Source organism: Lolium rigidum, chromosome 3 (genome assembly GCF_022539505.1).
Source record: "Lolium rigidum isolate FL_2022 chromosome 3, APGP_CSIRO_Lrig_0.1, whole genome shotgun sequence".
In the NCBI taxonomy this organism is placed as follows: Eukaryota; Viridiplantae; Streptophyta; class Magnoliopsida; order Poales; family Poaceae; genus Lolium; species Lolium rigidum.
In genome coordinates this window covers 85,200,291-85,269,362 of record NC_061510.1, presented here as the reverse complement: position 1 = coordinate 85,269,362, position 69,072 = coordinate 85,200,291, and the positions used below count along the sequence as shown (strand labels likewise).

The window sequence follows — 69,072 nt, the reverse complement described above, 5'->3', positions numbered from 1 at the left end:
ATATTCGGCAGGCCCATTTGGGATGCCTATGTCAGCTGGTAATGTTCCTCCTTCCACAAATCATGAGCCTCCAATTTTCCTAAGTTCCTACACGGTGACCTTAATCACCGAGGAATACAGCCATGAGCACAATTATATAAACTATGACGTCCCAACTTCAGACCACTCCAACCAAGTCTCAGAAAGTTACATTCCTTACTCTCTCCTAGATAAACCTCTCATGCAATCTTTATCAGGTTCCGTCATGTTGTTCCCCCGGCAAGGATCCTCACTCACAAAAATTGAGAACATACATGCCCGATTCTTAGACATATCTTTCATCCGTATCAACGTGCAAAAAATGTACAACCAAGGGTTCCTCCTTTCCCTTTCTCGAGAATTAGATTCTTCTTTCCTATTCAGCAAGCTTGCCACTTTTCTTAGCCGCGAGATCCAGTCTGGTGCCATTGCCCTGCAACCTTGGACACCTTCATACGGCTCGACAGGGAGCGCTATATCAACCACGGCTAATATCCGTGTAACAGGGTTACCTTGCAACCTCTTTACTCCGCCCGTCATACAACAACTGCTCAGTCCTTTTTGCATGGTAAAAAAACATGCCCATACTATTGCTGAACCAGAGAACAGCGTCGGCAATGTTGTGTCCTCCTGCAAGTGCTCCGTGTGGTGCCGAGACCCATGCAAAATTTCTCGGCGTATCCAAGCGAAGCTTCTACCGTTAACTTTCTGCGACCCATCATCGGTGACTGTAACAGACCGCGTATTTCTTAGACAGATAGAAATTGGTGTCGGTATGCAAATCAACTAGCCTTTTTGATGTTTCCCTCTACATTTTACCTATGTACTTTCCTTAGTTCCCATGTTTTGAATAAAGCACCAAATCTGGGTGCCTTCATTCCAATCTTATTTTTTTCTGCCTGTGTATTGACATTCTGTTCAGCTTCTCAAGTGCATTACCCATCTCCATGCTTTCACACTGACAATTGTTCTCCCATTTACCCACCATGTACTTACCGTCTCCTAAATTCATATATCCCAACTCACCTGCTATTGTTACGGCTCTATACATACGATTCTATATATAATACTCTCTAACAACAGAGGAAAATTAAACTTCACCTAGCTAACCTTACTTATTTATCATATATCCCAACTCACCACCAATTCCATCAAATTTTATGTACGAACCTATATATAATACTCTCTAACAATAATGGGAAATTAAACTGCACTTTCTAAGTTAGAATCCAGGTAATTTCACTATCAACTTCTTCTAAGTTTTTTCTAACTTCAATCTCAAATTTACTTAAAACTCGGCGTACCAACATTCAGCTCTCAGTACACTATAATCTAAGTGAGAGAGAAAAGGATGATACCTAACGAAAGAAGCTACAGCCGCATGCATGCACCAAACCAATAGTTTATGTAGACACTGTGTATATGCTACAGAAAACTAACCAGCCTACACTAAAACCTATAACAGCATAAAGACAAAGCCTATGACACACAGAAGATTTAGATCCTCACAGATTAAAATAATTCTTAGATAGGCCACATTCGTTCCGTGCTATTAACCAACAACATTCCACCTATCATCAAGGCAACAAGAAATGCATCAAAATAAAATAAACCAACAGTTCACCGTGCACAAATTACTACTCCTCACCACCGAATCACATAAGTCTATGTAACAAACTCGAATATATATGATATGATCTGGTTTACCTTCTTCTTTTCCCATCATAAATAATATAAATCTATGCATGTTGCAGTCCTGCCAACTCAGCAACATAAAATATTACTCTTATCTAAAACACCGGGAGAACACATAAGATCATATTACACCCGACATCGCTTAACGAAAACACAGCAACAATCTGACACGTCATCTACATAGAACGACACGTGCAGTACATGCTATAACCCAGATCATCAACATTCAACTAAAGAAATAAACTGCATGCCACTCTGAACCATCCTCAGACAAACAAACCACAAAAAACAAGATCTCATCATTTAATAAATCAGTCTGAATCACTGCATCCTGTTGGCAGTGATCATCACAAGCCTATACAAACAGCCAGTACTTGACATCCATCAAACTGCACATACTCCAACCAAAAGAAATAACGAAATCACAAACAAGTGCTCTATAGATAAACACGCTAAAAAAAGAGCAAACCCCACCATTAAATCAAGACCTTCCATATACTAACAAATGACTCGGTAAACAATACATACCCACTACAAATTCTGAGCGCTCAACAATCATCTTTGTTAACATCGTTCGCAAGGACGGACCCAAAATTTAGATATAACAAAGGCGACACAATAACACAGACAAAAAAAAGTGGTCGTATAAGTTACACGAATTTTCCTTCTTAAATAATCTCTACATTACCAATTAAGCAACCGTTTACACCTAATGCACATGTTTACCAAAACCTTTTAACGGTGAAGGCGAGTATCAATTTTACCAACTATACATAAAAATTATTGCTCATCTGCTAACCCACTAGATTTTATAATTGTATACACGAATACTCAAAGAAAAGTACAACACTATTGACGATCGTTACCTACAAATTTTAGTACAAGACAGATAGGCAAATTGATTGAAAAACACCAGATCCATTTTATCAATGAAGCAAAACAATTGGACAATTTACGAGATGAAAACGACCGGATGGAGACAACAACGGGGAATTAATCGAACACCAAACGGAAACACGCTAGGTTTCGCTGTGTTGCATAAGCCTTAAACACAAATGGTGCAATTACTCGCGTCAATTAGGACGCATAAACTGCTCCGGCTATACTGACACATAGGCTGGATCATCACAGAAAGCCAGCTCATGCAGAGCGTCTGATCCCTGCTCGCCTCCCCCTCTCTAGCACCAGACTAAGCAGGAACTGTATCAATCCACCTAACAACAAAGGGCACACAACTCAACACACAACCACTCTCAGCCCTCAACTAAAATCACACGACGACAACACTGCCACAACACAGGACACGCGTACCACATGCTACAGAAACAGCCAACGCAAATGCATGTATAAAAACCCATGCAGCCCAAACCAAGAAAACAAACCTCATCACAAACCACATACGCAAGGACCTGCAAGAAAAAAAACAAGACCAACGACCGATAATCCAAAGGTTTGCTCTCGCACAGACTGCTTCTCGCCAGCCAATTTTCAGCATTCTCTTACCATATTTTTCCTCCATACATAAATATTGCAGGTACCATGGCATCGCGGCCACGCGTCAAGCGTCAAGGACATTTTCTTCAGCAACATCCAACAAAACTCGAGACAATGCGCACCACTACACTGCGCATACATAATTAGACCACTCTCTTCGCTCCAGACTTTAGCCACAGCCGATGTAGTAGCGCAACTAGCGAAGAAACTGAACATCCGCAAAGGCATGCAAGTTCACACAAGCACAAACGAGGGAATAATGGTTTCCTTCGCACACCACAGAGAAGCCCTCCAAGCCATAGGCCTATCCACAGAAAACACAGTACTAAACATCCATGGTTGCCCATACCAGTTTATCCAAAGCGACTCTTTGGTCCACTTTAGCACATGCAATGTGGACCAGCGAGTCTACATTACCCTCCGAGAAATGCCCCTGCACATGTGGACACCAGCAATTGTAGAACAGCTGTTGGCCCCATATTCTGCACTAGAGTATATTGGCTTCGAAACAAGAACACACGAAGATCCATCTGGATTCAAGTGTCTGGTGCGCGCACAACGACTCCTACACATACCAGACAATATTACAATCAAAACACCAGCCCATGCAGGATCAACCAGCCAAAATTCAACACCTTCTTTGCTCTTAGACACATTTACAGTTTACATCGACAAATCAGAGTACCTACACGGCATAACAGAAAGATACGAATACGACAGCGCACCAACCACAAACACATCACACATCGTCTACCCTCACCACTCGCTACATATCTCCCAACCTCCACGATGTAGCTGCCATCAAAAAATATTCACAGGCAGTTATCATATATGCTGAGCCAGACAACCACTTCTCGGTTATGGGCAACCTATGTGACTACCTCCACATGTACATGTAACCTCGATTCAGAATCAAACTACTAAAAGAAGACACATACCTTGTGTACTTCGACCAGCCGCAAAGAGGAACCTCTCTTTACGCACTTTTGGAGGCTAATCTACGCTACTTGGATAAGCCGAGGCGGGTTGTACTTAACACAGTGGACACCATCATATGGCTCCACCCGGGAGACAATTTCCGAAAAAATTCACCTCAAAATAAGAGGGATACCATGCAACCTCAACACTCCACCGGTCATTGAGTACACCATGAGCCCATTTGCATATGTGGATGAACATTTCACCACAACAGGCGACAGCTACACAGGTGTTGGAAAAACTCTTACCCTCTACGAGTGTTCGGCATGGTGTTCCCGAAGCAGCGAGAATACCGGCTACCATCCGAATCAAAGTAATCCCAAACCACATCACCCATATTTCACATGATGAGGCCTTCCACTGCCCAGAGCTGCAAGTATCTGTGCTAACGAAGACCATCAACGAGGAGTAGGAACAACTTCGTCACAACATGAGTTATATTTTTCTGCTTACTTAGTTCCCTCTCCAAAATAATGGTGCAAATTCATTGCACATGCCATTGTAATACCCCTCAATGTATCTTTCTCCGCAAGTTTTTTTACTCCAAATAAAATAAACTATGTACCCTTTCTATCACATACAGTAGCCATTATTTCTTCTTCTTCCATGTGCATCATATTTTCTTATCCAACACCAAATAATAAATTTTAAAAACAAAGTCCCATTTCAATTCACTTATAATGAACCCGTCTGATCGATTATAGTCACCTAATGTTTTATGCGCAGCAATTCAGACAATTAATTATCCAACACCTCATACTCTAACAATATATACTTACGTACTATAAAAAAATCCACCTCTTCACAAATCTATACTAAGGTTCCAACTTTCTTCTGTTTCCTAATCCCGTTATAATTTTCAGTGGTAAGATACATATCTTAAATATAAGAACAATAATAGAGGCAGTTCCCTGCTTCCCATGTTTGGCCTCCGTATATGTACTGCAATTTTGTATAGATCGTTTGTAGTGGGAGTCAGCTGTATTTTATTTTTCGTAGTTATTTCTCATCTCCCAGCATAATCTTTGTCCACCCGAAACTGTTCTGAATTGTAATTATTCTAAAGCAGGATGCGAGACTGTATAAAAGCAGTTGAATCGGTAGTGAAATCCTTGCTGCCAATTAATATGATTGGTGATTCTTCTTGAATGTAGGGCATGTAGGAATACATTAAGCTGCACGCCTATGTGTATGAGCTTTTGGATTTTGTTTCCTCTGATAGTGTGTTATTTTCGTCCTTTGGTCCTTTGTATTCGATGAATGTAATGTTTGATCTAGCAGTTGAGTTTATTTTACTAGGACATGAAAATTATTTATAGTCTGAGGATTCTAAAATCTAAATAATGCAATGGTTAGTAGGTGTTCTTCTCAGTGAACCCTGAAAGAAGACCAGTCACAATTGAAAATAGTACTGATGCTTTGGTAAGTAGTTGTTCTCTCAATAAACTAAGTGCCTCAGTGAGTTTTCCTCCTTCTTACTTCTTGACAGCCAGATGAAATAGCCTTGACAGATACAATATAATCTATGACTCTTAAGCCTAGATGGTCCAACTTATCTTTCTGCTCCACTGCATGCTGAAGCTTTACTGAGGTGTTTTTCGTGGCAGGCTTTCATGTCGCCTATATTGACAATTAGTTTTAAAACATGTGGGCAGTCAGTAGTTTATACTACATTCATTTTGTAATGACACGGTTTCAAAGAGCACTTCGTGTTCTCAAGTGTTCTAGACGAGCAACACATTAATAATGCGCCATTCGGTTGCTCTGGTTCAACCCATTCATTTTCCTTCTTGATTGATTTGCTTATAGTTACCTTATTTGTACAGTGGTCCGAAGGCGGTACAAGATGACAAAAAATGCTGATGTCAATATATTATGATTAAGCATACAACTTGACATTTAAGGCCTTTTTTTGCCTTTTTCTTTAATATTTAAGTTTGTTTCTAGGATGATATACTTCTCTTACTTCAACTCTATGCAATCGGTATTGTCAACAAATCCAGTGTCATACGACCTATTGTTTTTTCTTCTTTTTCGTGCTTTATGTTTGATAACATAAACTTTCAGATAATGTAATAATAATGCAAGTGATTATAATAAGCATAAGTATATAGTCCTTGAAATTTTGTGTGTTGATTTACGGTTTATTTCAAAGGACTTAAATCCTAAGTGTTTTCGTGGCCTACGAAGGTAAATACATCATGTGGCTACATTTGAGTTATTTGTTTGAGCCAAGCTAGGGCTAAACAATTGTGGAAAGGAATACATTTACCATCAGATTTCTTTTTGCACCAGTGATTATTTGTAACAATTTCAAGCATGTCACTACCTCTTACCATCATATCATACTCTTGGTGCTCTTCCTTTGTATCATTCTCTCTCCATAGTGCAATAATTAAGAGACTACATTTCAACCAAACTGTCGTAAGCTTGCATGCATATTTCCTTCTCTCTCTCTCTCTCTCCATAATTGAATTCACCTGCCCAGCAACAAACACCACAGGCTGCTGCCCCCAACCCTCTGCGAGGCACACACAAGCAAACAGCAGCAACACATCACCCCATGAGCACAGATTCTGCTTTCTCATAAACTCATATATACGTCTTAGCCCTAAAAGTAAAACTTAACATTCCAATTCGCCATTATATAAAAAATACCTGCCAATTATTCTCACTTATTTTGAAAAATAGCTGTCGATTTTCAACCTGTAATGTATAGACTAGAAAATAAAACAAACACATATCGATTTTATTTCATACAACACATACCGATTACAAACCAACATCACACTCACCCGATACAACACCACACACCACCCGAAACTAAAGCCTCTCCATCAAACACAACAACACACAACATACACCGAGCTAACCAAGCGGAAGAACCGTGCACGAACAACCGCAACAACTAACGAACCAACCAAACGATACAATAGCAACAAAACAGCCACGCCACTAACGAACAAAACGAATAACTGGAACAAACGCCGCCGCACGAATATCATGTAACATGTGCGGATCCACCTTCGCACAACATACAATAGTGTTGCCCACCCAACCAGCGGTGCCATGCAAATCGAATGCATCGCCACTATTCCACGAGATGCCCAAAGACACGAGTTTCCAGCACCCCTCTTGACTTTAAAAAACCGATGGTCATCAAAATACGCCTCTAAAAACATACGAGTAGCATCTTCCAAAGAAATATTCCCCCTCTGCTCCAAAACTTGAGCATACTACCTTCGACACAAGGAGGAGGTGCCAAAAACTCAATGAGAGCAGCAGCCATCGTCGCCTTAGTTAGCAGCTAAAACACACAACAACAAAGAGGTGTGATGAACTAAACGGTATGCGATGCTTACCAATGAAAACGTTGGTGTAGGTCGACCCATTATATAGGACACCCAGACTGCCAGTCACCCTGGCCCACTTCTTAACCCTACTAAAAGCACACACAAAACTACAACACCAGCTCACCTACAGCGGTATCACCGCAAAAAACTGAATCAACATCACTGTCTCTGATACAAGATAATTGCACATCCTGCCAACGAAATGCATCAAGCACATCGTGCCAACTTAGTAGCTTCAGACATCATAGAAGACCATACCCTGCCAACACATTAACACTGCTACCCATCCACCACAATCAGCCAACTTCAAATAACAGAACCTACACGCCCTACTCACTGTAACAAGGCAGCTATACACTGCCTCAACCTAGAGCCTACCAAACCAGCTACAAACAAACAACAAACTACTCACGTGATCACAGCTGAATGAAACCACCCAATCTGCCAAAAATAGCCAAAAGAGCACCACTCTCCATGCAATACACCACTAATTACACAAAACACCTAATCACCATCAACTACAGAGAACAACACATCTCGCTCACTACCTCTTTGTCGAAATGCTGACTAAGAGTTACATACCAAAGATATCCCAAAATTAGTACTTCATCTAGACCAATTAATTTAGGCTAGAGGAATAGCTCAATTTTGGATGTACATTTTCCCGTGTCAACTCCTAACCTTAGAGTCTGCCCATTTTGTTTTACTTTTCTACAGACCCTACTCCATAGTAGCAATCCACACTCTCATATTTTAAGGACCGAGCCCATGGTGATAAATGATTGATTTTCAGAGATCTGAGTTTGTTATTGTGGCTGGAGCAAAAGAAGTGACAATTTTTGCATCTGCCTCTGAATCCTTCTCAAAGTCGAACCTTAACTGCACCATTGAGGCAAGCCTTGCTCGGTACTGTCATGTTACTTATGCTGCCAAGAAGCATGGAATACGTATCCACATATAGACTGCCCAATATTATTCAATCTCCCAAGCCCGAAACAAGTGTAATTAAGAGCTTAATTTGTGAAGTCGTCCTAAAGCATTCTGTTCAGATATCATCAATCGACTCATAATATTATTAATGAGTTACCAGGTTACTCTGTAATATTCGGTACTTTGGTAGTTTCAATTAGTAGACACATTCAACTTCGATGTTTGATAATCTGGCCCTCAGCAGATTTGTTGGCTTCAAATACAATTAAATCTGAGACAAACTAACAACCTTTGGTTCTTGGCATTTTTTTATACTTTGGAATAACAACCTGCAGCATGTTCTTACACTTACTCTCTAAAAGACATGTGTGTTTATCTCTATGTTGTAATATCTGTTAGGGAATCAATTACCTTGTGTTGAATAAAGCAAGAAGATGAAAAAAGAAAATGTGCTTTCCTCTATGTTTCTCAGACATTTGCTAGAAAACGTAGAGTTTTAGCACTTTTAATATATAAAGTACATGTACCCTCTCCCCATTATTTCAGATGTATTCTGAAGATAACATCTTCTGCTGACCATGTTCTGCTTTGACCACGTTTTGGTTTCATATATGCATATATGATTAATAAAACCAGATATACACATTTCACATCACCTTCAATCACTGTTATCTCTTCCTACAATTCATACAGCAAAAGAAACACGCCTCCATTTTATTCAATCCGCCATACAACCATCACAGACAACAACAAACCAAAGAAACATATCACACCACACAATAACACGAACCTGAGACACCTCCACCCATCACATTAACAGCTAAAGCAAGCAACCAAAAAACCATCAACGGACAAAACGAATAACTGGAACAAACAATGATGCACGAGCATCATACAACATGCTCGGATCCACCTTCGCACAACAGAGAATAGTATTGCCCACCCAAACTGCCCTGCCATGCAAATCAAACGCATCGCGACGATTCCAAAGCCGTCCGAAAACACATCCACGAGCAGCACCATTCTTAATAGAAAACAACCGCCAATCACTGAAATGAGCCTCCAGAAAAGCGCGAGCAGCGATCTCCAGAGAAATATTACCTCCCTTCACCCAAAACTGAAGAATACTACCATCTACAAAAGGAGGAGGCGCCAGAAACTCAATAGCACGACCAGCCATGATTACCTAACACAAGAGCAGATGAAGAATGCCAACCAATAAATAGAGGCAGCCACCTCCTAGCACCGCGCTAAAAAACAAACCCATCCCACCTACCACTAACTCACTACACTAATCGATTCCCCTACAAAAAACAACAACAACGCACAATGTATTTCTATTAAAATTGTAGCAGCTACAATACACAACAACACCAGGCTTATTTATTCCTTGTTTTCCTACTCCTCTGCATGCACACAGACACGTCAGCTAGCTTTCAACACATGCATATACATCCAAAACAATAATTTCAGACTGCACCACCTTCGCCCCACCACCAACTGCAGCCTACTCCTACAGTCAGCATTAAACCAACAGCTACAGTTAATCAGCCCACAGACACAACAACATGTCATGTGGCTTGCAAAAAGAAAAGAGAACACATACTAAAAATTCAGTTCCACGATTTTCTATGTCTATTATTATGCTATTTATGTAACTCCATCGCTCCAGCTAAACACTTTGACATTTCCTTAGATAATACAAAGCATACCAACCCCTGTCCTCCTATGAACTAGACAATTATAATAAAGCTAGGACCGCTCTCATGTCATCAATCAGCTTTATTATTAGTACATATATACAACAAATATGCTACGACTGTCATTCTAAGCTAAATACTTTACCATTCTTTCCGAAATAAACACAGGCACCTATTTCGTTCAGAAGCTGTATTGACCTATTTACAATTCAGTGGTTTAACGCTGCTAACCTGCTCACTATGGCAGCCCGAGGTTCCCAGCAAAAAAACATAGACTTCCATTTCATCTCATTTCAACTTCATAAAGATGAAAAACATCAATAAGAAATACCACTTGCCTCACTATTACCAGACTCCAGCGCGGCGTGCCGCCGCGCCTCCGTTTGCTAGTGAGCATCATGATGTATTCACTTGTTTGGAGGAGGATGCTACACCTAGCCAAAGTATTGATTGGATTAGGATGACATGTGAGCATAGCAAGAAATAGTGTTATGAGGTTGTATTTGTCATGAATACTATCATGACCCCGTGTTATTTGTTTTTAACTCTTATTTGTCACAAACCTATGTTATTTGCTTTGAATTTGCATTTTTCATGAACCTATTTTATTTACTTTGAACTTGTATTTTTCATGATCGTTTTCTTATTTGTTTGAACATGTATTGTCCTGGCCGTTTGCTTATTTGTTTTTTTCTAATTACAAATAAAATTCTCAAATGGCGACTACGATGCAACTATATGTTATATGCCCGTGTCTTGTATTTCGAGTACGGTTGGAAGGTTTCTTATGCATCTAGAACAATTCCATTGATGACACGTGTACAATGGGTTGATGAGAGGATGAAGGATCACAAAATATTCTACAAGTGTATTATTGCATATTATGGCATAAAGTCAACATCTTAGATGTCTAGCGAGAAACTAATAACTATCTTTTTTGGATGTTGGGGGCACCTGAGTCAAATAGTCATGCCACAAACCGTTTTTAGTGTAGTGTTTCTATCATCAACAAATAGTTTCATGAAGTATTAGACCATGTAGATTATTTGGCGGGTTATTACATTACACCTAATGTACCTATTTTCACCCAAGTTCATGGCAAACTTAGAAAACCTACATTCTATCCCAATATCAAGGATGCTATTGGAGCAATTGATGGAACACACATTCATATCATAATTGTTAAGGTGACATGATAAAGTAGACTGACAGGAAAGGTTATAGAAGTCGGAATGTCCTGGCAATATCCGGTTTTGACATGAGTATCACATTTGTTGTTCCTGGATGGCATGGGTTTGTTCACGATACACGTGTATAGACTAATGCTCGGTCTAGATTCCCCAATTATCCACACACACTCCTCATTGTAATCATATTGCATATGTAGCACAAATATTTTAGTTAAGTTATGATATTTTTGCTACTTGCATGAAAATACTATCTTGTTGACTTTAAATATCCAAACAAAACTGGTTATCTCGCCCCATTTAAAGAGTAGCGATACCATATTATGGACTTTTGATACGTCCATTTTGCATCACTATTTTATATCATAATTTACTGTTATTCATTGATATATTTCATATTTAGGGATGATACTTATGTTATTTCATCTATTTTGCATGTTTCATGATTATTGGAGAATCGTGCACCGGAGTCAGGATTCTGCTGGAAAAGCACCGTCGGAATGCAATATTTCGGAAGATCAACAAGCGACGGGAATTATACTGAAAATCCTATTTTTCCAGAAGACGGAGGTAGCCAAAAGGAGGAGCCGAGGAGGGCCGCCATGGGCCCCCCATAGGCCGGCGCGGGCCCAGGCCTGGCCGCGGCGCCTTGTGGGGAGGGGGCCCACAGCCCCCTCTGGCCTCCTCTCCTTCGCGTACTTCTTCGTCCCGAAAACCTAAGCTCCAGAGGATAGTCGCGAAGATTCACAGCCGCCTCTGCGGGGCGGAAAAACACCAGAGAGAAAAGAGCTCTCCGGCAGGCTGAAATCCGCCGGGAAATTCCTTCCCGGAGGGGAAATCGACGCCATCGTCACCGTCATCGAGCTGGACATCATCTCCATCATCATCACCATCATCTTCATCATCATCACCGCCATCTCCACCGCTGCACCTCGTCACCGCTGTAACAATTAGGGTTGGATCTTGATTGTTTGATAGGGGAAACTCTCCCGGTATTGATTTCTACTTGTTATTGATGCTATTGAGTGAAACCATTGAACCAAGATTTATGTTCAGATTGTTATTCATCATCATATCACCTCCGATCATGTTCCATATGATGTCTCGTGAGTAGTTCGTTTAGTTCTTGAGGACATGGGTGAAGTCTAAATGTTAGTAGTGAATTATGTTGGTTAGTATTCAATGTTATGATATTTAAGTTGTGGTGTTATTCTTCTAGTGGTGTCATGTGAACGTCGACTACATGATACTTCACCATTTATGGGCCTAGGGGAATACATCTTGTATTCGTTTGCTAATTGCGGGGTTGCCGGAGTGACGAAACCTAAACCCCCGTTGGTATATCGATGCGGGAGGGATAGCGGGATCTCGAGTTTAAGGTCTGTGGTTAGATTTATCTTAATTACTTTCTTGTATTTGCGGATGCTTGCAAGGGGTATAATCACAAGTATGTATTAGTCCTAGGAAGGGCGGTGCATTAGCATAGGTTCACCCACACAACACTTATCAAAACAATGAAGATTAATCAGATATATAAAGCGAAAGCACTAGACTAAATTCCCGTGTGTCCTCAAGAACGTTTGGTCATTATAAGTAAACAAACCGGCTTGTCCTTTGTGCTAAAAAAGATTGGGCCACTCGCTGCAATTATTTCTCTTGCACTTTACTTACTTGTACTTTATTCGTCTGCTATATCAAAACCCCCTGAATACTTGTCTGTGAGCATTTACAGTGAATCCTTCATCGAAACTGCTTGTCAACACCTTCTGCTCCTCGTTGGCTTCGACACTCTTATTTATCGAAAGTACTACGATACACCCCCTATACTTGTGGGTCATCAACTTTCAAGGGGCACCTCCGCGGAACATGCAGGAGAAATTCAAGAATCGCCACTCATCTTTATGCAATTATGTGAAAGAGCATTTGGTGTTCACAAGATGTATAGTGGTGCATTCCGCTTTCTATATCACATTGCGATCCTCTCGACGCCTTGTGATAACAAGCTATATGATGACCATTTCGACATGATAGAGGGAGGCACATATCTCCATGAGGATAATGCATCTTTTATCATTGGGCCCTCTTACACTTTTGATGATGACATCATGGCTGCACTTCAAACTAACATTGTTGAAAGTTTGGTAGGTCGAGAAGTTATTGTTACTTGTAATTTCGAATCACCAAGACATTTATTTTATTTTGGCACGTAATGAATTGTATGCGACACTATGTTTTTTACTATCATTTGAATTTTAGTATTTTTATCAATTCATTTATATCTCATGTTCCGCTAAAAACTATCATATGTATGGTATCATCACTTATGTAGAGCACATATCAAATCTAGGACCATTACGAGCATTAACATTACACAACTCAAGAAAAAAATAACACAGATTTTTAGAAGACCAAATTTTTTTTTGAGAGTACGCCAAAGGTAGAGGTGCGAGACTTAGAGCGACACCTCACTACGGCAACAAGGGTAACACAAACTTCACACCGGTAGTCCAAAGACATCCACCACATACAAAGCAACAACAACATGAAAGAGCATGTGCTAAGCTAAACAACAAAGCCGCGTCTCGACCGCCACTGGACGCATCCAAAGAACTATAGCTCCGTAAGAACTATCCTTGTCAACATACCATCTCAAGGAGATCGATGTCATAACTAGGTCAGCCCGAGAATGCCTCGTCTTGGACTAGCCATGGCTTGCAATAGCGCCCCTCAAGATCAACCGTGGACATTGGTGAGTATCGAAAGAATGCAACATAGGACCTCCAAAACTTGTTTTATAGCACGATGCTCCCAACGGAGATACGACATCGAGGATGCCGCCATCGTGCCGATCATGCACCAAATCGAGGCTTTCATCCACAGACAACAACCAGCTCCAAGCGAGCAAGAAAGATATGAACACACCTTGACGACGCCACCAAAGCTGAAGCCCAAAAAACCGTTTGTAAGAACTTTTTCCCACATAGTTTCTCCACCAAACCCATCAGCCGGCTCATGCCTAAGCTAAAAGAAGTGGGCCTAAGCACCTTCTAAACCTTTACAGCCTAGTCTGAACCATGTGGAGCACAGCCCGTTGAAACGCGCGTCGAAGCCCATCGACAACCACGCATTCCCGCGGGCCGACCATGGTTTCGGAAAGAACTGCGGCGGCTGCCTCGCCAGCGAATATGCCATCTGTGTAATACAGATTCCATTTGCCATTCCCATCCAACAGTATTGTCGACGAGCGATCGAAAGAAAAGAAAATAAAAGCTTCGCGATGCCAATTTCCCCTTTTCTTCCTCTCGAAGAAAATCATTACTTATTGTCCAAACAAAATAGTGCCGCCGATGCGATCGAAGGAAAAAACAATAGGAAACGCAGTAGATGCCAAGTCATGTGAGCCCCCTCCTTTCCTCCGTCAGCGAAGGCTGGCTACGCCCACCCGCTGCGTCGCACCATAAAAGCGGCCCCGCTCCCCCTCCTCAAAACCTCCGCAAATTCCCAGCTCGCTCTCCGCCCAAAAACATCTTCTAGATCCATCACTTTCCCCGGCCATGGCGGCGACCATCCAGAGCGTCAAGGCTCGCCAGATCTTCGACAGCCGCGGCAACCCCACCGTCGAGGTACGCGCACCACCCTACTCCGCTCCATCATCATCTAGGGTGTCGCTATACAGCGAGATCTGGAGCTCGAGCCCCGATTTCGAGTGTCTTTCGATGTAGGGTTTATATCTAGTAATGTGCGATACGACCAACCACTCCTAGTGCCTTTGGACGGTGCGATCTGTAACTGTGTAGCTCCGATTTGGCCTTGGGTTGGTGGATTGTGCTCTGATTTGTTCGTGTATGTGCTTATTAGTCCGTTTTGGCTGTAATCCTGGTTACGGATAGGTTTTTAGCAATTTTACGGGTTCCGGTAGCAGTAGATCTGATCATTTCGTGGCTACGCGTTTACTCGATTAGCCGTACGATCTATTTTGCTTTTGTGTTCTCCTTCCTGTATTTTTTCCGCTTTAGCGAGGTGACTGATTGTTTGTAGCTGATCTGCTGCTTGGCACGATCTGATCTCTGTTATCTCGTTGTTTAGTTTCGCACTAGTGGGAATGATGCTGTGTGTCATGTATTTTGTGTCGAGATGCGGTACTAGTTTGTTTCAGTGCGTCAAATTTGTTAATCATTAATGCTTCCCCCTTGCCGATTCTTCCTATAGCTAAGTGTGAACCCTTTTCTTGTGCTGCCAGGTTGACGTGTGCTGCTCTGATGGAACATTTGCGAGGGCTGCTGTGCCCAGCGGTGCATCAACTGGTAGGTCTCTCAGTTACCAGCGTGCTTTTTTTTATCTGTTGTGGCTATGGCCTTGCTACTATCAATGCATTTTAGTCAACATGTTGTGATTTTGTAGTTTGTAGTGCACAATTCTATCTGTCTCTATTTTAAAAACAACCTATGTAGTGATTTCATGGATTTTGGCGTCTTCCCATTTACAAGAATCCTAGTGTATCTGTGCAGGAAGCTGAAGAATCTCTTCTAGCCTCGTGGCTTCTGCATGTTCATTTTCATTCATTGAGATTTAGTTTCCCATTCGGATTTGGAGGATTCATGCTGTTTTTTCTTGTCAATCACTAATGTCTCTGTCTACCCTTGCTGTGAAATTAAACTTGGGCTGTTGTTGCCTGTATAATAGGTGTCTACGAAGCTTTGGAATTGAGGGATGGAGGCAAAGATTACTTGGGCAAGGGTGTGCAGAAGGTTTGTCTTAATTTAGCGTGTTCTATAATGTCTTTGTAGCATGTCATCTCTTATAACTTTAAGCTGTGATTGCTCCATAAGTTAACTCTTAAAGTTGTCCCTTTAACAGGCCGTGGACAATGTGAACTCCATTATTGGGCCAGCATTGATTGGCAAGGTTTGCCTCCTTGCTCCTTCGTTAAACTGATTATGTGCATACTACAATATTAACTTATTGTTTTCTCTGCATACATATACAGTATTAACTTAATAGTTTTGACACGTTCTATTTGCTTTGTAGGATCCCACGGAACAGACTCTGCTTGACAACTTCATGGTTCATGAACTTGACGGAACCAAGAATGAGTGGGGCTGGTGCAAGCAAAAGGTATATTTCGGTATTGGTGTACATGCTGTTGGTTATAGTGTTGAGAGGAAAAGTATAACCATTTGCATTTCGCTAATTGCCACTTGACGACTTGATTCTCTTGAAATTCAGCTTGGTGCTAATGCTATCCTGGCTGTGTCACTTGCTGTATGCAAAGCAGGAGCTTCTGTCAAGAAGATTCCACTGTACCAGGTACATTTCGCTATGCTCGGTGTGCTTATCACTGAATTGTTGTTATGCCAATCACTGTCGATTTATTTGTGTCTTGTAAACTGCAGCACATCGCCAACCTTGCTGGTAACAAGCATCTCGTTCTGCCTGTGCCTGCATTCAATGTCATCAACGGTGGATCGCATGCTGGAAACAAGCTTGCTATGCAGGCAGGGCCCCAAACCTTAATTTACACATAGCTCTTATCGTATGACTTCAGTGGCCTGTAACTTTTGCTCTCTATGCTTCTACAGGAATTCATGATCCTTCCTACTGGTGCTTCATCCTTCAAGGAGGCCATGAAGATGGGTGTTGAAGTGTATCACAACTTGAAGGTGATTCTTCAATTGCACTTTTCACTTTCTAGCTGGTAGTTTTGCAATGTCTAATAGTTTACACATTTACTGTTTGGTTCAGTCCGTTATCAAGAAGAAGTATGGTCAAGATGCTACCAATGTTGGTGATGAAGGTGGTTTTGCTCCTAACATTCAGGTTTGTCTTTATATCTTTGGCTTACACCTGTAGAACATGAGATAATCCTTCAAAATGGCTCAAAAGTTAGTCAGAAATTCGTATTACTTTTTTCTTGCTGTTCAATTTTTGCTATCTCTGAATATATGGTGATTACTGTGGCACAACAGTTAGTCAGAAATTTGTCTTTTTTGTTTCTTCTTGATTAAGGCCATAAGTATCTCTATGATACTAGAAATTTATTTGTTTTTAAAGCCATAATCGTACAGATTGAGATGCATAATGGTCAACAAAATATCTTTTCTGAGTATTTGTTAATTCCTTGGCCTTTTGTTAAACTATAGGAGAACAAGGAGGGTCTTGAGCTCTTGAAGGTGGCTATTGAAAAGGCTGGATATACTGGCAAGGTTTGTTGCATTACATCATGTCCAAGTTGATTTAATGATTATTGAGGCCTTTTACTGAGACATTACATATGCTATGCTAGGTTGTCATTGGAATGGATGTTGCTGCTTCAGAGTTCTACGGTGAAAAGGACCAAACCTATGATCTGAACTTCAAGGAAGATGTAATGTCCGATTGTCAGTTTCAATTGTTAAGTTTATTTTGATTTTGATGGCCAATTTATGGTTATTCTGTTGCTTGTTGCAGAACAATGATGGCTCCCAGAAGATATCTGGAGATAGCCTGAAGAATGTGTACAAGTCATTTGTTGATGAATACCCAATTGTCTCCATTGAGGACCCATTTGATCAGGATGACTGGGTTCACTATGCTAAGATGACTGCGGAAATTGGAGAGCAAGTGCAGATTGTCGGAGATGACCTCCTTGTCACGAACCCAACTGTATGTACTCTCTTTAATGTGATACATTGTCTTCATATTTTCATTTGCTTAGGTGATTTACATAGTTTATTACCCTCTTACGTGCAGAGGGTTGCAAAGGCGATTGCAGAGAAGTCATGCAATGCTCTTCTCCTCAAGGTATGCCTGGTTTGAGATAACTTCAATTTGTTGCAGCCGATAGCTTTGTCAGCTCAAGTATTGTGTATCCGCATTACAATGTAGGTTAACCAAATTGGATCTGTGACCGAGAGCATTGAGGCTGTGAGAATGTCAAAACGTGCTGGCTGGGGTGTGATGACCAGTCACCGGAGGTACACTTCTCAGTCACCATCTTTTGTTCCTGTACTTTTACCTTTCTTTGTTATATCTGAAAAATTCAATTGCCATCTCTTTGCTGCAGTGGTGAAACTGAGGATACATTCATTGCTGATTTGGCGGTTGGCTTATCTACGGTATGTTTCCAATTTTTTCTTTGAAGAATGTCAGTAGTGCAACTCAAGTTTAATGGTGAAGCTAATAGAAAAATTTCCCTTTTGTTACAGGGCCAGATCAAGACCGGAGCACCTTGCAGATCAGAACGTCTCGCGAAGTACAACCAGGTATGGAAACTAGCTACCACTCACTTCTAGACAATCTATTGCACATACTGCTATTTTTTTCGTTGCTCTTTCTTGGAGTAAGGTGCGTTTATTTGACAACATAGGCTGGTGCATTTTACTGACTTCTGTTTTTCTTAAACTGGGGCAGCTTCTTAGGATCGAGGAAGAGCTTGGTGCCGCTGCTGTGTACGCTGGACTCAACTTCCGTACTCCAGTGGAGCCCTACTAGATGGGAATTGAAGGAGCTTCTCTGTTCCTAAATTTTGTCAAAAATGTGCTGTACTAAACTTTCCTGGTGCCCGGTTGTGCTCGTAGAATCGGAGCAATAAGTTCCCAGTCACGTGGATGCAAAATACAATCTGAACTTGATTTCTGTCTTGCGGCCGTGTTCTGGATGATTCTCTACCTTGTCTGACGAATGTTTGCTGTTTATTACATGTTTTTTATGTGTTCTGGGTAGATCTATACACTGTTTGACGAATGTTTGATGTTTTATGACATGTGGTCTTGGGATGTTTGATTTTTGCCATTTCAAATTACAGTGTATCACAAATTACAATGCAACCTAGAAACTAATTTTGTGTGTTGTTAGTACAGTACTATTTTATGTTCCGTGATATATACCTTCCAAATTGCAATAGAAGCACAAAAAAAATCCCAGTCCTTTTAAGCTTCTCACTTGTAGACTTCGGGTTCTGTCACTGCGAATGAAACGCTAATTTTAGTTTTGCTCTTCTTCCAGAAGTAAATCTGCACCTTCGAAATTTTGTAAGATAAACTAAATTTACAATCATGCAGAAGTAAGTCGCATCAGACTGAGTCCAGGAGTAACAGAAGTACGCAGTGAACTGAAGACTGCGTAATGATACGCATAGATTGATGTCGTCTCTTCCTTTTCATTACGCATAGATTGATGTCGTCTCTTCCTTTTTTCAAGAAAGACGGATTTTAAACATCAGGGTAGAAGCTTAAAAGATGGCACGACTTTCATATGACTCAAAGCATAAGGGGGGCCTCTCCATGGAGCGATGCATCTCTCTCATTCTCTGCCTCGCTGGCTCGTACCTCTTGCTCACTGATAAATCCTGCACAAGAGAACATCATCACCCGAAAAAAGGGAGACACCATAATGCTCTCTCTTCTTCTCTCCTTCCGATTGATCCCTCTTCCTCTGAGTTTCACTCGACGGGCAAACACACATGTGCTGCATAGTAATAATAAAAAGATAGAAAAATCGACCTACGAATCTATAATTAAATAGGTTAAACTAGGGTTTTGCCGGATCAAGGTTCAAAAAATCCAACTACGGGGCTCGAACAACCCAATTTTTAATCCAAGAATTTTTTCGATCTCATTCAAATGGCCTCAAACTATAGGGTTAGTATCTAGTGCAGTATGTGTGAACATGTATGCACTATGTGTGCTATAACTTGTATGTCTTTCAAATTTGAACCAAATTTGAATAAGTTTGAAATATTCGAAATGAGGCTTTTGGCTTAAACGTTTGAAACCCAAAACGACTTCTCTTCATGCTAGACTTCATAAGACCAAGTTTAGGGTAAGGGGGTAGATACATGATTTGTCTGGTTTGAATATGTCTAAACCTTGTTTATCAACTTGAATGCTTAATATATGACATAAGAAGAATATGTGCTTTTGTTTTTCATTTTTCTAATTTTTTTGAATTTTATGCCCATTTGAATCTTGGTCAAATCCTAGGTTTGACCAAGATTTAAACAAGTTTCAAACATGAAAATGAAAACGTAAACACTCTAAAATGAAGTTTTTGGGACGTTCTTGAAATTTGCATGTTTGAAACCCAAAACTACTTCTCTTCGTGATTGACTTCATAAGACAAAGTTTAGGGTTAGGGGTAGATATATACACGATTTGTCTGCTTTAAATATGTCCAGACCTTGTTTATCAACTTTAATGCTTACTATATGACATAAGAAGACTATGTGCTTTGGTTTTTCATTTTTCTGTTTTATTTTATTTTATGCCCATTTGAATCTTGATCAAATCCTAGGTTCGACCAAGATTTAAACAAGTTTAAAACATGAAAATGAAAAGGTAAGCGTGGATCCTTCTTAGTCACACTAAAATGAAGCTTTTGGAGGTTCTTGAAATTGCCATGTTTGAAACCAAAAATCATTTCTTCATGATTGACTTCATAAGACAGAGTTTATGGTTAGGGGTAGATATATACATATTTTTTCTGGTTTGAATATGTCTAGACCTTGTTTATCAACTTGCATGCTTACTATATGACATAAGAAGACTCTGTGCTTTAGTTTTTCATTTATCTGATTTTTTAAAATTTTATGCCCATTTGAATCTTGGTCAAATTCCAGGTTTGACCAGGATTTAAACAAGTTTAAAACATGAAAATGAAAAGGTGTAAGCCTAGATCCTTCTTAGTCACTCTAAAATTAAGCTTTTGGAAGGTTTTTGAAATTTCCATGTTTCAAACCAAAAAACCACTTCTCTTCATGGTTGACTTCATAAGACAGAGTTTAGGGTTAGGGGTAGATACATGATTTGTCTTATTTGTATATGTCTAGACCTTGTTTATCAACTTTTGAATGCTTACTATATATATGACATAAGAAGACTATGTGCTTTTGTTTTCATTTTTCTGATTTTTTTTGAATTTTATGCCCATTTGAATCTTGGTGAAATCCTAGGTTTGACAATGATTTAAACAAGTTTAAAATATGAAAATACAAAGGTAAGCATGGATCCTTCTTAGTCACTCTAAAATGAAGCTTTTGGGAGGTTTTTATAATTTCCATGTTTGAAACGCAAAACCACTTCTCTTCATGCTTGACTTCATAAGACAGAGTTTAGGGGTTAGGGGTATAGATACATGATTTGTCTGGTTTGAATATGTCTAGACCTTGTTTATCAACTTGAATGCTTACTATATATATGACATAAGAATGCTATGTGCTTTGATTTTTCATTCTTTTGATTTTTTTCTGAATTTTTATGCCCATCTGAATCTTGGTCCAATCCTAGGTTTGACCAAGATTTAAACAATTTTAAAACATGAAAATGAAAAGGGAATCATGTATCCTTCTTAGTCACTCTAAAATGAAGCTTTTGGGATGTTTTTGAAATTTTCATGTTTAAAACCCAAAATGACTTCTCTTCATGCTATACTTCATAAGATCGACATGGGGTAGAGATTACACGTGAAGCACACGTCCGTTGGGAACCCCAAGAGGAAGGTGTGATGCGTACAGCAGCAAGTTTTCCCTCAGTAAAAAACCAAGGTTATCGAACCTGTAGGAGATGAAGGCCACGTGAAGGTTGTTGGTGGAGGAGTGTAGTGCGGCGCAACACCAATGATTCCGGCGCCAACGTGGAACCTGCACAACACAATCACAGTACTTTGCCCCAACTTAACAGTGAGGTTGTCAATCTCACCGGCTTGTTGAAAACAAAGGATTAAACGTATGGTGTGGAGAATGATGTTTGTTTGCGAAGAACAACAGAGAACAGAGATTGCAGTAGATTGTATTTCAGATGTAAAAGAATGGACCGGGGTCCACAGTTCACTAGTGGTATCTCTCCAATAAGATAAATAGCATGCTGGGTGAACAAATTACAGGTGGGCAATTGACAAATAAAGATTCATATACATATCATGATGATCACTATGAGATTTAATCAGGGCATTACGACAAAGAACATAGACCGCCATCCAGCATGTATCTATGCCTAAAAAGTCCACCTTCGGGTTAGCATCCGCACCCCTTCCAGTATTAAGTTGCAAACAACAGACAATTGCATTAAGTATGGTGCGTAATGTAATCAACACAAATATCGTTAGACAAAGCATTGATGTTTTATCCCTAGTGGCAACAAGACATCCACAACCTTAAAACTTTCCGTCACCGTCCCGCATTCAATGGAGGCATGAACCCACTATCGAGCATAAATACTCCCTCTTGGAGTTACAAGTATCAACTTGGCCAGAGCCTCTACTAGCAACGGAGAGCATGCAAGAACATAAACAACACATATATAATAGATCAATAATCAACTTGACATAGTATTATATATTCATCGGATCCCACCAAACACAACATGTAGAATTACAAATAGATGATCTTGATCATGTTAGGCAGCTCACAAGATCTAAACATGATAGCACAAGAGGAGAAGACAACCATCTAGCTACTGCTATGGACCCATAGTCCAAGGATGAACTACTCACGCATCAGTCCGGAGGCGGGCATGGTGATGTAGAGCCCTCCGGTGATGATTCCCCTCTCCGGCAGGGTGCCGGAGGCGATCTCCTGAATCCCCTGAGATGGGATTGGCGGCGGCGGCGTCTCTAGAACTTTTTCCGTATCGTGGCTCTCGGTAATAGGGTTTTCGCGACGGAGAGTTTAAGTAGGTGGAACGGCAGGGTCGGTGGAGGCACGAGGGCCCCACACCATAGGGCGGCGCGGGCTCCACCCTGGCCGCGCGTCCCTGTGGTGTGGGCGCCTCGTCGCCCTACCTCGTATGCTCTTCGGTCTTCTGGAAGCTCCGTGGAAAAATAAGACCCTGGGCATTGATTTCGTCCAATTCCGAGAATATTTCCTTTGTAGGATTTCTGAAACCAAAAACAGCAGAAAACAACAACTGGCGCTTCGACATCTTGTTAATAGGTTAGTGACGGAAAATGCATCAAAACATCATAAAGTGTGAACAAAACATGTATGTATTGTCATAAAACTAACATGGAACATAAGAAATTATAGATACGTTGGAGACGTATCAAGCATCCCCAAGCTTAGTTCCTACTCGCCCTCGAGTAGGTAAACGATAACGACAATAATTTCTGAAGTGACATGCTACCATCATAATCTTTATCAACATTATTGTAAAGCATATGGGGTGAATGAAGTGATTCGAAGCAATAAATTGCTATCAAAAGACAATGACTAAACAACTGAATCATATAGCAAAACTTTTCATGAATAGTACTTTCAAGACAAGTATCAAAAAGACTTGCATAAGAGCTAACTCATAAAGCAATAGATTCAAAGTAGAAGGCATTGAAGCAACACAAAGGATGATTAAGTTTCAGCAGTTGCTTTCAACTTGTAACATGTATATCTCATGGATAATTGTCAACATAAAGTAATATAACAAGTGCAATAAGTGAACATGTAAGAATCAATGCACACAGTTGACACAAGTGTTTGCTTCTAAGATAGAAAGAAGTAGGTAAACTGACTCAACATAAAGTAAAAGAAGGGCCCTTCGCAGACGGAAGCATGGATTACTATTTTTGTGCTAGAGCTTTTTATTTTGAAAACATAGAAACAATTTTGTCAACGGTAGTAATAATTCATATGTGTTATGCATAAAACTTCCTACAAGTTGCAAGCCTCATGCATCGAATACCAATAGTGCCCGCACCTTGTCCTAATTAGCTTGGATTTACATGGATTATCATTGCATAACATATGTTTCAACCAAGTGTCACAAAGGGGTACCTCTATGCCGCCTGTACAAAGGTCCAAGGAGATAGATCGCATTTGATTTCTTGTTTTTGATAGATCTCAACTTAGGACATCCATACCGGGACAACATATAAAACAGATAATGGACTCCTCTTTAATGCATAAGCATTCGACAACAGATAATATTCTCATAGGAGATTGAGGATGAATGTCCAACTGAAAACTTCCACCATGATACATGGCTTTGGTTAGCGCCCCAATGTTCTTCTCTAACATATGCATACTCAAACCATTTGATCATGATAAATCACCCTTACTTCAGACAAGACGAACATGCATAGCAACTCACATGATATTCAACAAAGGTGTAAAAAGTTGATGGCGTCCCCAGAAACATGGTTACCGCTCAACAAACAACTTATAAGAACTAAGATACATAGCTACATATTCATCACCACAATAGTTTTTAAGCTATTTTCCCGTGAGCTATATATTGCAAAGATAAAGGAATGAAATTTTAAAGGTATCACTCAAGTAATTTACTTTGGAATGGCAGAAAAATACCACATAGTAGGTAGATATGGTGGACACAAATGGCGTGGGTTTTGGCTCAAGATGTTTGGATGCACGAGAAGCATTTCCTCTCAGTACAAGGCTTTGGCTAGCAAGGTTGTTTGAAGCAAACGCAAGTATGAACAGGTACATCAAAACTTACACAAGAACATATTGCAAGCATTATAAGACTCTACATCTGTCTTCCTTGTTGTTCAAACACTTTTACCGTGAAAATATCTAGACCTTAGAGAGACCAATCATGCAAACCAAATTTCAACAAGCTCTACGGTAGTTCTCCACTAATATATTTAAACTACATGATGCAAGAGCTTAAACATGATCTATGAGAGCTCAAAACAATTGCCAAGTATCAAATTATTCAAAACCATATGAAGCATTTTCTGATTCCAACCAAATAGCAATCAACGAAGCAATTTTAAGCCTTCGCCATGAACATTAAAGCATAACTAAGAACACAAGTGTTCAATATGAAAAAGCGGAGCATGTATATCTCCAATACAAGGATTGTGGGATCCGAATTTATTCAAACAAAAACAAAAACAAACAGACGCTCCAAGTAAAGAACATAAGATGTGATGGAATAAAAATATAGTTTCACTAGAAGTGACCTGATAAGTTGTCGATGAAGAAGGGGATGCCTTGGGCATCCCCAAGCTTAGATGCTTGAGTCTTCTTTAAATATGCAGGTATGAACCACCGGGGCATCCCCAAGCTTAGACTTTTCACTCTTCTTGATCATATTGTATCATCCTCTTCTCTTGACCCTTGAAAACTTCCTCCACACCAAACTTTAAGCAAACTCATTAGAGGGTTAGTGCATAATCAAAAATTCACATATTTAGAGGTGACATAATCATTTTTAACACTTCTGGACATTGCACACGGCTACTAAAAGTTAATGGAACAAAGAAATCCATTCAACATAGCAAAAGAGGCAATGCGAAATAAAAGGCAGAATCTGTCAAAACAGAACAGTCCGTAAAGACGATTTTTTCTGAGGCACTTAACTTGCTCAGATGGAAAAACTCAAAACTAATGAAAGTTGCGTACATATCTGAGGATCACGCACGTAAATTGGCAGATTTTTTTGACTTTTCTACAGAGAGATCTACGCAAATTCGTGACAGACAGCAAATCTGTTTCTGCGCAGTAATCCAAATCTAGTATCAACCTTACTATAGAGACTTTACTTGGCACAAAAACATGATAAGGAGAGGTTGCTACATTAGTAACAACTTCCAAGACTCAACAATACAGTAGTAAAATAAAACCATGGGTTATCTCGCAAGAAGTGCTTTCTTTAACGCCTTTCAGCTAGGCGCAGAAAGTGCAAATCAAGTAACATCAAGAGAAGAAGCATCAACATCATAATTTTTCTTACAAACACAACTTGTTGCAGAGTGTACCTTAGATTCTCCATTACCTAAATTTCCCATGGTGACTAAGGGTTTTATCAATTTTAGGCCTATAATAATTCTTTGGTTTAGGCACCTTAGAGACATACATGAATTTTTGCTCTTTACCCACATAAGCTTTCTCTTTAAACTTAAAAGAAGAAAAAGTTGAACCCAAGGTTCCCATAGATTTTTCAAGTTCACTAATCCTATTGGTTTGATTATCATGGATAACACAAGTTTCTAGGATAGCAATTCTTTCATTAATTCCTCCTGGGGAATTATCAAGTTTATCAGTATTATCAAGTAATATTCCCAATTTAGTCTCAACACTTGGAATTTTTTTTCTCTATGGCTTCCAACTTCTTCATGACATCCTCAAGAGAGATTTCAATTTTAACTTCATTAACAGGTGGTGTTCCAACTAGACTCTCAATGATGCAACTAGCTTCTAAAGCAGGAGTACCTAGGAAATTACCTCCCGAAAGAGTATCAAGAACATACCTATTCCAGCTAGATATGCCAACATAAAAGTTCATAAGAAGGATAATAGTGGAGTGTTTCTTAATGCACCTATGATGAGCATTACTAATTCTGTACCAAGCATCTTTAAAACTTTCTCCACCTTGTTGCTTAAAAGAACGAACTTCAACTTCAGGATTACTCATTTTAGCAGTAATAAAAGTAAACTAAGCAAACAAAATTAAATAAAGTAAGAACAAGTAACTAATTTTGTTGTGTGTTTTTGATATAGAGATAGCAAGACAGAAAATAAAGTAAAGTAAAGCAACTAATTTTTTTGTGTTTTTGATATGAAGCAAACAAGACAGAAAATAAAGTAAAGTAAAGCAAGACAATAAAAAAAGTAAAGAGATTGGATGTGGAAGACTCCCCTTGCAGCGTGTCTTGATCTCCCCGGCAACGGCGCCAGAAAAATAGCTTGATAACGCGTGAAGCACACGTCCTTTGGGAACCCCAAGAGGAAGGTGTGATGCGTACAACAACAAGTTTTCCCTCAGTAAGAAACCAAGGTTATCGAACCAGTAGGAGATGAAGGCCACGTGAAGGTTGTTGGTGGAGGAGTGTAGTGCGGCGCAACACCAGTGATTCCGGCGCCAACGTGGAACCTGCACAACACAATCACAATACTTTGCCCCAACTTAACAGTGAGGTTGTCAATCTCACCGGCTTGCTGAAAACAAAAAATTAAACGTATGGTGTGGAAAATGATGTTTGTTTGCGAAGAACAACAGAGAACAGAGATTGCAGTAGATTGTATTTCAGATGTAAAAGAATGGACCGGGGTCCACAGTTCACTAGTGGTGTCTCTCCAATAAGATAAATAGCATGCTGGGTGAACAAATTACAGGTGGAAAATTGACAAATAAAGATTCATATACATATCATGATGATCACTATGAGATTTAATTAGGGCATTACGACAAAGAACATAGACCGCCATCCAGCATGCATCTATGCCTAAAAAGTCCACCTTCGGGTTAGCATCCGCACCCCTTCCAGTATTAAGTTGCAAACAACAGACAATTGCATTAAGTATGGTGCGTAATGTAATCAACACAAATATCCTTAGACAAAGCATTGATGTTTTATCCCTAGTGGCAACGAGCACATCCACAATCTTAGAACTTTCCGTCACTCGTCCCAGCATTCAATGGAGGCATGAACCCACTATCGAGCATAAATACTCCCTCTTGGAGTTACAAGTATCAACTTGGCCAGAGCCTCTACTAGCAACGGAGAGCATGCAAGAACATAAACAACACATATATAATAGATCAATAATCAACTTGACATAGTATTCTATATTCATCGGATCCCACCAAACACAACATGTAGAATTACAAATAGATGATCTTGATCATGTTAGGCAGCTCACAAGATCTAAACATGATAGCACAAGAGGAGAAGACAACCATCTAGCTACCGCTATGGACCCATAGTCCAAGGATGAACTACTCACGCATCAGTCCGGAGGCGGGCATGGTGATGTAGAGCCCTCCGGTGATGATTCCCCTCTCCGGCAGGGTGCCGGAGGCGATCTCCTGAATCGCCCGAGATGGGATTGGCGGCGGCGGCGTCTCTGGAACTTTTTCCATATCGTGGCTCTCGGTAATAGGGTTTTTGCGACGGAGAGTTTAAGTAGGCGGAAGGGCAGGGTCGGTGGAGGCACGAGGGCCCCACACCATAGGGCGGCGCGGGCCCCACCCTGGCCGCGTGGCCCTATGGTGTGGGCGCCTCGTCGCCCTACCTCGTATGCTCTTCGGTCTTCTGGAAGCTCCGTGGAAAAATAAGACCCTGGGAGTTGATTTCGTCCAATTCCGAGAATATTTCCTTTATAGGATTTCTGAAACCAAAAACAGCAGAAAACAACAACTGGCGCTTCGGCATCTTGTTAATAGGTTAGTGCCGGAAAATGCATCAAAACATCATAAAGTGTGAACAAAACATGTATGTATTGTCATAAAACTAACATGAAACATAAGAAATTATAGATACGTTGGAGACGTATCAGGTAGATACATGATTTGTCTGGTTTGGATATATCTTGACCTTGTTTATCAACTTGAATGCGTACGATATGACATAAGAAGACTATGTGCTTTTGTTTTTTATTTTTCTGATTTTTTTTTATTTTGTGCCTATTTGTATCTTGGTCAAATCCTAGGTTTGACAATGATTTAAACAAGTTTAAAATATGAAAATAAAAAGGTAAGCACAGATCCTTCTTAGTCACTCTAAAATGAAGCTTTTGGGAGGTTTTTGATATTTCCATGTTTGAAACCCAAAACCACTTCTCTTAATGCTTGACTTCATAAGACAGAGTTTAGGGGTTAGGGGGTAGATACATGATTTGTCTGGTTTGAATATGTCTAGACCTTGTTTATCAACTTAAATGCTTACTATATGACATAAGAAGACTATGTACTTTGGTTTTTCATTTTTTTTAATTTTTTTTTTAATTTTATGTCCATTTGAATCTTGGTCAAATCCTAGGTTTGACCAAGATTTAAACAAGTTTAAAACATGAAAATGAAAAGGTAAGCCTGGATCCTTCTTAGTCACTCTAAAATGAAGCTTTTGGGATATAAGTTCTTGAAATTTCCATGTTTGAAATTAACCCAAAATGACTTCTCTTCATGCTAGAGTTCATAAGATCGACCGAGTTTAGGGTTAGGGGGTAGATACATAATTTGCCTAGGTTTGAATATGTACAAACCTTGTTTATCAACTTGAATGCTTACTATATGACATAAGAAGACTATATGCTTTGGTTTTTCATTTTTTTGATTTTTTTTTGAATTTTATGCCTATTTGAATCTTTTGGTCAAATCCTAGGTTTGACAAACATTTAAACAAGTTTAAAATATGAAAATGAAAAGGTAAGCATGGATCCTTCTTAGTCACTCTAAAATGAAGCTTTTGGGAGATTTTTGAAATTTCCATGTTTGAAACCCAAAACCACTTCCCTTCATGCTGTTGACTTCATAAGATAGAGTTTAGGGGTTAGGGGTATAGATACATGATTTGTCTTGTTTGAATATGTCTAGACCTTGTTTATCAACTTTAATGCTTACTATATGACATAAGAAAACTATGTGCTTTGGTTTTTAATTTTTCTATTTTTTTTTGAATTTTGATGCACATTTTGAATCTTGGTCAAATCCTAGGTTTAACCAAGATTTAAACAAGTATAAAACATGAAAATGAAAAGGGAAGCCTGTATCCTTCTTAGTCACTCTAAAATGAAGTTTTTGGGAGGTTTTTGAAATTTCCATGTTTGAAACCCAAACCACTTCTCTTCATGCTTGACTTCATAAGACATAGTTTAGGGGTTAGGGGTAGATACATGATTTGTCCGGTTTGAATATTTCTAGACCTTGTTTATCAACTTTAATGCTTACTATATGACATAAGAAGACTATGTGCTTTGGTTTTTCATTTTTCTATTTTTTTATTTTATGCCCATTTTAATCTTGGTCAAATCCTAGGTTTGACCAGGATTTAAACAAGTTTTTGGGATGTTCTTGAAATTTCCATGTTTGAAACCCAAAACGACTTCTCTTCATGCTAGACTTCATAAGATCGACCGAGTTTAGGGTTAGGGGGTAGATACATGATTTGTCTGGTTTGAATATGTCCAAACCTTGTTTATCAACTTGAATGCTTACTATATGACATAAGAAGACAATATGCTTTTGTTTTTTATTTTTCTGATTTTATTTTGAATTTTATGCCTATTTGAATCTTTTGGTCAAATCCTAGGTTTGACAAAGATTTAGACAAGTTTAAAATATGAAAATGAATACTAGAGCTTTTCTCGGTTAATTTGCAACTATATGTATTTGTTTTCTAGTTCTGGGCTGATCATTAAACTCAACATTGAGTTGTAGATTATGTGTAATTAGTACATGCCATAAAATCTAGTAATTTTTTTGATGTACCCTACGAGGTAGTACATGTGGTGTACCCTTAATTATTAATTGGTAGACATGTACCGTTGGCATGTTTGAAGAAAATTTGAATTTGGAAGAAGTTTTTTAAGTAAAACTAACGTAAGCACAAAATCATATGTGATGGTGAAATTTCTAGAACAAATTAATACAAACCTAGTAATATGAGTTTGTTTGGCTTTCTGCCCACAAGTCAGTATTGCGTGCATGTACTTTGATGCAAAATCCCGCCATACAAAACTTTTTAGTTATCATATGACCACAAGTTTGGAAGAGATCGTATTTTAATCAACTTCACAAACAAGAGATTCTAGCAATTATATGCATGCATGAAAGAATGATTTAACTTTTTATTACTGTACAAAAATGGCTAGATGTATGTTATTGGTGAAGGAGGGCTACCAAATTTTAACAGTTGCACATTATTGTCATAATTCCACCTTTTGCAAGCAGTAGGATAGACATGCTTTCAGCTTGCTAGGATGGGTTAGTGCCATCAATTTTGTAGACATAGGTTCAAGGATTTGTTGATCTTAATCTGCTACTATATATAGATTTTTAAGCTTTTGCCTAGTAATTAAACTCATAATTAAAATAATGTAGGTTATGTAACTACATACATGCCATAAATTTTGACAGGAAATACTTGGACGTGCCTTGCGAGGGTGGTAACAAACAAGAACACAATGACCAAACTTCAAATGCCAATCCACCCACCGAGCTATACGATTGGCGTGTACAATCGATCAACTACTTCTAATCAAATTTGAATACAATAAAAGAAGTTTAAAAAAAAGTTCAAAATGAGATCAACGTGTGCATTGAGTCATCCTATGTTATTTATTTGCTTGTAAAAATAGAAATATAGGCATATGAATGTATTTGAATAGAACACTTCACAATTTGATATTGTATGTGTATGAGTTTGCTTGACTTTGTGCCCAAGTGAACGTGGTGGCATGCAAAATTCACCCTACCAAACATTATGCATGTGCATCTCGTCACGGCAAACAACTTTGTGAGCTAGAGTTTTAAACTTTCATGCATACGAAAATGAGTTTCCAATTGTTTAGTCCCCAAAATAGAAATCAACTTTCCATTTTACTGGTGCACACAATACCAAATGTATGTTTTACTTTGTCAAGGGGCTACGAAAAATGGAAAACCTATCTGAAGTTTCCTTCGATTAAATCTACACCAACTACTGTATTTAGAAAGAAAACATCAACTGATTGTTGAAAATTTGCAAAAAAGTGTTAACTAAAAAAATCATAGCCATCCTCGAAATTTGTTCATGATGCCCATTTCTTGAATCCTATAGTCGGCTCACGTGTGGTGTGTCTTTGGAGGGAATACCTTACGTATTTAGGAGTATTTCATTCGAGCAGATTGCTTGCACACTGGGATACGATACTGACACGACGAAGGGCGCAGAAGTCTGCGTGAATGGTTGTACTACCATTCGACCATTAGTATAATCATTGCGTGATAGCTTACACGAGAAGGAAAAGAGCCGAACAACTGTGGATAATAAAAGCATTTGGTTCTTCCAGGATCCTTCTACTGCCTTCTCAAAGGAGTACTACTATTATAATTTTTTTTTGTTGTTCTGGGACCTTCGGGTCCCTTCCCCATGCAAAAAAAGAGAGAGTAGTATGGTGAATTTGGCAGCCTGCTAATAGCATGTGAAGATTACAGTTACTTATTTCCCTGGTTCATGTGTTTACTACCATCTCTGTGTATACGTAGTCAATGAATTATTTTGAGCACATTTTTTCACTACTCCGTACTAAACTTCTACCTCCATCCCAAACCTTAAGGCTTACAGAGTGCTTTTTTGAATTTCTATTTTGCATGTTAATGCTTTTTGGTTAAACTTGGTCAAACTTGACATAGTTTGATTTTTTAGAATTATAATATAAGCCTTAAGATTTGGGATATAGGTATTACTACTCTACATTTGTACCAGTAGGCAAAATTTATGTACTCGCACAATCCAAAATTTGAAACTCATCACACCCTGCCACACACTCACCAGTTCCCGCACTTATCCCTCTACCTCTAGAGCTTTCAGAACGGACGCTCTAAGCACCCAATTAACGGCACAAAACACCAAACACAATTCCATTACGAGCTTAAAGCGTCCCGCCTACATCGCAAAACTCAAACTCAGTTGCGCTGCCTACAATGACCCTGAATTTCAGCTCGCCTTACGATATGAAGAAGAGAAGTCATCCATTACCAGTGCGGCCGTGATACGTTCCTATGGGAGGAGTTTGAGATCTCTTATGAGGATGACGTTTATTGAATCAGTTACGTGGTGTTGCTCCTAGTGTGTAATATTGATCACTAGGTTGTTCCATTATGACATAATGTTCGATCTGTTTATATGATGATATTTTGCAACAATTATATTTTATTTGTACTTGTGCTCTGCTAGCCGCGCTGCCTCATTTGACCAGAATGTCTTCTACGCATATACACCATCCATTCCAAAGCTTAAGGATTTATTATTTTTAGAAAGTCAAACTATGTCAAGTTTGACTAAGATTTTACGAAATATCAGTAACATGCAAAATACAAAATTAATATCATTAAATAGATAATAAAATTAATTTATGTACGGTATCTACAAAACATTATATTTGTTGATAGGTTGTTCTAAAAGTTTGGTCAAACTTTACCTGGTTTGACTTCTCAATAAATTAGCGTTAAGCTTTGGGATGGAGGTATTACTACTATAAAAGGTTGTCCTCCGTGATTCGATCACCGTACTATTGACCCTCTCTGAGCCGCCATTTTGGGCCGTGCCACCATCCTCCCCGTCGTGCTCTCCCCCGTCCCCGACGCACCACCGTCACCGACCTTCGCATGTATGTACATCTCCAACCTCCGGCAAGTAGAGGTGCATACGTCATTTTGTTCGATATAACACCTTTATTTGGGGATTGCAGTGTAAGTAAGTCAGTGGTTTTTCTAGGAAATGGAGACGACATCGCTTGATGCTGGTCTTGAAGCGACATTTTGTTGGAAAGTGTCGGTGCATGCTATATATGAGAGTTTTTACAGCATTATTCCGATTTCCACGGAATGCATTAAATTTGAACGCGATGCCATACTGACAAGAGTGGTTTAAACAAGGCCACTATTTTTATTATATTATATTACTACAGTACTCCAAGGTCCAAGGTAGTACTAGTAGCCTTCGGTTGTACTCTGCCGGTCGCGCTGCCTCATTCGACCAGACTTTATTCTTCTTCTCATATATATATACAAAATATTGCCTGCCAAGGTCCAATGACCGCACCGTCGACTGTAACATCCTTGTTTTGCTAAACCTAATTAGGGTTGATTGTGCATCATGAGCATCATGATTTCCTAAGAAAATTGCATTAGTGAAATATTTTGAAAACCCTAATGTTGGTTTGCATCTCCCTCTCTTTCAAATGCTCAAAATGTTCTTAATTTTCCAAACTCAAAAATGTGGCTCATTTGCGTTATGTAAAGAAGGCTATGATTATTTTGGAAGTTTCAAATGTTTGCATTTTCAAACAGATTTTAATTTGCAAAAGAGTTTGAATCCAAAATAAAAAAATAGAATTTGAAAAAGGAGAAAAAACCCTCACCTCCCTCTCACTCTGGGCGCAGCCCAATTCCCTCCCCCTCTCTTTCCCCTGGCTCGGCCCAATTGGCCCAGCAGCAAACCAACAGCCCAGCAAGTTTCCCCAGGGGGGTATTCGCAAGAAGACCATCGTCTTCCTCCTCCCGATGCAGCTCGGTGGCGAGCCAGAGGCCACCCGATCGACGTCGGCGCGCCAAGATCGACGCCGCCGTCCCCGGCGGCCTATAACTGCCCCTCCGCCGCCGCCAAGCAACCCTAGCCCGCCACTCTCTTCTTCCCCCTCTCTCTGGCTCTCTTCCGCACACGCAGGCCGAACCCTAGCCCGCCGGCCATCGTCGTCCCACGCCGCTACGGCCACCCCCGAGCTCCCTCGAGTAGCCCATCGGCTTCGCCTCGCCGCCATGACCCTCCTCGTCGAAGGAATTGACGCGGGACGCCTCGAATCGCCGCCACGGCGCCCTTCTTCTCTGCGTCCGGCCGCTGGAAAACAGCTCAACGCCGGCGCCACGGGCCTCCCCTTGCCTCGCCGACGAGCTCTACATCTCCACGGTGAGCTCCTCCACCTCCTGAGCCTCCTCGCCCTCTCCCTAGCGCACTGGAGCGAGCTCGCACCGGGCACCTGCCTCGTCCGCCGCCAGACGTCGCCGCCGGCGATGCTCCGGCGACCTACAGCCAGCGGCGCCACCACCAGGTGGTCGCCCGCGTCCTCGTGCATCGAATGCGCCCTCCCGCATGCCCTGGCGCGCTCCATAGCGCCGCCGCTGTGTGCCACCGGCGGTGAGCCGCCGGTTGTTGACCACTGGGTTGACCTCGGTGGGTCCCGCCCGCATTTCTCTTTTTATTTTATATTTTCTGTAAATTGGAAATACATTGACAGGCAGGACCCCCTGTCAGATTTTTATTATTTTCGTAAATATTTAGAAAAAGATTAAATCCATGACATGTGGGTCCAGGTATGTCAGATTTATAATAATTTTCCAGGAATTTCCAGAAATGATTTAAAATGAATAAAACTTGTAAATTCATAACTTATTCATTTTAAATTAGAAAAATATGTATAATATATCAAAATTTTCAGAAAAAAGAGATCTAAAATTTGGTTACACAATCATGCATTGTTAAACAACTTGAACTCTGCTTATATTAGAAGAACTAAAATCAACCCCTCTGAGGCTCCGGAACTACTAACCCTAGTCCCGTCGAACCCCAGTTAAATTGATGATGTCTTAGGGTTAATTCAGTACCTAATTAACATGTCATGTCATCATCCTTGTAAGTGCATTGCAACAATGCCATGTGTTGATTGTTGCTCTACCTTTCCGGTGTTTGCTTCTTCTCGATCGATAGAGCAAGTGCCGAGACGATGAAGATCGACAACGACGAAGGTCAATGTCTGTCCACCGACAAACAATTCAAGCATGGGATCTTCAAATATCCACATTGGTTTTTCAGGGACAAAGGCAAGCCCTAACCTGGTTCATATATGGTTTCAAAATGCTTTTACTTCTGGTTCTTACATATTGCATCCGCTTCAAATATGTTTTATCGGCAGTTGTAGATATCCTATGTGTGCATATTCCATCCATGTAGCCCAAAGTTCCTGATCCACCGCTCCCAGCAAAACTAGGTCTGAGCTTGTTCGCATCGCTAGATCCATATATGTGTTATGCTTAGCCATGCTTAGCTGTTGAAGTCTGATCCATCCGGTTGATGAATCAGAGCTACGAATGAACCTAGTTTGATAGGATGACGTGGTAAGATCAGTGATGATGTTAATAAACTTGTTTAAAGGCTTGGATGGGCCGCCACATGGGGATGTGGTGATTTGACTCGTTCTCGCCGATACTAGGACCTGAGTTCTCGCCTTCGGAACCAAGACTGAGCGTACATCCACACGGGGCCCATGGGAACCCCTTGGCCCGAACTTACTTAGCTTACCCATGAGTCAATTAGTTTGCGAGTTCCATTTTCCATACGCATGGGGAAAAGGTGGAAAAGGTTTTCAAAGTGCATCATACAGGGCGTGGCTAGGGTGAAGGATGCTGGAGGCATTGAACTGGATCCCCTGCGCATAATGACCGGGACCGCCTCGGAGAGTGGTTACCTACGATGACGGAGTTCCCCAGTTAGTTTGACTCATGGAATAGGAGAAGTAAGGGAAAGATTTTGGTCAACCACCCTCTGCCGGCACACCAAGGAAGTGTGTTAATCTAGTGGCACTAAGAGTCGGTCGGCGCGTGTGGGTAAAGTTGTACACCCCTGCAGGGTAAATCTTTTCGAAAAGTCGTGTCCACGGTTATGGACGACTTGGTGATGGATTCTGTGATCATAGACAACTTGAACCTAATCGTAAAACTTGATGTCAATGTGTGTTAAGGATCCCTTCTCAGGGTGTCGAGGGGGTGATCCTAGGTGATAGGTTCAGGTGATGATGAAGATTCGGTGGATTCAACATGATGATTTTAGAGCTAGAGTTGATATCGCTCTCTTATCCCCTTTTGAAAATAAGTCTGAATAGACGAGCTTCTGCTCCCTCCTGTTTACAAAGGAAAACTGGCTTTCCGCAAAATAAACTCCACATAAAGCCTCGCATACCCGCTTTGCTAACAGGTTGTACTAAGTCTTGCTGAGTCCCTATACTCAGCCTTGCATGCTTTGTTTCAGACGAAGTCCTTCCAACAGATGGTGGCTTCTACCTTGACGTCGACGAGTAGTTCGGAGTTCCCAGGCGGCAGCCTGAGACTTATGGGCTGGGACGTCGCCTTATGTTATGGCCTCTTAGGCCCTTTGCAGTCTTGTTATCTAGATAACATAATTTGCTTTCCGTTGCTTGTTGAATTGTGGTCAGTGACCTCTGCGTGTAATAAATTTGGATCTTAACTCTGCTAAGAGTTGTAATATATTTGCTTTCAGTCGTAGAGTCATTGTTGTGTTACCTATTCTCACCCTGTAGGCCCTAGAGATCTAGGTTAGGCTTATGCCAGATGTGATATCTGGGTTTGTCTAGCCCCGAACTCCGGGGGTCGCCACAGGTTTTGGTATCAGAGCAGGACTGCCTGTAGGAAACCCTTTCTACTGGTCGATGTTGAGTCTAGTGTTTGTGAAAACTATTTGAAAACTAAAAGTATTTGCAAAAATCTGATTAGGATTCTTCTTACTCCTTATCTGGTATCGCTCTAATTCAGAGTCACACCTTACCTTGTGTTGATTTGAAAAAGTTTTACTACCTCTTATGGTCTTTCAAAACTTAGGTGCCTCAAGGGCAGGTCGTTTCTTAACCAGTTGACCTAGGGTTGTGTTCTCTAAACTCTTGTGTGCTCTTTGTTCTCTCTTTGTTTTGTTTAAATCGGGAGATTTCCTTCCATCATAATCTCTCTATTTTGCGGGTTCCACATCATTCTGTTCTAGGCCTCAAGGTTTCCTTTCACCTTGGATGCCTCCTTTCCTTTTTATTGGATACTTCTGAAGCTATCTATGGCTTCTTGAAAGTTACCTTGTGGTTACTACCTCGTAGTGTCCTTTGTGTCACTCAGATAGTAGTTACTCCTTTCTCTATGTTTTAACCCTTGGACTTGAACCGAAGGTCCCGAATTGTGCTGGTTTCTTTTGAACCTTAGTACATGATGCTGACCTTTAACCCAAGATCCATTCCATTGACCCCTGTGATGACCCACAAGTATAGGGGATCGCAACAGTCTTCGAGGGAAGTAAAACCCAATTTATTGATTCGACACAAGGGGGAGCCAAAGAATATTTGTAAGCCATAACAACGGAGTTGTCAATTCAGCTGCACCTGGAAACAGACTTGCTCGCAAGAGTTTATCAGTAGCAACAGTTTTATAGCAGTAGCAGTAGTGAAATATAAGCAGCAGTGTAACAAAGACAGCAGTAGTGATTATAGTAAACAACAGGATTAAAATACTGTAGGCATAGGGATGGATGAACGGGCGTTGCATGGATAAGAGAACTCATGTAACAATCAAGGCAGGGCATTTGTAGATAATAATAAAGCGGTATCCAAGTACTAAACAATCCATAGGCATGTGTTCCATATATAGTCGTACGTGCTCGCAATGAGAAACTTGCACAACATCTTTTGTCCTACCCGCCGGTGGCAGCCGAGCCTCTAGGGAAACTACTGGCAATTAAGGTACTCCTTTTAATAGAGTACCGGAGCAAAGCATTAACACTCCGTGAACACATGTGATCCTCACATCACAACCTTCCCCTCCGGTTGTCCCAATTTCTGTCACTTTGGGGCCTCGGGTTTCGGACAACAATATGTGTATACAACTTGCAGGTAAGATCATAAAACAATGAATATCAACATGAATCAATAACATGTTCAGATCTGAAATCATGGCACTCGGGCCCTAGTGACAAGCATTAAGCATAACAAGTTGCAACAATATCATAAAAGTACCAACTACGGATACTAGGCACTATGCCCTAACAATCTTATGACTATTACATGATCAATCTCATCCAATCCCTACCATCCCCTTGAGCCTACAGTAGGGGAATTACTCACACATGGATGGGGGAATCATGGATGGTCGATGGAGAGGCGTCGGTGGTGATGATGGCGATGATCTCCTCCAATTCCCCGTCCCGGCAGGGTGCCAGAACGGAGTTTCTGGTCCCGAGATGGAGTTTCGCGATGGCGGCGGAGTTCTGGACGTCTTCTGGAAATATGGTCGAACCCCCGTGCGTTTTTAGGTCGAAACCCTTAAGTAGTTGAAAGGGGGCGTCGGAGGCTGGCCGAGGCGCCACCACCATAGGCCGGCGCGGCCCAGGGGCCCACCGCGCCGCCTTGTGGGGTGGGCGCCTCGTGGCCCCCCTCCTTCTGGTCTTCTGGCTCCGTCCATCTTCTGTGAAAATAGGCCCATTGGAATTAATCCCGGGGATTTTCCTGAAAGTTGAGTTTCTGCACAAAAACAAGACACCAGGGCAATTCTGCTGAAAACAGCGTTAGTCCGTGTTAGTTGTATCCAAAATACACAAATTAGAGGCAAAACAATAGCAAAAGTGTTCGGGAAAGTAGATACGTTTTGGACGTATCAACTCCCCCCAAGCTTAGCTTATTGCTTGTCCTCAAGCAATTCAGTTAACAACTGAGTGCGATAAAAGAACTTTCACGAACACATTTGCTCATATGATGTAAATATTCTCATGATATGGACGAGTACTTAGGCAATTCATAATAAGATACATGCAAATAAAGTCATCTAATAGTTGTGTCAATCATGGAAAAGGTACCAACAAATTAATAATAAGCATCATGAATCATGTCTATCAGCAAGATTGCAATGTTCATAAATGGATATGATAAAGTGGTATCTCGCTTGCCTATATTTGTACAACAAAACATAAATGCCCAGGCACCTCTGAATTTCATGGAAAGACTAGAAGTAAAGATTATCGAAGATAAAAGCATCAAAGTTATACCACAGTTAGATCATATTTTGGGACAAGCATATTATACTAAGAATGACAATTATGCTCTCAAGAAGGTGCTCAAAGAAAGGATGGTGACTCAACATAAAAGTAAAAGATTGACCCTTCGCAGAGGGAAGCAGGGATTAACATGTGCTAGAGCTTTTCATTTTTTAAAGACAGAAGTAAAATTGTTTTGAGAGGTGTTTGTTGTTGTCAACGAATGATAGTGGGCACTCTAACTACCTCGTCAACCAGACTTTCAAGAGCGGCTCCCATGAAGGACGTTATCTCTACCGAGGAAGGTAGATCATCCCTCTTCTCTTTTGTTTACACATGTATTTTAGTTTCATTATGGATGACACTCCCCCAACCTTTGCTTACACAAGCCATGGCTAACCGAATCCTCGGGTGCCTTCCAACATTCACATACCATGGAGGAGTGTCTATTTGCAAATTAAGTTGCTTACTGATAAATCAGGGCAAAACATGTGAAGAGTATTATTTATGAAAGTTAATTAATTGGGGCTGGGAACCCCGTTGCCAGCTCTTTTTGCAAAATTATTGGATACGCGGATATGCCACTAGTCCATTGGTGAAAGTCTGTCAGGAGTAAATGACAAGGTTGAAAGATAAAACACCACATACTTCCTCATGAGCTATAAAACATCGACAAAAATTGAGAAGTATTTTGAAGGTTTGAAGGTAGCACATGAGAATTTACTTGGAATGGTTTGAAATGCCATGCATAGGTATTTATGGTGGACACTTTGGAATAACTTGGTTTTCAGGGGTTTGGAAGCACGAGCAGCATTCCCGCTCAGCACAAGTGAAGGCTAGCAATAGACTAGGAAGCGACAATCAAGAGAGCAATAAGTGTCATAATCATGCTTGCGACAAAATAAAATTAACGGAGGCATAAAAGTGATACAAGAACTCTGAAGCAAAGTAAATCATCGATGCTTAACTGACTTTTGTTTTTCAGTCATATGCATGCGTGAGCATGTGCCAAGTCAATCCAAATGAATTATTCAGAGGAGGATACCACAATGTCATACCTATCTATGAATAAAACAATGCAAGCAGATATTCATGACATGCTACTCATTATTAATAAATTGGAACTAAACATGAGAGATCATGAACTACTAGACTTTCATTAAATGACATATACCTCACATGAACCAGCCAAGTATGCTCACATGGATGAGTATATGTACAAAAATGAAAACAAATAGAGTTCATACCAGCCTCTCACCACAGTCGAGTTGTCGTAGATCGTCATTATTGCCTTTCACTTGTGTGGCTTGAATAATAATATGGAATGAAAACCAAGCTCCAACCACCGGAGACCGCTAAACTCCCTAATAAACTTTACAAAACAGAAGAAGAACAACAAATATTTTTGGCGTTTTCGATATTAGAGTCACCGAATGAAAGTAAAATCTTTTTGGATTTTCTCATAGCAAACCAACAATAGCAAACAAAGAAAAAATAGAAACAAAGAACCAAATAAACAAATGGTGGAGAAAAACAACAGAAATATTTTTGGTCTTTTTGTGTTTTAAGAAAGAAACAAAGCAAAAAACAAGAGAATGAAAACTAAAAGAAACACAGAAAAGCAAGGTGGCAGAAATCTGCCAAAACTTGACAGCAGTGCAGTAATCATTTTTTACGAAAATGTTCTGCTGCTCAAATCGAAAAGTGCTCAACTAATGAAATTTGGATAACAACCTGGGGAACATGCACAAAAATTGGCAGCTCAAAATAACGTTCTGGATACGCACATGAATTTTTTTAGTATCAGCCCAGAATCTGTTTTTAGACAACACTTCCCCAAATATCATCTTCCTCATATTAGAGGCACCCATCGGCACTCAAATGAAATAGAAAAGTAAAATTAAAGATTACTACAGTAGTAACAACCTTCAAAAACTAAAATAAAAGACCTACTGAAATAAAAATAAACGAAATAGAAACAACCGGAAGAAATGAAACAAGTATATACACATGACCGGCAATTGTAATATGCGATGAATGAGTGATGCCGGCATACCTCCCCCCAAGCTTAGGCTTTTGGCCTAAGTGGAGGTCAACCCCAGCGAGGTTCAGGGTTCCACGACGGTGGATCATACATGGCGTGGTCATAATAGGATCCCTGTGCATAAGAGAAGGATGAAGGTTCCACATGTCCGGAATACTGATGTGAAGAACTTGCTGCGTCGGATGGCAAGTCGAGGGTATCCTCGACCTCCTCCGTACCATCCCCTTCTTGATGGCTGCACCTCTCTATGTATGCATCAAGTTCCTCTTCTGTGACCGACCAATTTTCCCTGGAATCAAAGTTAAACAAAGCAGGTGCAGGTAGTCTAACTAGTCTTTCAGTTTTAGTCTCTCCACTTCTTCTTGAAAAAGGTTATCTCATAGGACAAGTTATTCGAGTTAGACCAATTAGAAACAAAGTCATGTTCTATCATGGAAATAATATCAAATTTCTCTACAGAGAGCTGAATATCAAGAGGGTGAGGTTCTACACCATGCATAGCTAGCAAACGAGAGGCAATGAGACCTCCACAAATTCCTCCTTTATCACGGTTAGTAGCAAGTCTAAAAGCTATCAAAGCACCCAAATTATAAGTCCTATCGCATTGCAATGCAACAGCTAGGAAAGCCAAATCCTGGATAGATAACTTATTTGCATTATTTCTAGCAAGGACACACTTGGTGATGAAGTAAGCAAAGTAGCGAATAGTTGGGAGTTGAATACTACGAATTTTACCACTCTCATCCGAGAAACTTCTCCCTTGACATATCATCTCGTAAAGTTTCAAGAGTTCCGATGACAGACCCCTAATCTTCTCACACGATCCCCACTGTGGCACTTTAATAGCTACACAAAAATCATCAAAGGGCAAGTTGACAGTTTTATTGTAGATTTTATATTGAACCATGGGGTTAGGTTGGGAACAATGGAATTCAAAATCCTGCACCACTGACATGGTTAGTTTTGCATATTGGTAAGGTTCACCAACAACAAAACTTTCCAACCATGCATTGGAAATCAGATTTTGAACATCTTGAAAGATCCCTGCACTCTTCATGAAATCGGTGCATGGGTAGTAGGAGGGGTATACCCCCTCTTCACGGTGGACTCTCATAACTTCATGCACCTCCAATTCATGTTGATTGAGTTGATGTCTATTCCATTCCATTTTCTGAAATTTTTCAACAATCATTATAAAAGTTGATTTGGAGACATATAAATGAGGGAAACTACTATAAGAACTTGGTAGAGTACTAAACATGCATCAAAACTAATTTTTTACAACTTAGAACAAGCATGCAAGCTCACTTAAATGTCACCTACATCAGCAAATTTCTCAAGATATACTCAACCATTCAAAATTATAATTGGATAATTGAAGGAGTCACATACCGGAGAGCAAATGTGCCAAATTTCAGACAGAAATCTGGGCTGAGCAAAGAGATCGAAGAATCCTGAGCTCTTGGGCGAAAACGCGAGTGAGAACGAAATGGTACGAGTTTTTTCGGGAGAGAGAGTAGAATGGGAGGAAGAGATGACTTAGTGGGGCAAGGAGGGGCCCACACCATAGGGTGGCGCGCCCCCCTCCTTGGCCGCGCCGGCACATGGGGGCCAGCCCTGGGGTGCCCCACTGGTCAGCCCCAGGCACTCCCAGGTTGCATTTCGAAAAATAGGACCAACGGTATAATTTTTGTAAATTTTTGAAAATTTCGAAAAATGCACATTTCTAGGTGTTAAAATAATTATTTCAAGGCTGGAAAATGGTTTCCAAAATTTTAAACAACTAAAGTATCTTGCAAACAAAATAGTACTACAGCAAGTAAAACAAGTGGAGAAGGAAAGAAATGTTGTTTAGCTCTTCCATGCATTTAAAATATACTTGTTAACAAGGTTGATCAAGTCTTGCCACCAAATAAATTTTACATGACACAAGAAGAAATAAACCTCAAATCAATCATGTTACCTTATATTGAATTGATATGGATCCAATCACAATAGTTTGATATTCTTCTTTAGGCTCATATATAGGACAATCAATAGTTCCCACCTTGATAGTTCTCAAATTAAAAATCGTATTAACTCCATATACTTTATCAATCCTCTTGGGAAAATAGACAGTATGTTCCTTGCTATCAACATTGAAGGTGACTTTTCCTTTACTGCAATCAATAACAGCCCCTGCTGAAAGAGCAAGATCTATATCTCGTGTTTTGTGTGTTTGATAACAACACTTGAATAATTCTAACCGTGCAAAAAGATTATCTTTGATGAATTTGTAGGTGTACGGTGCCCTCGCTGAACACACTATGATCGGAAGACTGAAGCGTAGATCTTAGGTTTTCTGGTTTTGTGTGTGTGTCGTGAGGTGACATGGTAGGAGAGGAAAAGAGGAAAAAGCAGTTTCAGTCAAGCCGGTACTACCGGTACCAGGAGCGGTAGTACCGCTACCTGATGTCTACGGGTGCTTCTATTCTTGTAGACAGTGTTGGGCCTCCAAGAGCAGAGGTTTGTAGACCAACAACAAGTTTTCCCTTAAGTGGATCACCCAAGGTTTATCGAACTCAGGGAGGAAGAGGTCAAAGATATCCCTCTCAAGCAACCCTGCAATCACGATACAAGAAGTCTCTTGTGTCCCCAACACACCTAATACACTTGTCAGATGTATAGGTGCACTAGTTCGGCGAAGAGATAGTGAAATACAAGTAGTATGGATGTATATGAGTGGTAATAGCAATCTGAATAAAATATGGCAGCAAGTAAACATGCAGTAGAACAAGTAAATAAACGGAGATTCGATGTTTGGAAACAAGGCCTAGGGATCATACTTTCACTAGTGGACACTCTCAACATTGATCGCATAATAAATAATAACTTCTCTCATTTGTGCTACATATACTCTTGTTTGATAATGAACACCATTCGTTGCGTAGGATTACACGAACCCTCAATGCCGGAGTTAACAAGATCCACAACATTCGATATTCATGTTTAAGTAACCTAAGAGCATAATAGATCTTTGCAAAATAAACCGAGTACTAACATAGCATACACACTGTCACCTTTACACTATGAAGGAGGAATAAATCACATCAATACTATCATAGCGATAATCAACTCCATAACCTACAAGAGATTATGATCATAATCTACGACAAGAACTACACGATGCACACACTGTCACCATTACACCATGCAGGAGGAATAGACTACTTTAATAACATCACATGAGTAGCACATAGACTAGTAGCGATACAAAGCACATTGCAATCATAAGGGGATATAAATAAGCACTTCACTATGCCATTCATAACAGTGAATAAGTATTCCGTGAAATATAGCCTAAGAGACCCACACGGTGCACACACTGTCACCTTTACACACGTGGGACAAGGAGTCTCCGAAGATCACATAAGTAAAACCCACTTGACTAGCATAATGACATCTAGATTACAAGCATCATCATATGAATCTCAATCATGTAAGGCAGCTCATGAGATTATTGTATTGAAGTACATAGGAGAGAGATGAACCACATAGCTACCGGTACAGCCCCGAGCCTCGATGGAGAACTACTCCCTCCTCATGGGAGACAGCAGCGGTGATGAAGATGGCGGTGGTGTCGATGGAGGAGCCTTCCGGGGGCACTTCCCCGTCCCGGCGGCGTGCCGGAACAGAGACTCCTGTCCCCCAGATCTTGGCTTCGCGATGGCAGCGGCTCTGGAAGGTTTTCCGTATCGTGGCTCATTCGTATCGAGGTTTTAGGTCAGGGACCTTTAAATAGGCGAAGAGGCGGAGTCAGAGGGTCGACGAGGCGGTGACACACTAGGGGGGCGCGACCCAGGCCCTGGCCGCGCCACCCTGTCATCTGGTGGCCCTGTGGCCCCCCTCTGCTGACTCTCGGGTGTTCTGGAAGCTTCCGGTGAAAATAGGGTACTGGGCGTTGATTTCGTCCGATTCCGAGAATATTTCCTTACTAGGATTTCTGAAAACAAAAATAGCAGAAAACAGGAACTGGCACTTCGGCATCTCGTCAATATGTTAGTTCCGGAAAACGCATCAAAACATCATAAAGTATGAACAAAACATGTAGGTATTGTCATAAAACAAGCATGGAACATCAGAAATTATAGATACGTTGGAGACGTATCAGCATCCCCAAGCTTAGTTCCTACTCGCCCTCGAGTAGGTAAACGATAACACAAATAATTTCTGAGGTGACATGCTACCATCATAATCTTGATCAACATTATTGTAAAGCATATGACATGAATGAAGTGATTCAAAGCAATGATCCATAGTTTGCTAACAAATAGATAACATATAGCAAAACTTTTCATGAATAGTACTTTCAAGACAAGCATCAAAAAGTCCTGCATAAGAGTTAACTCATAAAGCAATAAATTCAAAGTAAAGGTATCGAAGCAACACAAAGGAAGATATAAGTTTCAGCAGTTGCTTTCAACTTTCAACATGCATATCTCATGGATAATTGTCAACACAGAGTAATATGATGAATGCAAATAAGCAATTATGTAAGAATCAATGCACAGTTGACATAAGTGTTTGCTTCTAAGATGGAAGGAAATAGGTAAACTGACTCAACAATAAAGTAAAAGATAGGCCCTTCGCAGAGGGATGCAGGGATGAAATCATGTGCTAGAGCTTTTCAAGTTTTGAAATCATATAGAGAGCATAAAAGTAAAGTTTTGAGAGGTGTTTGTTGTTGTCAACGAATGGTAATGGGTACTCTAACTACCTTATCAACCAGACTTTCAAGAGCGGCTCCCATGAAGGACGTTATCTCTACCAGACAAGGTAGATCATCCCTCTTCTCTTTTGTTTACACATGTACTTTAGTTTTATTTATTAGATGACACTCCCCCCAACCTTTGCTTACACAAGCCATGGCTAACCGAATCCTCGGGTGCCTTCCAACATTCACATACCATGGAGGAGTGTCTATTTGCAAATTTAAGTTGCTTACTGATGAATCAGGGCAAAACATGTGAAGAGAATTATTAATGAAAGTTAATTAATTGGGGCTGGGAACCCCATTGCGAGCTCTTTTGCAAAATTATTGGATAAGCGGATGAGCCACTAGTCCATTGTGAAAGTCTGTCAAAAGTAAATGACAAGATTGAAAGATAAAACACCACATACTTCCTCATGAGCTATAAAACATTGACACAAATACGAGATAATAGCTTTTGAATTGTTTAAAGGTAGCACATGAAGTATTTACTTGGAATGGCAGGAAATACCACATAGTAGGTAGATATGGTGGACACAAATGGCATAGGTTTTGGCTCAAGATGTTTGGATGCACGAGAAGCATTCCCTCTCAGTACAAGGCTTTGGGCTAGCAAGGTTATTTGAAGCAAACACAAGTATAAACCAGTACAGCAAAACTTACATAATAACAAATTGCAAGCATTATAAAACTCTACACTGTCTTCCTTGTTGCTCAAACACTTTTACCAGAAAATATCTAGACCTTAGAGAGACCAATCATGCAAACCAAATTTCAACAAGCTCTACAAGTAGTTCTCCACTACTAGATTTAACTACATGATGCAAGAGCTTAAACATGATATATGAGAGCTCAAAACAATTGCCAAGTATCAAGTTATTCAAAACCATATGAAGCATTTTCCGATTCCAACCAAATAGCAACAAGTGAAGCGATCAACTTTCGCCCTTGAACATTAAAAGCATAAACGAAGAACACTAGTGTTCATATGAAAAAGCGGAGCGTGTCTCTCTCCCACACAAGGATGAACTTATTCAGAGAATGAAAATAAAAAAACGAAAATAAAAGCACACAGACGCTCCAAGTAAAGTACATAGGATGTGACCGAATAAAAATATAGTTTCAATAGAAGAAACCTGATAAGTTGATGAAGAAGGGGATGCCTTGGGCATCCCCAAGCTTAGACGCTTGAGTCTTCTTGAAATATGCAGGGATGAACCACGGGGGCATCCCCAAGCTTAGGCTTTTCACTCTTCTTGATCATATATCACCCTCTTCTCTTGACCCTTGAAAACTTCCTCCACACCAAACTTTAAGATAACTCATTAGAGGGTTAGTGCACAATCAAAAATTCACATGCTCAGAGGTGACACAATCATTCTTAACACTTCTGGACATTGCACAAAGCTTCTGAAAGTTAATGGAACAAAGAAACTCATTCAACATAGCAAAAGCGGCAACGCGAAATAAAAGGCAGAATCTGTCAAAAACAGAACAGTCCGTAAAGACGAATTTGGCAGGGGCACTTAACTTGCTCAAATGGAAAAACTCAAAACTAATGAAAGTTGCGTACATATCTGAGGATCACACACGTAAATTTGCAGATTTTTCTGAGTTACCTACAGAGACTTCTGCGTGAATTCGTGACAGACGACAGAACTCGTTTCTCGCGATAATCCAAATCTAGCATCAACTTTACCATAGAGACTTTACTTGGCACAAAAACATGATAAGGAGAGGTTGATACAGTAGTAAACAACTTCCAAGACTCAACAAAACAAAAATTGCTGTAGTAAAATAAACACATGGGTTATCTCCCAAGAAGTTCTTTCTTTATAGCCATTAAGATGGGCTCAGTAATTTCAAAGATACTCTCGCAAGAAATAAGAGTTGAAGCAAAAGAGAACATCAAAAAGAAAATTTAAAACACATTTAAGCCTAACCCACTTCCTATGAAAAGGAATCTTGTACACAAATAAATTCATGAAGAACAAAGTGACAAGCATAGGAAGGCAACACAAGCGCAATTTCAAGATTGTCAACATAAAGAGGGGAAACTTAATATTATTAAGATGCATATAACCATGTTTCCCTCTCTCATAATAACTTTCAGTAGCATCATGAACAAACTCAACAATATAACTATCACATAAAACATTCTTGTCATGAGCCACATGCATAAAATTATTACTCTCCACATAAGCATAATCAATTTTGTTAGTTGTAGTGGGAGCAAATTCAACAAAGTAGCTATCATTATTATTCTCATCAAGTGTAGGAGGCATAGTATAATCATAATAAAATTTACTCTCCATAGTAGGCGGCACCAAAAGACCACTATCATTATAATCATCATAAATAGGAGGCAAAGTATCATCAAAGAAAATTTTCTCCTCAATGCTTGGCGGACTAAGAATATGATGCTCATCAAAACCAGCTTCCCCAAGCTTAGAATTTTCCATATCATTAACAACAATGGTGTTCAAAGCGTTCATACTAATATCATTGCTACTAGCATGCAAATAAGATTCCATAGGTTTTTTAATTTTCGCAACAAACAATCCATGTCTTAACTCAGGAAATAGAATAAGAAGCTCATTGTTGCTTTCCATTATGCCTAACTAGTGTAAACAAGAAACCAAAAGATGCAATTGCAGGATCTAAAGGAAATAGCTTCGAGTACTTACAACGGTGCCGGAAAATAGCTTAGTAGCCGAGATCCGGAGTGTGAGTACCTTTTACCTTTCCTCCCCGGCAACGGCGCCAGAAAATAGCTTGATGTCTACGGGTGCTTCTATTCTTGTAGACAGTGTTGGGCCTCCAAGAGCAGAGGTTTGTAGAACAACAGCAAGTTTTCCCTTAAGTGGATCACCCAAGGTTTATCGAGCTCAGGGAGGAAGAGGTCAAAGATATCCCTCTCAAGCAACCCTGCAATCACGATACAAGAAGTCTCTTGTGTCCCCAACACACCTAATACACTTGTCGTATGTATAGGTGCACTAGTTCGGCGAAGAGATAGTGAAATACAAGTAGTATGGATGTATATGAGTGGTAATAGCAATCTGAATAAAATATAGCAGCAAGTAAACATGCAGTAGAACAGTAAATAAACGGAGATTCGATGTTTGGAAACAAGGCCTAGGGATCATACTTTCACTAGTGGACACTCTCAACATTGATCGCATAATAAATAATAACTTCTCTCATTTGTGCTACATATACTCTTGTTTGATAATGAACACCATTCGTTGCGTAGGATTACACGAACCCTCAATGCCGGAGTTAACAAGCTCCACAACATTCGATATTCATGTTTAAGTAACCTAAGAGCATAATAGATCTTTGCAAAATAAACCGAGTACTAACATAGCATACACACTGTCACCTTTACACTATGAAGGAGGAATAAATCACATCAATACTATCATAGCGATAATCAACTCCATAACCTACAAGAGATTATGATCATAATCTACGACAAGAACTACACGATGCACACACTCGTCACCATTACACCATGCAGGAGGAATAGACTACTTTAATAACATCACATGAGTAGCACATAGACTAGTAGCGATACAAAGCACATTGCAATCATAAAGGGATATAAATAAGCACTTCACTATGCCATTCATAACAGTGAATAAGTATTCCGTGAAATATAGCCTAAGAGACCCACACGGTGCACACACTCGTCACCTTTACACACGTGGGACAAGGAGTCTCCGGAGATCACATAAGTAAAACCCACTTGACTAGCATAATGACATCTAGATTACAAGCATCATCATATGAATCTCAATCATGTAAGGCAGCTCATGAGATTATTGTATTGAAGTACATAGGAGAGAGATGAACCACATAGCTACCGGTACAGCCCCGAGCCTCGATGGAGAACTACTCCCTCCTCATGGGAGACAGCAGCGGTGATGAAGATGGCGGTGGTGTCGATGGAGGAGCCTTCCTGTGGCACTTCCCCGTCCCGGCGGCGTGCCGAAACAGAGACTCCTGTCCCCCAGATCTTGGCTTCGCGATGGCGGCGGCTCTGGAAGGTTTTCCGTATCATGGCTCATTCGTATCGAGGTTTTAGGTCAGGGATCTTTTAATAGGCGAAGAGGCGGAGTCGGAGGGTCGACGAGGCGGTGACACACTAGGGGGGCGCGGCCCAGGCCCTGGCCGCGCCACCCTGTCATCTGGTGGCCCTGTGGCCCCCCTCTGCTGACTCTCGGGTGTTCTGGAAGCTTCCGGTGAAAATAGGGTACTGGGCGTTGATTTCGTCCGATTCCGAGAATATTTCCTTACTAGGATTTCTGAAACCAACAACAGCAGAAAACAGGAACTGGCACTTCGGCATCTCGTCAATAGGTTAGTTCCGGAAAACGCATCAAAACATCATAAAGTATGAACAAAACATGTAGGTATTGTCATAAAACAAGCATGGAACATCAGAAATTATAGATACGTTGGAGACGTATCAGCATCCCCAAGCCAAAAATAATCCAAGAAAAGAAACTTTATTATACATAGAGGATGACATGCGGGTCCCATTTTGTAGCAGCGGTCTCAACGTTTCCAAGGTGGCACAGGACCAAAAGAAAAATGAAGTAGCCAGAAATCAGGGGGTGAAAAAAATCCAAGAAAAGAAAGATTTCAATTGGGCTGCATCTGGACATCTGGGCCTTCGAACTATCCTTCTGGGCCTTTTGATTCGTACAATTTCAGCCCACTCCAGAACATGAAAGTTCGGATTTTTCTCAAAAAAAACAGGAATGTCCTATGCTTCGCAAAAACTAAAAAGAAAGGAGATTCAAGATATAAGTTGTAAAAATAAAGATTTAATTTATCCATTTGCAATAGCTCAGAGCGAAATACACTGTTTATTGTCTGCAAAATAATCAAGATATCACATGTTTCTTGTACGGGGAGGTCGACATCGGGGACCCATGAGCCGCACGGCGTCGTCAACGTTTCAAAGGCAGGGGGTCGAAAATAAAAAAAACCAAAAATTAGTTGGTAAAAAAATCCAAGAAAAGAAAACATTTATCGTTCTGAGAGGATGACATGCGGGGCCGATGAGGCAGGCAGCATCCTCAACGTTTCCAAGGCGGCAGGGGATCAAAAGAAAAAAAAGGAAATAGCCAGAAATTAATTAGGGGTCAAAAATAAATCCACCAAAGGAAACTTTTATTGTTCATAGAGGATGACATGTGGGACCGACCTGCCAACAGCGTCCTCATCGTTTCAAAGGGGGCAGGGGATCAAAATAAAAAGGCAAATAGCCAGAAATTAGGGGTAAAAAATAACTCCAAAAAGGAAACTTTTATTGTTCATAGAGGATGGCATGCGGGACCCATGAGCCAGCAGCTTACTCAACGTTTTAAAGGCGGCATGAGATCGAAAGAAAAAGGCAAGTGACAAAATATCAGGAGCCAAAGATAATCCAAGAAAAGAAACTTTATTGTACATAGAGGATGACATGCGGGTCCCTTTTAGCGACAGCCGGTCTCAACGTTTCAAATGCGGCTTGAGATCAAAAGAAAAAGAAAGTTGATTGTACATAGAGGATGACATGCGGGTCCCATGAGTCAGCAGCTTACTCAACGTTTCCAAGGCGGCAGGGGATCAAAAGAAAAAGGAAATAGCCAAAAATCAGAGGGTAAAAAAATCCAAGAAAAGAAAGTTTAATAGTACATAGAGGATGACATGCGGGTCCCATGAGCCTGCAGGTTCCTCAACTTTTCAAACGTGGCATGAGATCGAAAGAAAAAGGAAAGTGACCAAATATCAGGAGCCAAAATAATTCAAGAAAAGAAACTTGATTGTACATAGAGGATGACATGCGGGTCCCATTTAGCAGCAGCGGTATCACCGTTTGAGAGGCGGCAGGGGATCGAAAAAAAAGGCAAGTGACCAAATATGAGGTGCCAACAAAAATCCAAGAAAAGAAAGTTTTATAGTACATAGAGGATGACATGCGGGTCCCATTTAGCAGCAGCGGTATCACCGTTTGAGAGGCGGCAGGGGATCGAAAGAAAAAGGCAAGTAACGAAATATCGAGGAGCCAAAAATAATCCAAGAAAAGAAAGTTTTATAGTACATAGAGGATGACATGCGGGTCCCATTTAGCATCAGCGGTATCACCGTTTGAGAGGCGGCAGGGGATCGAAAGAAAAAGGCAAGTGACCAAATATGAGGTGCCAAAAAAATCCAAGAAAAGAAAGTTTTATAGTACATAGGGGATGAAATGCGGGTCCCATTTAGCAGCAGCGGTATCACCGTTTGAGAGGCGGCAGGGGATCGAAAGAAAAAGGCAAGTGCCCAAATATGAGGTGCCAAAAAAAACTCCAAGAAAAGAAAGTTGATTGCTCATAGAGAATGACATGCGGGTCCCATTTAGCCACAGCGGTCTCAACGTTTCCAAGGCGGCAAGGGATCAAAAGAAAAAGGAAGTAGCCGAAATCGGGGGTCAAAAAAAATCCAAGAAAAGAAAGAAATTTGGTTCATAGAAGATGAAAAGCGGGACCCATGATCCTGCATCGTAAACGGCTCGATCGGAGAGCGTTGAACGAGATGGCGCGATCGAGAAAAAAACAATGCTAGAGAGGCTGCCATCTGGGCCCTACATCCCTGGGCGGTGCGGATTTGCGTTGACTCGGCCGGCGAACCCGAGAATTCGCGATGCACCACGTCCCGGGCCACCATACGCGACGTTTTGGCCGCTTTCATCGGGCTAGGTGGCCTCAAAAACGAGAAAAAAAAAGTTTTGACATGAACCACGGAGGGACCAAAAATCGTCGGCCTTGGTGCACCACCAACCACGACGCGACTTCAACTTCGTCGGCCATGGCAACTTTTCTTGTAGTGACTTCCATTGTCTTGTGGCGAAGGTATCTTCGGAGACTCATGATAAGGAACTTGTGACTCAAGATCGTGTTGAAGCGGAATTGGAAATTATCTCCCTCACTCAAGCTTATGAGGAAGAATGGTGCATGCGCATGTCTCTTGAAACTAGTGCTATTGTTCTTGATGATTCCAACAATTACTTCATCTCCCGACTCATCGAGGATCAAGATTAGGCTCTTGGTTGGTTGAGAAGACATAATGCAAGACTCTTGGATATCATTTCTCGCCAAGAAGAAGCCTTGGATGAGCACTGCCGTTTGAGCAAGGAGAAGGTGTCTTGTTGTGATCATGAAGAGGAGATTGCCACCCTAAAGAGACACAAGGCCATCCTAGTTGAAGAGATTGATAGACAAAATGAGTCCTTGATGGAGTACTTTCACTTGAGTAAAGGAAAATATACTTGTTGTGACCACGAGGACGAAATTGCAACTCTAAAGAGAAGAAATGACAAGCTTATGGTGATCAAGATCATGTATGAGGAAGCCTTGATGGAATGTAAACGGACTAGCAAGGACTCTTGCAATGAAGAAGGAGTGGCTATAAAGCCAAAGGAGAAGAGAAGAAGGAGGATCAAGATAAAGAGGAGCATCAAGATAGGTCCCATTGAAAAATGGGTCCCTATCTCCAAAGCTTGATCCATGAAGGTCTTTGCTTCCGGTGGCGCTTCATTGGTGGAAGAATTGAAGCCACATCTCTCTTGACCGGAAGCAAAGATGGTGTTGTCGCCCTCGAGCTTCCTTTACTCTATCTCTATTATGGCGTCAACACAAGCAAGCTTAAAGGTATTGGGCCTTGTCAAGGCGGTGGCAACACCCGGTCTTGTCAAGACCCTTGTTTACAATGTTTTCCTTGTTCATTGCTTTACACTCTTGGGTCTTTGCACCTACTATTATGAACATGTAGTGGTTCTCTTGTGGAGCTAGTCTCCTCAAGAGACCACGGCCTAGGACTAATGGAATTTGCTTCCTTGTGTAGAGATTGTGTTTTGTAGGAATTGTGTTGAAGGAAATGAACCATGATGAAGTTTCTCAAACAATTTCAATACAAATTCTATGACATAATCCTTGGAAGAAGAAGCAACAATGGAATGGAGTTTGTGCTCAAGATCTTGGATATCTTCATTGGCAAAGAAGGAATCCACTTTATTCTCCTAGCCATACTCTTACCCTATCATCATGGGGTTGCCGGAAGTGAGAGACAAATCTTAGTTGGAGACACTCAAGCATGATGATGGAGTGCGAGTCTATTGTGTGTTTGTGGTTTGTGTGATGAGACTCTTTTGATGATGATGATAGTTCCTTGGAGGGGGAGAAGTGCTTCTTGTGAGAAAGGAGATGCAATTCCCCCGGTTACCGTAGGAAGGATGGGTGTTGGCACTCGTCAACCTCAAAAGCTACCTTCTATGAGTTCCGGGGAAGGACGAAGTTCCATCCATATGGAGCCATCTACACCACAAGGCCGAGCTTCTTCCATTGAACAACCGAGTGAAGGATCACCTCGTCCACAACTTCAAGTTCGGCATCAACAACTATGAGGGTCAAGGCGAGGACCTAAACCATAATGAAGATCAAGGGACCACACAAGAGTCGATTAATTTGGTCCATTCTCGCCGGGGTTCTAATGCGTCAAGATTCCTTCATGACTCAAGCAAAGTACATCAAGATATACTCAAGAGCAAGATATGAAGGGGTCCAACGGTATAGAAACCCCAAGCTCATAAAGAAGTTTCAATGAGACCGACAAGCCAATGGACTCATTCTCTACCGACGAACGACAAGGTTTGATTCTCTACCCTTGTGCTTCTCATCCGGACGTCGTGTCAAGAGTGGATAACACCACTTTTGTACTACATGTCTAGATGTAAAGCACGCATGAATATAGGGGGAGTGCGGTTTAAACTTATTGAGCTATCCCTCCCCCATAATGCATAAAGAAATCCAAAACATATGCTATTCGTCAACTAAGTGACTAATGAGCTTCATGTTGAGTTGTAGCCGTGAGTCCTAGATACATCTACGCGACCTCACACTACCAAACTCTTACACGGTGGCTTTGGCCACCAACCTCCTCCTTGAGGAGCCTTTTGTTTCTTTTGATTTCTTTTCTTTCATTTGTTTCTTTTTTTTTCTTTCCTTCATGATCTTCATGGGAGATTCACCCAAGCTTGGCTTTTAATGTTTTGATTCTTGCAAGCTTGGTTGGGTAGTACCTTATCAGTTCCGTAATCTAGTCCCAAGCCATCATCCACCTCTTGAACCAACTCAGTCTAAAAGCACAAGTCTACACCAAAATCTGAGGTTTTTTGAATTTGGAGGACGGTACTACCGCTTCTTGGGCCAGTACTACCGCTCTGGGGCAGTTCTCTGACGAAACTAAACAAATATCCCCAGAACGGTACTACCGCTCTAAGTACCGGGCAAGTACCGGTAAGCGGTACTACCGCTTTTAGGAGCGGTACTACCGCTTGCATCTTTTGACAAGAGGTACCGGTTGGGGTCGGGTTTACCCCAAATCACCACAACTCCTCTTCCACCTCAAGTCAAAAGTTCCTCCAAGCTCAAGACCTCGAGGAGATCGGCCCCGATCTCCTTTTCCAGCCGCCGCCGGCCAAATCTCCTCCGTGGAGAAGCTTCCCCAACCCCTTCTCCCCCATGTCCTCCGGTATGAGCCCTAAATTCTCTATCTAGGGTGTGTTGAACTCCCTAGATGCATATGCTAGGGTTTGTTGGAGTTTTGTGGTGGAGAAGCATTCTTGGAAGCTATTCTTATCCAGTGATACTAGCTAGCAACAATGTGTGACTCTAGATCGATTTCACCCATGAACCCGATCTTGATTTGGCTGTGCAGAGCTTAAGCGGTAGTACCGCTCGACCTCGGGCGGTACTACCGGTCAAAGCGGCACTACCGGATTGCACTGCGGTACTACCGCTCTGTCTAAAGTCACCAATGTTGCTTGTTAGTGTCCTCTTTGATCTTTAACTTCATGGCTTGTGCACTTATCCCCTATTCCCTCTCCAAACCTTGCTTTTCACAGGATCATCTAGGCCCCATGGTGGAGGCAAGGTCAAGCCCTCCTCTCGTCGTCATCGAGAGGATGAAGAGCAAGATGAGATTTTACCGGCAAGGACCACCAAGCGTCAAAGGGATGCAGCAGCAGCGGCATCGGGCAAAAGGACCGTTCGGGGTCCTCAAGTTTCTATGAAAGATCTCAAGAAAGCCCAATTCTTGCAAGTTCGAGGGGCCAATCCCTACCTTGTGCCAAAGAACTCTCGTCTTTGCCCCAACACCTTCTTCTACCATGCCGATCAAGAGAGGATTTACAATGATGTGTATGGGTCAAAAGAGTTTCGGTGTTGCCCTCAATTCTCCATCAACATGGACAAGCTCAAAGCCAAGCCCGAGTATTTTGGAGAAGCACTCGAGATAAGAACAAGGTCTTATCCCTTTGATGACTTTCTCTCACGGCTACTCCAAGGAGATAATCTGCCAGTTCTATGCCACTGTAGTGTTCCTTGAGGATGAGGGTGCTTTCCGCTCTTTGAAGTGGATGACTAGGGAGCATGTGATGGAAGCCACATGGGAAGAGTTTGCTAGAGGTATTGGAAATGAACTTCCCGAGTCTAACAACGACTTCTTCAAGATTCATCTCCAAGTTAAGCCTATGGCCAAAGAGAAGATGGCCAACCTCTACATCCCTGCGAGGATGTTGTGTGGAAGTTCTTACCACCTCCTTCCCGTCTACGACATCATGAACCGCATCTACCGCAGCACCATCAATCCCAAAGACACCAATCATGATGAGGTGCATGGCTTTCTTGTAAACCTCCTCGTGCGCACCGATGAGATGAGAGGTAGGGGGAAACAACTGGATATCATGGACTTCATTTGGCATGAGATGCGTGAGTGTGCCTTCCTCCGCAAGCTCCCTCAATATGCGCCCTTCATCATGAGGCTCATTTGCCTCAAGTGGGATCGGGCAGGCCGTGGAGATCTTCTTGAGCAATCCCGCCCCAACATCACTATCCATAAGGAGAAGAGCCCCCTTGTCAAGAAGCATGACCCTCCAAGGTATGGCAAGAATGCACCCAAGGACAAGAACGAAGACGAAGCCGATAGTGATGATTCCGATTATGTGCCCAACTCCATCAAGACCAAGGGTCTCTTCGCCAAGCTCACCGCTCGCCTCAAGAAGTCGTTTTGCTTCAAGAGGGATCTTGAGGATAGAATGTATCAAGCTCATCACGACAACAAGAAGATCCGCCAACGCCAAAAGGCAATGATGAGGCACATGCAGCTTCCAGTCTTCGAGGGCTCCGAGGACAACATCACTCCTCCCGGTGAGTGGAAGTCGAAACTCGTGTGGTCAAGTTCCGAGGACTCCATCCCCGAGCCACCTCATGGCAAAGGCCATGCTCAAGAGTAAGAAGAAGACGAGGACGTTGAGGACGACGGCGACGAGGATGAAGATGAGGACGATGATGATGACGAGGAGGATGACGAGTGATTCACCTCGGGACGTTAGTATGCTCCTTCTCCCTTTTTGGTGTCTCGATGCCAAAGGGGGAGAAGTTGATCTAGTAGGACGGGAATTTGCTTGGGGATGCCAAGGCTTGGTGCTTCGTTTTGGTTCTTTCGGCCTTGGCATCAAATCTTTCCCTAGTTATTTGGAACTCTCTTCGTATGTGTGCTTGCTACTCTATTTGTGGATCTCCCGATCCCCCGGTTTGTATTAAGACTTAATTGTTCGTAGCCTAAGCCTAATGGTCTTCACTATCTATCCATTGATTGGCTACATAAAATCCTATGAAGGCTCTTTTTATCATGAGTTTGGGTTTTCTCAAGGCAAAGGTATGAAAAGCTTCACCCAAACTCTACTATATGCACTATTCTTGCCTCCATAGTGTGCCTGTGCTATATGATCTTGTCATATATTCTCCTTAGCACTTGTGCTAGGTTTGTAGAATCTAGGGGGAGTTTCTCTCTAGGATGCATGCATTTGTATACAAATGCACATTTCAAATATGCACGCATCTAGGGGGAGCTCCATCTACTTCTTACAAATCAAGAGCCTTATCATAATATCATATGCTATGTTGCAAATTCTTGTGTTGTCATCAAACACCAAAAAGGGGGAGATTGAAAGAGCAAGATCTATATCTCGTGTTTTGTGTGTTTGATAACAACACTTGAATAATTCTAACCGTGCAAAAAGATTATCTTTGATGAATTTGTAGGTGTACGGTGCCCTCGCTGAACACACTATGATCGGAAGACTGAAGCGTAGATCTTAGGTTTTCTGGTTTTGTGTGTGTGTCGTGAGGTGACATGGTAGGAGAGGAAAAGAGGAAAAAGCAGTTTCAGTCAAGCCGGTACTACTGGTACCAGGAGCGGTAGTACCGCTACCCCACTGGTACCGCTCTGCAGTACTGCTCTGGAGATTACACTGAAAATGTCCCACAGAACGTGTTACGGTACCTTTACGGTACCCCGAGCGGTAGTACCGCTTCAGAGCGGTAGTACCGCCCTGGTACCGCCTAGGTACCGTAACTTAAGTTACGGCAGTACCGCTCTGGTACCGCCTTGGTACCGCTTGGCATCCAGTAAGCTCTGGAGGCCATTACGGTACCTCGAGCGGTACCTCAAGCGGTAGTACCGCTATGCTTCCACGTGGACAAGTTCTGTGGGGATTTCGAATCCAGAGCGAGAGTACCACTTCCAGAAGCGGTAGTACCGCTTAGGCAGAAACTGCACATAACAGTTGGATTTGGAGGGACCTATAAAAAGGCCCCTTCTTCCCCAGCTCGTTTTTAGCTCTTCTCTCTCTCTCTCTCTCCTCCATTGTTGCTGAGCTCAAACCTAGAGGATCTCCCTCCCTACCCAATCAATCTTGCTGATACTTTGAGGAGTGGTGGAGGAGACCCCGATCTATCATTCTACCGAGAGAAATTTCACCAATTCGTGGTAGTCCTTAGTGGATCTTGGTGGTAGGGTTCCTATTGTGGGACATTGGAAGAAGTGCATCCATGGAGGCTAGCTTGGTGTTGTACTAGCCCCATGGGTTGTTGGGAGCCTCCTTGTGGTGTGGAGCTCGCCCCAACCTTGTGAAGGAATCACCGCCTCGACCGGTGCCTTAGTGGAGAAGGGGGAGCACCTTTGTGGAGCTCTATCGAGGAAGAAGGTGAGGCCTCCTTCGTGGTGTGGCCGTCTAGCCTCTAGTGTGAGGCTAGCACCTCCTCAACGCAGACGTACTTCCTATTGTGGGAGGAACTGCGACAACAAACCTCGTCTCGTCTCCGCGCCCTCCGGTTGTCCCGCTCCCTACTCTTACTACCCTGTGTTGTTCCTTTGCTTGTTGTACTCGTCTAGGATCATTGTAGGATCACCCCCATCGCTAAAGCTATCACCTTTATCTTCCGTTGCACTAAAAATTGAAAAAGGCTAAAACTTGACGTATAGCCCATTCCCCCCCCCCTCTTGTTCGCTACGATCCATTCACCTGCAGTATTAAGAAAGGGTCTTCCAAGAATAATAGACATATTATCATCTTCAGGCATTTCCAACACAACAAAATCAGTTAATATTAAGCAATTTTGAGTAACTTGAACATGAACATCTTCACATATACCAACAGGAACAGCAGCAGATTTATCAGCCATTTGCAAAGATATATCAGTTGGTATCAACTTATCTAAATCAAGTCTCTTGTAAAGGAAAAAAGGCATCACACTAACTCCGGCTCCCAAATCACATAGAGCAGTTCTAACATAATTATTCTTGATGGAACAAAGAATAGTCGGTATACCTGGGTCTCCCAGCTTCTTTGGAACTTTGCCATTGAAAGAGTAATTAGCAAGCATAGTGGAAATCTCCTCATTAGGAATTTTCCTTTTGTTAGTGACAATATCTTTCATATACTTTGAATAAGGAGGCAATTTAATAGCATCGATCAAAGGGATTTGCAAAAACAAGGGTTTCATCCAATCACAAAATTTATTATAGTGTTCCTCCTCCTTTGATTTTAGTTTCTTAACAGGAAAAGGCATTTGCTTTTGAACCCAAGGTTCTCTTTCATTACCATGTTTCTTAGCAATAAAATCTTCTTTTGTGTACTTTTTATTTCTAGCATGCTTTTCAGGCTCATTTTCAATCTCTTCTTTATTAGAAACATCATTCTTATCATTACCTTTATCATGCTCATTACCACTTTCAGTTTCAGCATCAGAAATAGAAATACTATTAGGATCATTAACAGGTTCAGAGGATTCTACAACAGTTTTATGTTTCTTCTTCTTTTTCTTAGAAGGACTACTAGTTTCTGTTCAACTCTTTTGGGATGCCCTTCAGGATATAGAGGATCCTGGGTAGAAACACCACCTCTAGTTGTTACTTCATAAGCATGTTTTTCTTTATGAGTATTTTTTAACAAGTCATTTTGCACTTTAGTAAGTTGATCAATTTGAGTTTGAATCATATGAAAATGTTTAACAAGCATCTTAACATCATTGGAGGTTCTCTCCACAATATCATGCAATTTACTAATAGCTTGAGAATTTTCCATTAGATGATTCTCTACTCTCATATTAAAGTTATTTTGCTTAACAACATAATTATCAAATTCATCTAAACATTGATCAGGAGGTTTTGAATAAGGAATATCTCCTTTATCAAAGCGTTGAAGAGAATGTACCTCAATCATGGATGAAGGGGAATTATCTTACATAGATCTTCTATAGGAGGTAAATTCTTCACATCTTCAGATTTAATACCTTTCTCCATAAGAGATTTCTTGGCTTCCCTCATATCTTCATCATTTAATTCAATCATACCCCTCTTCTTCAATACTGGTGTTGGGGTTGGTTCAGGTGTAGTCCAATCATCATGATTTTGGCTTATTCTAGCCAATAATTCTTAAGCTTCGTCTGGAGTTCTTTTCCTGAAAACACAATCAGCACAACTATCCAGGTATGCCCTAGACTCAATGGTTAGTCCACTATAAAATATATCAAGTAAATCATCCTTTTCCAAATCATGTCCAGGCCGAGCTCTAATAAGAGAGCAAAACCTTGCCCAGGCTTCAGGCAATTTCTCTCCATCTTCTTGATCAAAACTATAAATTTTCTGCAAGGCAATATGTTGAGCACTAGCAGGAAAATATTTTCGAAAGAAAATATAAAGCAAACAACTTGGACTATCAATAGAATCAGGAGGCAAACTATTATACCAAGTTTTAGCATCATCTTTTAATGAGAAAGGAAAATTTTTAGCAACAAAATAAGTACGCATCTTAACATCATCAGAAAACAAGCTACTTAAAGTACAAAGCTCATTCATGTGCTCTACATCACTTTCTTCTTCAGTACCACAGAAGGGTGTTTTCTCAACAATAGATATATGAGATAAATCAAGAGAAAAATCATAATCCTTATCCTTAATGTTTATAGGAGATGTGGCAAATTTAGGATCAGGAGACAGTTTATATCTAACAGCATGTTGTGCAATAAGCTTTTTAAGGTTACTTATACCAGTAGTAGCATTGCATTTATCAATAAAATCATCATCAAGTTCCACATAATCTTCATCAAGGTCATCAGACTCAGGTGAATTAACAGGTGTAACAATATTTTCATTAGGAGTTTCAGTATTTTCAATTTGTCTAGACCTAGCAATTGTAGCATCTAGAAAAGGACCTAATGAACCATTTTCATCAAGCACAGTAGAAGCATCATCAAAATTATCAGAGGAATTTTCAGATTCAGCAGAAGTACCAACACGTGAAGCTTGTGGTGGTGAAACAAGTTGACTTATCACAAATGGTGAATCAAGAGCAGCTGAGGTACTCAGAGTTGTACCTTTTCTTGTAGTGGATGGTAATACGGCGCCAGAAAATAGTCTTGATGACCCACAAGTATAGGGGATCGCAACAGTCTTCGAGGGAAGTAAAACCCAATTTATTGATTCGACACAAGGGGAGCCAAAGAATATTTGTAAGCCTTAACAGCGGAGTTGTCAATTCAGTCGCACACGGAAACGGACTTGCTCGCAAGAGTTTATCGAGTAGCAACAGTTTTATAGCAGTAGAAGTAGTGAAATATAAGCGACGGTGTAACAAAGACAGCAGTAGTGATTATAGTAAACAGCAGGATTAAAATACTGTAGGCATAGGGATGGATGAACGGGCGTTGCATGGATAAGAGAACTCATGTAACAATCAAGGCAGGGCATTTGCAGATAATAATAGAGCGGTATCCAAGTACTAAACAATCCATAGGCATGTGTTCCATATATAGTCGTACGTGCTCGCAATGAGAAACTTGCACATCATCTTTTGTCCTACCAGCCGGTGGCAGCCGGGCCTCTAGGGAAACTACTGGCAATTAAGGTACTCATTTTAATAGAGTACCGGAGCAAAACATTAACACTCCGTGAACACATGTGATCCTCACATCACAGCCTTCCCCTCCGGTTGTCCCAATTTCTGTCACTTTGGGGCCTCGGGTTCCGGACAACAATATGTGTATACAACTTGCAGGTAAGATCATAAAACAATGAATATCAACATGAATCAATAACATGTTCAGATCTGAAATCATGGCACTCAGGCCCTAGTGACAAGCATTAGGCATAACAAGTTGCAACAATATCATAAAAGTACCAACTACGGATACTAGGCACTATGCCCTAACAATCTTATGACTATTACATGATCAATCTCATCCAATCCCTACCATCCCCTTCAGCCTACAGCGGGGGAATTACTCACACATGGATGGGAGAATCATGGATGGTCGATGGAGAGGCGTCGGTGGTGATGATGGCGATGATCTCCTCCAATTCCCCGTCCCGGCAGGGTGCCAGAACGGAGTTTCTGGTCCCGAGATGGAGTTTCGCGATGGCGGCGGAGTTCTGGACGTCTTCTGGAAATATGGTCGAACCCCGTGCGTTTTTAGGTCGAAACCCTTAAGTAGTCGAAAGGGGGGCGTCGGAGGCTGGCCGAGGCGCCGCCACCATAGGCCGGCGCGGCCCAGGGGCCCACCGCGCCGCCTTGTGGGGTGGGCGCCTCGTGGCCCCCTCCTTCGGTCTTCCGGCTCCGTCCATCTTCTGTGAAAATAGGCCCATTGGAATTAATCCCGGGGATTTTCCTGAAAGTTGAGTTTCTGCACAAAAACAAGACACCAGGGCAATTCTACTGAAAACAGTGTTAGTCCGTGTTAGTTGTATCCAAAATACACAAATTAGAGGCAAAACAGTAGCAAAAGTGTTCGGGAAAGTAGATACGTTTTGGATGTATCACCCTGCTGTCCATGGTCAAACCATACATCAGGATGGCTAACTTCAAATCCACCTAGCCCTCAAGTCTTTGGTTGTAGTCGTGATTGAATTACGGCAACAAAGACCTTTCCTCTCATTAGCTATGGTAGAGGTTCTTTCTGAGAATCAAATGGACCACGACAAGAGTGCTCTTTGTGAGTCTCACATATATGTCCATGACTCTGTCACACCTCTCTTTTCAGCATGAGTTTCACAAAAGTGTTATCTTGTGCATCTACATATCATGATTTCCGATCTTGATCATGTTCCTCCTCTTCAGTTACTTTCCGACCTTTGTCTGCTAGATAGCAGCCAAGTAGTTAATGTGCATTGGTTCTTCTAGTGCATGTTACTCCTGTGGTCTTCCAAGACATTTCACTTCGAGATGTCATGAGAAACAAACTCCAGTACCTCGTCCATTTCTAGGACCCGGTCAAAGTTTGGTAATCCGCAGAATGTGAGGTTTATGCAACTTCTGTTCTGTCCTACCTTAGAGTATCACACTCTTTTATATCTATAGGTCGTGCTCAAGGCCTTACTGATGGAGTGATGCTCTTACATATCTTTACTCACCCTTCCTCCGAGCTGTCCGTGCTTGGGAATGTTGGGGTGTTTATATTGATGTGGCCATTCGAGATTCAAAGTAATTTTTATTGCTTTGAAATCCAAGGACGTTTGTGTCATCCTTAGCATGGTTGGTTAACCAATCACTAAGCAAAGTTTGACTGTGCTCCCAAGTCCATTTTCAGGTGCACCTTCTTGGTCAAAGAGTTAGGTTCATGCCAAAGCTCTCAAGACCCCCTCCGTTGCTTTGAAAAGCAAGCTTCCCTTGCGAACTAAGTGATATATCGGTGGTACGTGATATTCTGGATGTCTTTCTAGAAGTATCGCCATGTTTTCACATGACTGTGTTGTCAGGTTCGTGGGTACGTTGGTTCTCTGAATCACTACTCCTCCAAGAAATCGTACTGGATACCCTGGACTAGTTGGTTGAGCTTAAACAACAACTTGGAGAGTTGAAAGACAAAAGCTCTATCAAACTTGATTCTTCTTAAAGGGATGTCTAGTTTCGTTAGTGTTCAAGTCAGGAAGTATCTCCTATTTGGATATGCTATCTTCCCCATATTTGATTTGAGTTTGGGCTATCGTCTAATCAAACTCAGCCCTAAAGACTATCTTGATGGTGTTTTCTACTCCCGGTGTTTTACTTGAATACATCTTCATGTCCTTTGGTCTGACCAATAGTTTTGCCTCGTTCATGCAACATGTGAGTCTCTCATTGGAGTATCTTGATAATTTGTTGTTGAGTCCATAGATGACATTCTCATTTTCTCCATGTCTAAAGAGGTTCATATTGAATAGCTGGCACTAATGTTGGAAAATTTTAAGAACCATCTTTGTGTCATCACGAAGTATGTGTTCTAGATGCTGGAAGTGACCTTCTCTGGTTCACGTGCAATTGCTGAAAGATGTCGCCGTGGATCCGAGTAGAGTTCCGATTATTTTCCCTCGAGAATCATCGCAAATCAGTCATGCATGTGCGGAATATTGTTGAGATGGTAGGTTGTTACCTCCATTTTCTTGAAAATTTCATCTATGCACACTAAGTCACTAACTGATTTGTTCAAGAAAGAGAAGAAGCTTACGAACTTCAATATCCTCTTTGATGTCCCCATCAGGACTCAATTTTGTTACATTGCAAGAAGTTCATATGCGCGCAATTGCCCTTTGGCAACCGCAACCACATGGATTACACAATCTAGCTCAATCTTTTGGAGCTTGACATTGTAGTCTGTATCTTGAGAATCTAGCGACTTTACCTTTGTGGTAACTGTTGCAAATTTTCATTCAGACATGCCAAGTCTGAAATATCTTTACACCTAACCTAAGCTGAATCTCAAGTGGCAATGATGGTTATTGTTTCTCAAGGATTTTTGACATCTTTCTCTTTGTAAATACGGCAAGATTGATGTTGTGGTTAACACAATTAGTCAGAAGGTCTAATTCCATAATCTCTTGAAACCACAAGAATAACCACTCTCCATAAGGATCTTATGCGACTTATTCTAGAAGTTGCCCTTATGATGTCTTTTCAATTCCGAAGTCCGACCTTCACTTGATGATCTATTGAAGGCTAGTCAGAAGCCTGATATTGGTGTCTAGAACATTAAGGAGAACATTAGAAGCAGCGTTGCTAAATGTCTCTCGGTTAATCACTCGAAATCATTTCTCTGGTGATAATAACTTCGTAAGGAGACAAATTCACTCACCGGTGATCCTTGCTACGTCGTTCAACAATGTTTTTCCCCTTCCTTTGGATTTTACTTGAAGATCTCTTAAATTCACACGTTGCGTGAATTCGTCAGTCATATGTGATACCAATACTTGTGAGCAACCTTTAACCAAATGACAATCCTCTTTTCATATTCAAAATTCAAAGCCTCAGAGAAGTATCTTCTCTCAGGGTGCCGAATCTCTGTTGTCTATTCATTCAAGTAGCATGAAGAAATATCATGAAACTTGGCACTTCACTAGCTAGTGCACCTCCCCTTCCTGTTGTTTGTACCTAAAGTTCTAATCAATTCACATGTTGTGTGAATTCGTCAGTCATCTAGCCCCCCCGCCTTTTGAGTAAACAACAATCGTTTCATGTGTCCTGCCAAAGAGTGACTATGATTTTGCAGTCCAAAGTTGCTCTCGTTGGATAAATCATCTGTGCTTCTATGAGTCACCCTCTCTAAGAGTGCCTCATCATGGTATAAAAGGCAGTTTAACTCCTCGCTACTTTGTCCCTTCGTATTCTTATCAAGCGTGGATCAATTGTCTACCAAAATTTGAAACTTCTCACGTCTCCTCCGTTACCTTGACGTGTTTCATGTTTTTTCAGCTCAAGAGTTGTTTTTAAACACTCCTTCCATGAGTCGACCATGAGATACTCGATCTTTGTGAAGATCCATCGTCCAGTGTCTTTCCCTCTTTCCTTTAGGGTGAAGAAAGCAAAATGAAGAGCTCTTCATGGTGTTGTGGATCAATATATTCATGACGTCGTGGATCAACCTCTTCAAGAAGGAATATGGTCGTGGTATCGACAATATCGTTGAAGACCGGTGTAGTCCTTGTTACTTTCTCTATTCCTACCTTGGAATCTCGGGATGAGATTCTTTTAAGGGGGATAGATCTGTAACATCCTTGTTTTGCTAAACCTAATTAGGGTTGATTGTGCATCATGAGCATCATGATTTCCTAAGAAAATTGCATTAGTGAAATATTTTGAAAACCCTAATGTTGGTTTGCATCTCCCTCTCTTTCAAATGCTCAAAATGTTCTTAATTTTCCAAACTCAAAAATGTGGCTCATTTGCGTTATGTAAAGAAGGCTATGATTATTTTGGAAGTTTCAAACGTTTGAATTTTCAAACAGATTTTAATTTGCAAAAGAGTTTGAATCCAAAACAAAAAAATAGAATTTGAAAAAGGAGAAAAAAAACCCTCACCTCTCTCTCACTCTGGGCGCAGCCCAATTCCCTCCCCCTCTCTTTCCCCTGGCTCGGCCCAAATGGCCCAGCAGCAAACCAGCAGCCCAGCAAGTTTCCCCAGGGGGTATTCGCAAGAAGACCATCGTCGTCCTCCTCTCGATGCAGCTCGGTGGCGAGCCAGAGGCCACCCGATCGACGTCGGCGCGCCAAGATCCTCGCCGCCGCCCCCGGCGGCCTATAACTTCCCCTCCACCGCCGCCAAGCAACCCTAGCCCGCCACTCTCTTCTTCCCCCTCTCTCTGGCTCTCTTCCGCACGCGCAGGCCGAACCCTAGCCCGCCGGCCATCACCGTCCCACGCCGCTACGGCCACCCCCGAGCTCCCTCGAGTAGCCCATCGGCTTCGCCTCACCGCCATGACCCTCCTCGTCGAAGGAATTGACGTGGGACACCTCGAATCGCCGCCACCGCGCCCTTCTTCTCCGCGTCTGGCCGATGGAAAACAGCTCAACGCCAGCGCCACGGGCCTCCCCTTGCCTCGCCGACGAGCTCTACAGCTCCATGATGCGCGTAGATGTACACGTCCGTTGGGAACCCCAAGAGGAAGGTATGATGCGCACAGTGGCAAGTTTTCCCTCAGAAAGAAACCAAGGTTGAATCGAACCAGGAGGAGCCAAGAAGCACGTTGAAGGTTGATGGTGGCGAAATGTGATGCGGCGCAACAACAGGGATTCCGGCGCCAACGTGGAATCTCGCACAACAAAACCAAAGTACTTTGCCCCAACGAAACGAGTGAGGTTGTCAATCTCACCGGCTTGCTGTAACAAAGGATTAAACGTATCGAGTGGAAGATGATTGTTTGCAAGAAAACAAGTAAAACACAATTGCAGTAGATTGTATGCTATGTAAAGAATAGGACCGGGGTCCACAGTTCACTAGAGGTGTCTCTCCCATAAGATAAAAGCATGTTGGGTGAACAAATTACAGTCGGGCAATTGACAAATAGAGAAAGGCATAACAATGCATATACATGATATGATAAATATAGTGAGATTTAATTGGGCATTACGACAAAGTACATAGACCGCCATCCAACTGCATCTATGCCTAAAAAGTCCACCTTCAGGTTATCATCCGAACCCCATTCAGTATTAAGTTGCTAAGCAACTGACAATTGCATTAAGTATGGTGCGTAATGTAATCGACAACTACATCCTTAGACATAGCATCAATGTTTTATCCCTAGTGGCAACAAGACATCACAACCTTAGAACCTACCGTCACGATCCCAGGTGTCAATGAAGGCATGAACCCACTATCGAGCATAAATACTCCCTCTTGGAGTTAAGAGCAAAAACTTGGCCGAGCCTCTACTAATAACGGAGAGCATGCAAGATCATAAACAACACATAAACAATAGATTGATAATCACCATAACATAGTATTCTCTATCCATCGGATCCCGACAAACACAACATATAGTATTACAGATAGATGATCTTGATCATGTTAGGCAGCTCACAAGATCCAACAATGAAGCACAACAAGGAGAAGACGACCATCTAGCTACTGCTATGGACCCATGGTCCAGGGGTGAACTACTCACTCATCACTCCGGAGGCGATCATGGCGATGAAGAGTCCTCCGGGAGATGAATCCCCTCTTCGGCAGGGTGCCGGAGGCGATCTCCTGAATCCCCCGAGATGGGATTCGCGGCGGCGGCGTCTCTGGAAGGTTTTCCGTATCGTGGCTCTCGGTACTGGGGTTTTCGCGACGGAGGCTTTAAGTAGGAGGAAGGGCAACGCGGGAGGCCACACGAGGGCCCCACACCCTAGGTCGGCGCGGCCAGGACCTGGGCCGCGCCGCCCTATGGTGTCGGCGCCTCGTGGCCCCACTTCCTTCCCTCTTCGGTCTTCTGGAAGCTCCGTGCAAAAATAGGACCCTGGGCGAAGATTTCGTCCAATTCCGAGAATATTTCCTTACTAGGATTTCTGAAACCAAAAACAGCAGAAAACAACAACTGGCTCTTCGGC

General features: G+C 41.4%; 1 protein-coding gene across 1 annotated transcript; it reads left to right on the top strand.

Annotated features, from left to right (window-relative positions):
- The first annotated feature begins 14,825 nt into the window (after positions 1-14,825).
- On the top strand, positions 14,826-18,969 carry LOC124701889 (enolase-like). Its single transcript, XM_047233987.1, has 17 exons — positions 14,826-14,978; positions 15,596-15,659; positions 16,039-16,103; positions 16,213-16,260; positions 16,384-16,470; positions 16,582-16,662; positions 16,749-16,850; positions 16,935-17,015; positions 17,098-17,172; positions 17,496-17,558; positions 17,639-17,719; positions 17,803-17,997; positions 18,085-18,135; positions 18,220-18,308; positions 18,398-18,449; positions 18,540-18,596; positions 18,745-18,969. The coding sequence occupies exons 1-17, from the start codon at positions 14,910-14,912 to the stop codon at positions 18,823-18,825; spliced, it is 1,341 nt and encodes a 446-aa protein (XP_047089943.1). The 5' UTR covers positions 14,826-14,909; the 3' UTR covers positions 18,826-18,969.
- The last annotated feature ends 50,103 nt before the right edge of the window (positions 18,970-69,072 follow it).

Coding starts and splice junctions, on each gene's coding strand:
- LOC124701889 (XM_047233987.1), top strand. CDS start 14,910: ATGGCGGCGACCATCCAGAGCGTCAAGGCTCGCCAGATCTTCGACAGC. Junction 16,663..16,748: donor AGAAGATTCCACTGTACCAG/GTACATTTCGCT, acceptor TGTAAACTGCAG/CACATCGCCAACCTTGCTGG. Junction 17,720..17,802: donor ATCTGAACTTCAAGGAAGAT/GTAATGTCCGAT, acceptor TGCTTGTTGCAG/AACAATGATGGCTCCCAGAA.